The 72089-nt window shown below is 42.7% G+C and overlaps 1 protein-coding gene and 1 long non-coding RNA gene across 3 annotated transcripts; one reads left to right on the plus strand and one right to left on the minus strand.

Annotated features, from left to right (window-relative positions):
- Nucleotides 1–7375: 7375 nt before the first annotated feature.
- LOC139434476 (uncharacterized) lies at nucleotides 7376–9238 on the minus strand. Of its 2 annotated transcripts, XR_011643820.1 has the most exons (5): nucleotides 9016–9238; nucleotides 8770–8852; nucleotides 8574–8665; nucleotides 7759–8280; nucleotides 7376–7461 (listed from the first exon to the last, which is right to left on the minus strand). It is a non-coding gene; the product is annotated as an uncharacterized lncRNA (long non-coding RNA). The 2 variants fall into 2 exon arrangements; XR_011643819.1 differs by lacking the exon at nucleotides 8574–8665.
- Nucleotides 9239–12010: 2772 nt separating this feature from the next.
- On the plus strand, nucleotides 12011–47093 carry LOC139434377 (NMDA receptor synaptonuclear signaling and neuronal migration factor-like). The gene is made up of 4 exons (XM_071204242.1): nucleotides 12011–12281; nucleotides 39648–39709; nucleotides 40674–41408; nucleotides 47017–47093. Exons 1-4 carry the CDS (start codon nucleotides 12211–12213, stop codon nucleotides 47091–47093), a joined length of 945 nt encoding a protein of 314 aa, XP_071060343.1. The 5' UTR covers nucleotides 12011–12210.
- The last annotated feature ends 24996 nt before the right edge of the window (nucleotides 47094–72089 follow it).

Below are 72089 nucleotides of genomic sequence, written 5' to 3' on the forward strand. Positions count from 1 at the left end.
CTTTTAGGGTGCGTTCTCACCTGCCTTGTATAGTCCGGTTGAATCGAACCCTGGTGCGTTTAGCCGCTTGGTGCGGTTCATTTGGGTCGGTGTGAACGCAGTCCGCACCAAAACATAGGAAGCGCAGTATTTACGTGTCACAAGAACGCGGATATCTTCAAAAATCTTTAGCGAAAGAGTCTTTCAAGACATCCGCGGTTGTTTAGTTAAAGAGTAAAGCAGAATGAAGTGTTGAACAGTGACGTGTAAAGTAAAAATTCTCCGTCAGCTACATAAAAGTAAGAACACCTGTCGTCGGTGAAACGCCCCTCCTCTGCAGAACGCAGGGGCGGACTGGCCATCGGGACGTTCGGGACGAATCCCGATGGGCCGGTACTGAAGTGGGCCGGTCGGACGATGTGGGCCGGCCGGTAACCGGCAGGGCTCGACAGGAGGCTTGTTTGAGACACATTGCGGCTCGCCTCGAAAGTAGACGAGAGTAGCCGATCGCAGCCGGGGGAGGTGTCAAAAAGCTCGTCTTAAGTCGGACAGCTCGGACTCGGAGTCGGCTTGACTGGCTGGGTTTGCAATGGCGGAAATTGCGTTGGCGTTTTTCGTTGCAGATGAAGTGGATGCAATAGAAATCCCACATGTATTGTATGGAGAATGACATGATCTAAAGGGACTGTGATTGAGAGAAAATTAAATATGTGTTTACAATAAACATGAATATGTCATTTGTTTGATTTGCATTAAAAGACAATACCATTTTTGATTTAAATGATAGATTACCTTGTGCATTTGTTGCAGCCCTTGCTTGCTGCATAAGTGCAGCTGCTAAACTGTTATCTGAAAAATAATTTACATCATTTAAAATCATATCCAGATTGTTGGAATGCAATTTAGTTGTTTACTCACCATTTTGTAGTCTTTGGGAAATGTCTTGTGAGACTCTTACAGTGATGTCTCCCTGTCCATCACGCAGTGGAAGCACCACACATTCCATTTGACCCACTGTAGACAAAGGTGATCTCCATTGCTTTATATAGGTTTGTTAATTCAGTCATGATGAGGAACCACACCAGTGACTGGGTTCCATCATTAGAAATGCTCCTCCCTCTTAATGTTTGCAAAACTGATAGGTGGACAGGCTACAAATGATCAGTCCCTTCAGATCCGCACACATGAAGCTGAATGAGCATGAATTGAACAGACCTGCTGCTGTGTTAACTCTTTAGCTGCCACTTTAAGCTTTATGATGTGTACAACATGGATGCAATTTGATTTAATCTTGCCATTTTAAATGATGTATTCAATAAATAAGGTTAAACCAAATCATTACATTACAATATATTTTATTTTAATGATTTGGTTTAACTTAAAGAGAAACTTTATTGTTATTGCACATATTACACTGAGACAACGAAATGCAGTTTAGCTTCTAACCAGGTGCAACAAGCAGCGAAGTGGAAAGTAATGTACACAATCTACAGAATAACATATAGAATGAATGAAATGATGAATAAACAGTGGGGTATGAATACACTAGATATCAGCCTGTGAGCAGTATGAACAGTGTGTATGAATACACTAGATATCAGCCTGTGAGCAGTATGAACAGTGTGTATTAATACACTAGATATCAGCCTGTGAGCAGTATGAACAGTGTGTATGTATAGACTAGATATCAGCCTGAGAGCAGTATGAACAGTGTGTATTAATACACTAGATATCAGCCTGAGAGCAGTATGAACAGTGTGTATTAATACACTAGATATCAGCCTGTGAGCAGTATGAACAGTGTGTATGAATACACTAGATATCAGCCTGAGAGCAGTATGAACAGTGGGGTATGAATACACTAGATATCAGCCTGTGAGCAGTATGAACAGTGTGTATGAATATGCTAAGATATATAAAGTATGAAAATGGTAAGCAGTATAGTATACAATATATAGATATTAATGTCATGATGATAAACATTGTGGAACAATGATGAAAAATGGGAATGGATGTGGCGACGTAAAACTGACACAAAACAACAACAAACTTTTGCCAGCCAATTGGAGAGTTTCATCAGCAGCACGTGGTAAAAACCACCAATGAGCGCTCAGCTCGAGATACCAGCGAGCCGTTTCCCATCAAGCATTTCGCTTCCGCAGCTCGTGGAGAGCAACTGCGCCACAGCGTCTTTGTCCCGCGAGATTTCAAAGTCTCATGTGGGCGGGACTCCAGAGCAAGTCGGACAAAATGACTAACCATCATGCAACGCACTAGCAAGACGTTGATCGCAACTGCGCAGGTCTGCGCAGGTTTTGCTTGTCTCAAACAAGCCTATTAAATGGCCCGCTGGCCCGGAAGCACTATTTCGACACCCCGGGTCAGCATAACGTACTTTCCACTTGCCCTCTCGGGCCACTAAAAATATAAAAATGGTCCTGTGGTATTGGTATTTTGACTAGCAATTTAGTTAAATTGTTTCGTTTATCAACGTTAAAACATAGCGTTCCGTGAGTCGGTTGTCGTTGTTGTTGGGTGAAAAGCAAACAGCTGTTTTCTGCGGAGCGCAGCGCGAGCAGGCTCCGGTGGGCGGGAGCGCGCTCCTTCACTACAGACTATCGCGCCACCTAACCATTCTCCAAATGTTTTTAATACCAGCGGTAACTGGCCAAGCGCCGGGCAAAAAACTATCTTCAAATAAAAGAAAGTCACCGGAGGAGTTAAAGGAGAGTGACAGGGAGCATGAGAAGAAGAGGGAGAGAACGTTTCAGCTTGATCGATGGAGTTGGCTGCAGTGACGCGTCCTAAAACCCTTTTATAATCTATCGATTAGATTTATGATTCGGAAATTATAAAAGTAGGGTAGACATGTGGAGATTATCCGGCTGAACAAAACGTGCATTTATCAAATAGGTTTGTTTTCCACAGACCTTATTTCCAGCTATTTTCCAAAACCCTGTGGAGAAATCCCATTGCTTTTTGTCGAGGGAACCAGCAGCTACTTCCTGGTTTTAGGACGCGTCACCTCTCAATATGATGCCAATATAAACAAGGTCTTCTGTCGGCTCTGTACATCAATGCTGACCTATGCTGACAAGTAAGTGAAGAGTAGACAATATAAAGGTATTGGCCAAATGTCCCACCAGTTTAGGATAATGAAGGTTCTAATCAAATCTATTACATAGCCATTACATGTCTAACTCCTAATGACAGGAAGGCAGAAAGCGCATTATACAAATAATAATAATAGCAGACATTTTTTAACAATGACCACAATATCATTATTTTAATAAACCAAATATGAACAATTGAGGAAAATGAGGAAGAACTGATGATTAAAATGTTGTAGTAGGCTACAAGTAGTAATGTAGTTAGTGCATACATTACTATTGCAACAAATGTGTTAATTTTCTTCATTATTAGTCGATTTTTTTTTTGGAGGAATGCTCCGGGCCAGTGGTTACAATGGTGGGGCCAGTGACAATACAAGTCCACCCGGCCCGGAGGTAGACATTATTTACCCTTAATGTCTACCGCTAGTAAATTGTCTACCCCCCCAGTCCCCCGACAATTTACTAGCGGTATTTACTAGCGGTATTTACTTGCGGTACCGCGGTGGGCCGGCGGTACCGAAGTGGGCCGGTCGAGAGTCCCGGGCTGATTTGTAGTCCCAGTCCGCCCCTGGCAGAACGTCTTGGATAAGCAGGAAAAGAACACCGACAGGCTGATCAGGAGCCTGACGCGAAGCGGAGGGATCTAGATCGGCGTCAAGGTGTTCTTTTCCTCATAATGACCGCGCTGCTGCACATTATCCCGCTTATTACATGGTCACATTCTCAACAAAGTAACGACATGACTCCCAATATTAATTGAAATGCTTTTGTGGATTTAGAAAATGATTTTATTGATTTAAAAATAGTTGTATGTATTTACATGCATCCGCTAAGAAAAATAGTCCGTTGTTACTGTTTGAACTAACGTAGCAACGGCAGGAACTGCTTCGATAGCGTTTTTGAGGAGCTTCATGATTACAGATTTGAAAAAATCGTTGCTTGCTTTAAAAGTAGCACAATTCATTATGTTAAGCCTTGGGAAGTATCTAGATATCCCTGCCCTAATGCCAAAAGTAACTGGCAACTGAATATGTCTCGCCGTCTGATGTCTATGTCTGGACCGCTGCGTAAAAAGGATGGTTTCTGCCCTTTACTGCACCGCTGTTTTCTTGTCGCTCTTGTCTTGTCAGTTAGTTTCAGCCAAACTGTATACAGTCAACAAAGCCATGTAATAATGTTTTTTAACGGACGTTGTCTGATTATATAATCATATGTCTGTTGATCTCCAGACTAACAGCAGCATGAGAATAACCTGCCGAAAGTGCCGATGCTCCATGGCGGAGGCTCCGCTAGAAATTGCCGGGATTTGCGTTGTACCCCCTTAATGTCTGACCAATGGTTGAACAGCATTTCCGAGCACATAACTTGTGTTTAAAGTTTATAGTCCGTTTGAGTTTTGCCCGTGTGAACGCAAACCGAACCTTCTGAAAAATGAAACAATGTAACAAACTGTGGTCTGGTGCGCACCAGAGAGCGGACTATGAGGTGTGAACACACCCTTAGTACCGGCTCTTTTGGTGTGAACGCGATCATGAACTAAGTTCGCATGAACCTTTGTGGGAAAAGTACCGCAGTGTGAACGCGGCTATTGTCTTAGTATGTAAATAACACGAGATAATGCTTTAGAAACATGTTACAAAAACATCTCTTGTTTTGGACTGACGATGAGTCAAGAAATGGTAGATAAATGAATACACACATTGAACAGCAGATCATTGGATTGCATTAAAAGAAAATCCATCTGTGTGCATCTGTTGTTGATGGAAACCTTTTCTCAACAACAGAAACTGCTGAGATCTTACATTATCAGTTGTTTATTATAAATACTTAATAATTCCATGTCAAATCTGCCACAAATCCAGATATTGCAATTCCCTGTCCTTTAACTTAAAAATGTTCTGGTAAACTTGCAAGTGTCCAGGATAGAGAGGCGATGGAGAGACATGTGGACAGCTGTTACAGTCATCCTCTATGATGCGCTACACTACCTCGGAGAAGAGGGTTTCCTCAACATGGCAATGCTACACACCTCTTCTGTTGCCTTTATGTGTTCCTGCCACGCCCACAAGATGCCCTGGACACATTCCGCAGTGGCTGGGCAAATCATCCATAAGAGCAGAAGGCCATGTGACCCCAGCTGTGGGAGCTGGGACCAATCCATCACCCAATTCCACTTTCTGATAACATGGAGGTAACTTTGTCCAATTTGTACAACTTCAGTGGTTCCAATAGTCTTGATCCCTCAGCCACTAAAAAACTGAAACTGCTATCCATGCTCTTGCAAACACCTACCAACTCCATTGAAACGTCCCCTGTATTTTCAGCCCAGAGCAGCCTTTTAAGAGAGCAGGTGGCTGTAGAGCCTCAGTTCCCCGTCAGAAAGGGCTATCTGACAGCAAGGTAAAGCGGTGAACATATTTTAACTATCGCAGTTATACTGTATGGCACACGTTTGGATGGGTCAAATGCATAAGAAAGGTTTCCTGCTGAGAAAATGTAATTTATCTTACCATTACGTGTGGGAACAATTCATATTTAGCTGAGTGACTTACAAAAGTGTAGGTTAGAATAAGAGCCATGAACATTTACGAAACACCATGGGCAGTGGTTTAAGGCTTATGTTCCTAGACAAGGAGTTACAGTATGTGAAAACAGAAAGATAATTGAGTAGGAGCATACAGATTTCAAAAGCCACAAGTGCCCACCTTACTGCTGCTGTCTATCAAGATAATTCATACCGCTTTCTATTTCTGTTATGTTTAGGGTGTGGATATTCCTCAGATTGAGTGGGAGAACAGTGGGTTTGCTCCTGATGGCCACTCAAATTCAAATAATTTTTAGTAGTCAATTAAAGCATCACATTTGTTATCTTTGCACACCTGCATGTGTAGGACAGTTGTGTCGGAGTGGAGTAGAAAGCATATCCAAAAGTGGAGCGCACACAGGTTTGTAAGATCAGGAATGTAACATATTAGGTCTTATACTTAATATCATCATACTTTACTTCAATAGCATGTTGGCATTATTTCTAACTGTAAACATACCATTTTCAATGAAGCGGCGAAGATATCCTGATACACGGCGTTTTGTGTCAACTGAACAGTCCTCGTCATCATCATCATCATCATCATCATCATCATCATCATCATCATCATCATCATCATCATCATCATCAGCATCATCATCATCATCATCATCATCATCATCATCATCATCATCGTCCTCATCATCATCATCGTCACGAGGCCAGGTGATGTGCTGAAGAATGCCCTACATTGACAGCCATATAAAATAACAGCATGGTTACCGGACACTAGTGTGAAAAATGTGTCTTAAAATGGGATTAATTTTTCCTCAAGCGAGCCATGTTCGACGAACCTAAACAAAACGAGGAACTAATCATAAAAGATTGATTACAGGCACAATGACTGATACTGGATAAAGATATGAAACCTCTGTCATATAATAGCATTCAAGAAAGGCTTGGATTTAAAAACATTACATGATATGAATATATATTATATACAAAAAGATAAAATTGGACAAATGTACCGCAGGGCTATAATCCACTGCTCCCTCTTGTGGAAATAGCAGGGCCACTGTGTCAGGGCGTTGACTCAGCATGGCCCACATTGGCGTCTCCTTAAGACCACGTCTGAGCTGCTTAATTTGTCTTATGACACGTCCAATGACCTGTCATTGACAATAAGAGACAGAAGGTGGAACACTTTTTATCTCATCCACAGAAATTGCTTTGGGATAAAGTTCTGCATTGTCAATATATCATAACATTTCACGCACAGCATGGATCAACATCTTCTCAAAAAGCCATCTGCGGTTATTTCCGGTAAGGCAAGGGAGGTCCGAGGCGAAGGCCAAGTCCCGGACACTTCTTTTACCCTCATCAGACATTTCGGATTCCCCTTCAAGCTTAAAGACACAGAGGGAAGAGGAAATAGAATGAACAAATGTGTGACGGACGTCGGACACTACACGATGGGTGTAGAAATTCACCACCCCTTTAGCTTTTGTTCCACAATATAATACAGCACACAGAAAAAAATAGCTAAAAGGGTGGAGACTTTCTTGCTTCAGTGTATAAATAAGTGAAGACATAATGGGGTTGGATTGAAAACATACAAGCCTGATTGTTGCCCGGATGTCTAGGTCTGGACAGTCCTCTAGTGTGACAGTGGCAGTTTCAGGACTTCCTCCAAGCAGGACATGAACAACAGCAGGGCTGAGCCCCGACAGGCATGGTCCTCCATGCACGAAGGAGTGTCCCACCATCTCCTGGCCATGATGAACATAGGCTGAGGGCACTAATGGCCTGGCTCTCCATCAAAGAGCCGTGTTCCGTCAGTGTTTGCTGTATAAGAGAAGTTACATTGAAACAAAGTTAAATTAAGTACTACATCCAACACTACCATTGGGTAGTTGTATTTATTTTAACATTCTTATTAAGATTACAATTGTTTTGCCATTGTAGGCATAACATATTTATTATGACTTTTAGAACTTTTAGGGTTAGGTGAACAAAAATATAAAAAAACAACAGAAATGTAGGTTATATTTAAAAAACATTTTAAACACAAGACATGCTCCTGCAAAGCAACTGTAAATAGTTATTTACAATTCATCTTACACAAAGCTGCATTCTACATACCAAAGTTGATGCAAAACCCAGAGTTCAGCTTGTCCATGCAGGTTGAGAAGAAAAAGAGACTAACACCCTCTCCAATGGCTGCATCACCTGTAACCCAATTCAGGGTTTGATATAGACCATTTAAACGGAATTGCATTGCTTGGCAACAGCTTATGTCGATGTTTACCTCAACTGATCAACTGATGACATTCACATACACGGCAACTGGAAATAAACTGGGACACATTTAGAATGTTTAAGTTTACAACTGAAATGGTCTATAGTAAAAGGCAAAAGCAATAGGTTTAAGTTTTCCTAGACTACTATGACATGTAATTGAAGCTCCTTCAAGTCTGCATTTTAAGGGTCGTCCCCATTCAACGTTGGGCTTCTTATAGAAGCAGATTAGTGCAGCGTCCTGTTCCGCAGCGCTGCTTCTAATATCCATGCTGAGAAGTAAGGGATTCTTCGATTCATGAATGCTCAGAACATCATCTCGAAACTGAGATATGGCCCTGGTAGGATCCTGAACAGTGAGCCACTCTAGTAAGAGACAAAATAAAAGTGTTATCAGTTAAGCTTTCACGTCAGACCTGCCTGTAAAGAAAGCCAGCTCTGAGAAATACATTCAGTAGACAGTTCATCAGTTACAGCTCCCTATTTATCAGAATGTACCTTTTGACCTTTCCTTAGCAAGGATACAATTTAAGAAAAGTATTTAATTTAAACCAATAAGGTGTAGACTATGCCATGTTGGATATGCTACTCTTTACTGCACCACCACAGTTTACCCTCCCTAACATTCTTGCCCCACAGCAACCCTGATTAGGACCTACCTTCTGTAACTGCTGCGCTACTTCCGGATGGTCCAGGCATTGCTGCTTGTTCTTCAATGACAGTAATCCTATCCAACACCTCATTTCCTGCACTGCCAACATTCACAACATACTTTTTCTACACTTATATTCTATTTGTTAGACTGATTTAATGTTTTACATCTGTTGGTTATTGAAAAAAGTATATACAATATACCTTTCCCCACATGAAGCAGCATGTGCCTCAATGGAGTCAGCTTGATACAGCCATGCACAGAGGACAGGGCTGCTGCTCTGGTGCTGTGACATTTAAGTGAACAAAAATCAGAGGTCAGCAAGAACCACTGCATTATGTCATAACTGTATTGTCCAACAAGCCATGTGTCCTTACCATGAATTGTGATGTTAGGGCATCTGCGTGTAATGATAATGGAAATGAATTAATTTGTACATGTTATCTTACCCTGCTCACAACTATCCTCCACAGCAGCCAGGTTTTCATCACTGATGTTGCAAGACTTGATGTGTTCTGTCAGGAGCTGCAGTGGAATGGCTGCTCCACACTTCTGGCACGTTGCTTTATGCATGCTACTGAATGCTTCACCCGTTAGTAGCAGTGGAGTTGTGTCGAGTTCTTCTTGCATTGGAGCTTCGAACAAAGTAGATCTGCCCCCCCGGTTTGCAGCCTTTATGATCTTGCCTGTGTAGCCAGTATCATCAGGTTCCACAAGGGTACGTTCGTGTACCCCATCCACCTAGAGAGAACATTTCAATGGGAAAAAAATCCTTTAATGGCTTGATGGATAAATTAACTTGTTTATTTTTATTTAAAAAGTTTACAGTTAGACATGACCTATATGCATTTGGTTGATAACAGAGAATGGCATGCCAAAACACGTTAAACAAAAATGAAAAGAGCAATTCACAGCTCTATTTGGGGAGCATTTAGTCAAAATAAAAGCTGACACCATTTCAAAAATGATGTTGTGATCACATGACTGACAAAGCCGTGCTCTGAAGCCAGAAGTCGGTTTGATTGCATTAGGGCTCTATTGCTTATCCTGTCTGAGTAGCCCGGATGATGCTGCATCGCAATTTTTGACATCGAATTTTACACACCGAATTTTTTGACATCGAATTTTAAACACCGAATTATTTGACGTCGAATTTTTTTCACTTGAATTTTTGGGATCTGAATTTGAACATTCAAATTTTTTTAACTAGAATGTTTACATTTTTATTTCACAAAAAAAATTCAGATTCATGATTTTCAAAGTAATTATTTCCAATGCTATAAATTCGGTGTCTAATAAAATTCGAATACTTCTGTCTCTTGTTTGCTTCCATACAGGGCCGTAAAGTCACGTAGATATTACTCTCATCTATGAAAATCGATAGCCTACTGCTATATTTAACCATATATCGAGCCCGATCGTCAATTTCTAATGTCTTAATGCAATTGTTTGCCTGTCTGGCCTTTGGAATCGGGCTCTTTGAAGAGCCAAAAATCTCCGGTTTTCTTACATTTCTGATCGGATTGGCAAAAACTTCAGAATTTGTATTGAACGCCATTCAAATGACAGCGTTGTTTTCCCCCAAAAGTGGGCGGAGCCGTTATTTTTGCCCGGAAGTGACTCTCACCTATAGCTGGCCCTCTGTGAATGTAGAGAGGGACCAACAAGCTCTCCCGTCTTCACAGAACTCGCAGAGACGGCATTTAACCCTTCACATTCCAACAGAAACGGAACAGGCAGATTCGAATGATTTATTTCTTTGGAAATATTATTTTACATACAATTAAATCAAGTTATTTTGGTAAAACTAATGAAAAATATAACAACAAAAACATATATATATAAAAATATTTTTAAAAAAATGTTGTTTTTTTAATGTTTTCAAATATTATTTCTTAGAATATCTTTGGCCCTCACAGAGGGCCTAGAGGGCCCTGACAGCTCGCCACTGGTTTGTATTGGGCATAGAGGTTTTTCATTGCCAGCTAAATTCTTGCCGGGCAGCAAATTGGTCAGAACCGGCCCTGGTGTCATCCCCACAGCACCCCACATTTGAAACATGTTCCCACGGGAGCGTTGCAGTAATCCAGTCTCGAGGTAACAAAGGCGTTAATAACCCTTTCTAGGTCTTTAAAAGATAACAACAACTTGGTCTTAGCCAATAGTCGTATTTTAAAAAAGCAGGTTTTGACTACGGTGCTGACCTGCTTATCAAATTTAAAAGCGCTATTGAAGGTTCATGACAGAGGGGAGAATGTTTTTATTGAGGGAGCCCAGAATATCAACCGGAGAGGCTGGAGGTTGGGGTCCAAAAAAGATGACCTCGGTCTAGCTCTCGTTGAGGTTGAGGAAAAAAAAGTGAAGCATTGACTTAAATATCTCCTAACATGCTATTTTTAGGCATATATTATGGGTCTCAGATATATAACAATATATAAAAAACATGTCTATGACGTGTTATGCTCTGCTCAAAATACCAAACACATCATGCATTTTAGACATCCCTCATATCCCTCTATTTCAGCCGTGTTAGAGAAGTGCTGATTCTGTGTCTGTAGCTGCTGGCCCCGCCCCCTTTTGAGGACGGCAAGGCAAGCAGTGAGGTCTCCTCTCTGCCTGCAGATAGTCAGCTAAATGCTGCCGTGATTAAATGCCATTTCATGTTCTAAACCACTTCAAGGATTATTTCTGAAACAGTATGGAGCTCAAATGCTTTTTTTCTTGCGGATTTACCACAAGGTGTGTTCCTTTTTTTATTTCCTGCTTTTTTGCACATTCTCTCCATACAGGTTAGCTATTAGCAATGCTTGCTAATGTAAACAAAGACCATATGTCCAAAACACGTCGGGCGTTGTTTCTGATAGCGACGTTTCTGATAGGGCCGTGGGCGTAAAGCCAGCCCACATTTCTGATATTACGTCATATCGGCATCAAATCTGGATCAGCTCCGTTGTACCCCCGTTTTTAGAGATGTGGGTATGGAGGAAAAGAGAGAGGGTTTTATTTTCTGACACTTTGTGAGTTTCCTTTCACACCGGGGACACATTTATGTATAAAATACATCAAAAAGTGCATTGTGCATGGTAGGACACCTTTAATGTATTGGTACTTTTACTCAAGTAAAGCATATTTTTCCACCACTGGCCTTTATTTATACATTTGTTTATTTGGGACAGCGCCCACGGGAACACCATGGCACTGTGTTGCTTGATAAGTGACAATATGCTGCTAGATTACTTAGGGGCTCAAGTGTCCACACCACACATGCAATAAACAGCCCTGTGATGAGCCTGCGTATGCGCTGCTGCTCCTTTTATGGTCTCACACACCGTTCCCTGGGAGATCCGGTGCGCCGTGTGTGTGTGTGTGTGTGTGTGTGTGTGTGTGTGTGTGTGTGTGTGTGTACGTGCGTGTGTGTTCGTGTGTGTTCGTGTTCGGGGGTGAGCAGAGAGAGCAGAGGGAGCACACTACACTCTCTCTCCAGCCTCCAGCAGCGCGTCTCCACAGCCGGATAAATGAAGATGCTCTGAACAGCTTCCTTCGCCTCTCCTCGGATCCGCGAGCAGGTTTCTCTTTCTCCCCCGGTGTCCGCTCAGTCTGCGGAATGCTCCGCGTTTTCTCTCCGGGGTCGTTTCCACTTCAGCATGGGAACTGCGGTGTCCAAAAGGAAGAATCTGAGGAGTGATGCGATATCTTCCGTGGCCACAAAAGTTAGGTGAGTGAGTCCGGGGAGGGCGACGTGGTGGCGGGAGAGGCAGCGCGCTGCATCCGCGCGGAGGCAGAGAACCACCGTGCTCCATCTGTACCTCTATGGTGTTAGACACATGACAGAAGGATGTGGAAGTAGCCTACCAGAAATAAACATACTGCTGAATATTACTAATAATCATAATAATAAATATAATGAAAGTGCATCTATATTTTATTCCTGCATTGAGTAAAAAATACTTATTCTGTGGTGTTTTTTAAAATGTACTCTTGCTCTCGTTTCTTTTCCAAAAAGCATGTTTTACATAAAGTTTAGCTAAATATTAATATAATCTGAATATTAAGCGATTTCACACATATCTCATTCGTTTCAAGCAAACCCTTTTTTATTTAGTCCAGACATGTGTTGCTACTATGAAGGATTACAAAGTTAAGTAACATATTTTAGAGTACAATAAATATGAAATTCAAAATGGTATGTCATTTCTAAATCAGGAAAAGATCTGTTGGATCAAATAGATCAACTTAATGTTAAGTTATTGAAATACATGTCAATAACCCCTATTGTAGATCAAGTCAACAAACATCTTAGGCAGGTGATACCCAATATATGGAAATGTGTGTACTTTTGCTGTCTGGCTTTTAACTTAATAATACAATTCATTTTTTTCTGGTAAAGAATAAGAAGTACAAACAGCCTTCACCACCACCATGCACTTTAACCCACCACTGCAGCCTGAGCATGTATTTCCTTGCTCTCCTTATACCAACTCCCAGCTGAGCTCTGCGATGGACTTTGACTAATTCTCGTGACATTTAGCCCTGCATGTATGAGTCATTAAAGGTCTTGGTGTCAGGGATGTCAGATCAGTGTGTTCTTGGTCCGAAGGCTGCGGGATGACTAATGCTTTGCAGTCTGCGCCCACCTGCTGACCTCAGGAGCCTTCTGCTCCCAGTCATGTGCACACACCTACGTGCTGAGCATAAGCCACACTGCAGTGCAACAAACACACATATTACTCAGTTACAAGTAAAAGTCCAGCATTCAAAGTTGTACATCATGCATACAAGTAAAAAAGTATTAGCATCATCATATACTTTAAGTCCCAAAGGTAAAAGTACTCGTTATGAAGAAAGGAACATTTAACCAGTTAAGCCCCAAGCCTGTTTTTCAGGTCTCAGGCTTGAAAATGACATTCCCAGAACAAATGACCATTATCTTCACTTCTAAAAAGGGGTACATTGCAGCCTTAAATCCATTTACTAAGCCATTGTCCAATACAGTTTAATGTATCCAATATACAATCCAGTGTTAATACTGCACATTAGGGGCCGATATTCCGCATTTGACCGATTATCGGTATCGGCCTTTTTTTTATTATCAAATTGCCGATAAAACTTTGGCTCTGATGTATGGGGGTTATTCCCTATCTTTATTCAAGAGCGTGGTATTTAAATTTGAGAGCATACTTTATTGATTTCTTTCCCTCAAACCCTGTCCTCGCACTCAAATAGTGCCCCCGCACTCAAATAGTGCTGCTTGCGCTTAGATCTGCTCTGCTTCTGCTCAAACTGTACGCTTGCACTCAGATATTATTGCTGCTTACAGATTTCCTGTGTTCCAGCTTAAAACCTTCTCCTCGCACTCAGGCGGGCGAGAGCCGGCTCCCGTCGTTCACTATAGGATCCGCCCCTATACGATCCGCCCCTATACGATCCGCCTCCTTGCTGCGGTCTGCAGCCAGACTCTATTGGTTTCTCTGGCATTCACCACTCTTGTGTACACGAGCAATGTCCCGCCCACAGCGCTATCTGATAGGCTATTACTGTAGTGTCAAACACTGAAGATTTTCCGGGCGGGAGCCAGCCAGAGAGACGGGACCTTCTAGATTACAGGCAGGTGCGAAAGAACGCAGACACAGACGGAGCGTCCACACTACAGCTTAAAAAAAAGCTTGGAGCTGGGCGTGTCTGTAGCTTGGGGGTTTTATTCAAGCAACACGACCAACGACCAATCACATGAATCTCCCGCCCCCGACATACAAAGCAAAAACCCCCGGGGATTTAATGGGAGCAATATATATATAAACTCCCCAAACAGGCGAAAACCTACCAGTTTCCCCCACTGTCTCTGCCACCTCCCTCCATGCCTGGTTCCTCCGGTTTGTATCCCGGTAGGTGAAGAGGGTCTGGTCATACAAAACCGGGTGATTGCTACGGCGATAGTTAGTTTCTCCTCCAACTTTTTTTGAAATATAGAAATGAACGGCGGGATATCTCTCCCAGCTTAGACGCGGTTTGATTGGCTACGGCTTGAGCTGTCAGATTTTCAGAAACGGGATTTGATTGGCTGGCGCTGGCTACGTTGCCTCGCTTTTTCGCCGAACTGAATTGTGGGTAGCATAGCGGTCCGTCTCCGGCGTCTCCGGTTGTTCAACTTCTGATGTCACCCCATTGAAAGTGAATGGGCAGATTGGAGTTGTCGACGCTGTCGACGCTGTAGTGTGGACGGGCCGTGCAGTAAGCAGCAGCGCTGAGCGGCAGAGCCATACAACCGAAGTTCAATAAACATCCCTATCCCCTATGCTGAAGTTGCAAACACACCACGATTTTATGATCCAATTCTATCAGCTTCCCAGTTACACAGGGACACGGGAAGTCAGTCAGAGTTGGGGTGCGTGCAGCGTCTCGCAGCGGAGTTGTGGAGCTGTGGTGCGGAGGAGTGGAGCCTCGCAGTTTGTCAGGTTGATATGTGAAGCTCATTAGCTAGCCAACATGTATCTAGCAAATGTTTAGCAACATATTAGAAGTGAGGCTACTAGAATAACGTTAGGTCTACTCTACTGTAATAGCCTCACTTTTAATAGTTTGCAAAACATTAGCTAGCACTAGTGTTTTGCAGTTGCTAGCAGCTTATTGGGATTTTATGCTAGATGGACAGATATAATAAATGAAGCATTATTGTTAGTTAAGCATGTCAGCCTGCAGCCCCACTTCTTGTCTCTCTCTAACTCATAGCAGATGGCTGCACTAAAGAAAAGGGCTCAGAGAGGAAACCAGTTGTAAGATGTCTAAAAGTTCATTAAACATAATATAGGCTATGCTTAAATGCATTTCAAAGAAGTTGTGTTGGAGTTTGTGTTATTCTACATTTTGACACCAAGATTTTCTGATTTTACTGCAAATGTATATCGGTTCCAAATATCGGTTATCGGTCTCCTTGATTGATACTAATAATCGGTATCGGCCTTGAAAAAGCCATATTGGTCGATCCCTACTGCACATACCCGGCCGCTTTCCCAGCCTTGGCTCTCGGCGTCTCCATTGGCCGCCTTGATGAGCGCAGGTGGGGACAATCTCCAGCTGATTGTGGCGTGTTGTCCAGCTGATCCAGTTGTGAAGTAATCCAATTGTTGTCCGGTGAAAACTATCCTTAATCCATTGTGAGGTGATTCTTACTGTCCAGTTTCACTCGTAGAGTGCGATATGTAATGGCAATTTTATTATTCCAATGTCCTATATCCTTTTGCCATTACTTCACAGGAGGGCTGGAGAGTGATCCAGACGCAGACACGGTCCTTTGGTGCAGTTTGTAATGATATTTATTTAGCGTTTTATGTACCAAGGTTTAATCATAGAGTTGAATGGTTCTGCCGGGCTGGTAGAATCGGTATGCTCTTTCCTCCTGTGTCCTCGTCCTTTCCGGTCACCTATGACCCCTTGTATACACCCTGGCTGGGTCTCACTTCGGTTAAATGGATTCCTTGCTTCCCTCACTTACGTTGTTTCCCTGCGACTAGTCCCTCCCTCCAGGGAAGCACGGAGAGACGCAAGGAAACCACGAGAAGCAGGGCAATTAGTTTTAAGAGCAATGGGACGTCCTTTCCTCCGGAGCGTCACGTGAAGTGACGTCCGTTTGTGATGACGCCGCACAGCTGTTCGTCTGACAGCAGCTCTGTCCCCGTTGTTTTCACAAACACCCCCGCCTACACATTTACTGACACAAACATTTGTATCATCTGTTGTAGACCCAAATACATGAAATAAAATAAGAACTCATTCTCAAAAAAGATAAACGCCATTCTTAAAATGTATAAACGAACACTAGTTTGATTAATATTGATTAGAGTGCACAATAGAAATAAAATAATTGAGAGAAGAAAAAGAGATATCTATCAAAACCCAGTTAGATTAACATTCATTGGACTGCACACTTTGTTTGTTTGTGTGGATATGTAGCACATTAACATTTTAAATATACTTAGTGACTGACTGAAAGGAAATGACAATAAATGAAAATGTAAAACCAAAAAAGCGATCATGAAAATGTTTCCAAAAAATGAATAAACCACTTTGTTGTTCAGATATATGCCGTTCCTGCTGGGCCAGATCTGCACTGAGCATCTCCCTCGGGACCGTGAGGGGCTCCTCTCCTCGTTGAGAAACCTTTTTTAATCACCGTAGGGACATTCAGGTGTTGTAGCAGCAACAGCAATAAGAATGAACAACACAGGACAGGTCACATAAGGATATAAGAATAACATATATACGTATAAACAGAACAACAGTAAGGTGAACTAAAGACAGTTCTGGCCCTAGATGTTTACAATGATTGTGAAAGTGAATTACATTATGTCCAGCCTGTTTGTAATGAATATAAATATATGTATACATATATATGACTATGTACAAATATACAGTCATGAAGTAAATGGATAATTACAAATGAATATGAAGAAATATGAGACCAGTTTAAAGTGCAACAATCTAATATAAAGCACAGTCCAAAATAAGTGGAAAGCAGTGCAGGTCCATGCTGCACAACACTTCACAATGAACACTATACAAGAATATATTAGGATGTCACACATCATTTTACTAGCTGCAACATTAATAGTGATTCTAACTACTTTTACTTTTGGTACGTTACTTTACTTGTAACAGAGTGGTATTGCTTATTTTACTGACTGACGATGATCTTAAGTTTAAAAAAAGTCACAATTCCAGTCGTTGTGCCGTGCCTACTCCTTACCTAGAGCCACACGCTGGCTGTCTGCGTTGCTGGCGCTCGAGGCTGACGGTGCTCTGGAGCACTGCCATCACTCGTTGTCCGGGACTCCTCCTCGCTAGTCACAACGACATCTAGAACAGCATACATGGCTTGTTAATTCCACAAACTACTGCAGCACAATACTAAATAGCAACTCTAGAAAACTGGACGTAAACATGGTATATATGGTGTTAGCAAACAATAAGAAGCAATAACATGACACCATCCCTCTGTCATGGAAAACTGTCAGAGACTCTATGACTCAGCCTCTCATAACGACCTAGTGAGGCTGTCCAACAACATCCTCTCCGACCCACACCATGTTCTGAACAGTGAGTATGAACTGCTACCATCTACTCGGAGATACAGGGTCCCACCATTCAATAAGGTCAGACTGAAGCATCCTTTGTGCATCAGTCAGTCCTCACAGTGAACACAGAGCTGATCCCAGATCAGATGCACGCTGAAGGCTTTGAGCAGCCTTTCTCTCACTGATTGTGCTGTCATGTTAAATGTTTGTTGTTTGTGTCTGGATATTTGTCTGTTGATGTTGGACATGGAGCTGCTGTGACGCAAGTCACATTTCAGACCTGATCTGACAAATAAAGTAATGTCGTGTCGTATCGTAATAGCTCTAGCTAATGCTATCTGTGCTAACCGTAGCTCTTCAGGGCTCCATAAAAGCATGGGTTGTCAAACATAAATGTAAGGATGGGTTTGTTTGTTAGAAATGAGCTTTCCAATAGAAAGCGACACGGCGCTTTCAAGCAAAGAACAGAAAGTTAGAAAAAAAAACGTACCATCCTGCATGGATGCAGGACGCCGTTGCCAAGTCCATGCTTCGTTTCGCGTTGCGCCGTCGAGCTCCCCGCTGTATTTTTTCACCTGCAGCGAGATTGAGTAACGTCTGTACCTCGTCAAATGACCACGGCGTGTTTTTGTTGTTGCTTCCATTTCTTTATGGATTTGTTGACGGTAGCTCGTCTGTTTTAAAAAGAAGGATTGTGACGATTCTCTCTGACCAATCAGCAGTCGACAGTGTTTACGTTACTAGTTTAGCATATTCAGCTCGGTTGTTGGCTCGGTAAGAACCTCGATTTTGGAGGGCCAGAAAAAAGGTGAAAAAGTAGCCCTGACTACCCCTAGTGGAAAAAAGCAAAAAAAAGCGACGTGCGGAAAAGTGCCTTTAGTGTCACTGGGCAAGAGGCTGCCCAGCTAGCAATACAAGGCGTACTTTAGGTATACGGAGGAGACTAATGTTACTGGAAAAGTGTCTTTGCCCGTTACTTGCGTACTCTTGAGCATGAATGATGGATTAACATGTTTGTGCATTGGTTATAATTGTGGCATGGTGTAGCTGGACGTCTTGATAGGCACTTAAACCACAGCAACATTCTCAGTTAGCATCTGAAACTGACACTAACAACCAGCTAAATGCATTGCACTGCAGTTTTGTTGATGAAGATCTGGCAGTGGCTCTGAATTGAGAAGCTCTATAAATGACAGAAAGGACTTTGTGACATGAGAAAGCTAAATGCAGTTAGCGTTCTTCTCTAGAATTAGCATTACCTGTAATATTTCTACAATGTTTATGTCACGTTTGAAAGGGACTGCACAGCACAACAGTTTTCAGTCGTTAATAGATTCCACTCCAGTGAAAATGTGATTTCATGGCCTCTTTCATGCATCACCAGCAGTGTCCTTCCTCATCACGCAGATTAGCTGCAGCCACGCCCCGGGTGCACCATTAGCAACACGACACATGTGCCCCCTCTCTAAAGCACAAACAGAGTCTGAGGAGAAGACCAGATGCCAACATGTTTAAACTGACAGATTACATTATTATTTCCTAATGATGTTTTAGCATGGTGGCCATATTACTGCAGACCTTTATTATTTGATACAGTGAAGAGAAATTGTCCAAAAAACCCAGCATACTAACAACCCAAAAGGTATGAACGTATGAGTATATTGTAAATAAATAAAATGTTATGCAATTTATGCATAACTTGTTAGGCCTTCACATCTATCGCTGGGTATATCACCATTCAGACAGAAACCCAAAACAACTCAGTTAACCCTCTGAAATGTTGACTTTATTTGATCATTTTACATTAAACGTAACGTTCATATTTCACCTTTTGATTTAAGACAAAACACTTTGGCGAGTTACAGCTTAAGTTGTAAAATGCTTAATAAGCACCGTAACTTTCACAATCTGCATTTCTAGGTTGCGAACAGCTGAATGTTGTATTGTGTTAAATGTTGCCGTCGCAAGATATTGTGGGACATTTTCTTCTTTCCTTTCCTTTCGTAAAGGAAGGTCCATTGTTTCCTACCTAAACTAAAGGAGATTATAAAGCCAGGCTGCAGTCGGATAGTTTAAAAATCAGCTCCTAAATTCTAACCCTATCGTCTATCCCTTGACCTCTGAGTGAAAGGTCACGGGGTTAAGGGATAGTGGATAGGAGAATTCAAAAGGACTTAGGAGAAGAGACTGCGGTACTTTAGAGAATCCGAATGCACTTTCACTATCCGACGTGTTTATGATGCGCCAGCAGACGTCCTGAATGTGCGTCTGCTGCTGTGGGGAAACCATGGAAACTACAGTTTTCTATACAGCGGACTACAACATGGATGTTTAATAAGAACGAGGGACTCCTGTGAACTCATCTAGAGACTCTGCACCGTGCTCTGATGCTGCTGCTTTGCTTTATGAACGGGGACAACAGAGAAACATATTCTTCAGGACCAAAGCTGGAATTGAAATAAAAAAGGAAAGTGAAACTTATGCTCGTCCCCCTCTCCCTCCGGTCCACATTAATACCAATGATCCCAATACGTATGATTGTATGAACTAAAGATCTTAAAATCAATACAGATGTATTTATTATAAACGTTAGTCCTTAACATCTATCACTGTGTATATCACCATTCAGACATCTTTTAAAAGTTGAACAAACCCCACAGCTCAGTAAAGACTGAAATGTTGACTTTATTTGATCATTTCAGTGAAAACTAACGTTCATATTTCTCTTTTTGATTATAATACTGATGAACGTTCAGAACAAAGCACTTTGGCAACTTACCACATACATTTTAAAAAGCTTAATAAGCACCGTAACGTTCATGATATAATTTCTCGGTCATAATCGGTTGTTTCCGTGAACGGCCGACTGTTGAGTGACGGCAAATGTTGCGGCTGCAAGGCATTGTGGGGCAGCATTTTCGCTTCTCCTGCCGGTTAGGGAGGTCCAGTGGTTCCTAAGCTAAAGGAGGTTATAAAGGAAGTTTGAAACCTCCTTTCCTATCATTCTCATCATTCTAGAGAATTGGAACGGCTCTTATCATGGCTGCCACTGAGGGACTTCCGGGTCATTTCACTCCTTTAGGAAGGTTCCTCAGCTAAATGGACTATTCGACTTCAGCCCCAGTTTCAAAGCTCCTTTCCTTTCCTTTCGTAAAGGAAGGTCCAGTGTTTCTTAAACTAAAGGAGATTATAAAGGAAGTTTCAAAGCTCCTTTCCTTTCATCCAGAGAATCCAAACAGCTCTCCTCATGGCTTCCACTGAGGTACTTCCAGGTCATTTCACTCCTTTGGAACCTTCCCAAGCAAATCTGGCAATTTGCCCGCAACCATTGTTAACTTTCTCATTGAGAAATTGCATTCAGGGTGTCCCACATTTGTTATTGCAGGTTTGAGATCTGGATTTCAATACCATTCCAATAGTTTATTAGAGTTTGATATAGCAAAGCTAAGTCCAATTTTCTGATTCCTCATTACTCGTTCCCCTTCTGGACTTCTTCTATGGTCCTTTTTAGCTCCTCACGGCGTTGCGCTAGGCCAGCACTTCCTGGCGATAGTGAGGCTGGGTAATTCAATGACTGACGTTTCATCAGCGCCTACATCGTGTGTGTTAACTGATGTCAATTCCAAGTGAGGTCATGGAGGTCACGGTGGTGGATGTTCATGTAGGGTTCATGCCAGTTACTAGATTGTGTCCCCAAAGTTTATTCACCGTTTTTTCTTTTAACTATAAGCACAATCTGCACATTTACAAGTGTTTTAGTTTCCATATGTGTTTTTAAGAAGCTGCCATGGTCTTCTGCAGAATTTAATTCAGCATTCTTGTCTGGCAATTGGGTTGCACCCATGTGTGCAATGCTGAATGTTCCATAACACCGACATATTGATAACCTCTAACAAATCAGAGACTATTTGTAAAGGGTCAATATGTCAAGGCTTGAGAGCAGAGCAGGGGGGACCAACGTGCAGGACACCAACTTAATGCATGCAAGACTAATCACAAGGACAAGACACAGCTGGGGTGGTAAGGCAACACATGAGGACAAAGGTGAACCAGGAGGGAGACACAGAGACAGGAAGACACACAGACACAACACGGGGAGTGGACACTTCAAAACACAACGGGAAAACAGACAGACTGTGAACAAAGTCACCTGCTGACCTGCAGTGATGAACACACACACACACACACACACACACACACACACACACACACACGCACACGCACGTGCACGCACGCACACACACACGCACGCACACACACGCACACACGCACACACGCACGCACACACACACACACACACACACACACACACACACACACACACACACACACACACACACACACACACACACACACACACACACACACACACACACACAGAGACAAAGGATTTAGAGTAGAAGTCAAACTAAATGTTCCGTGACAAGATGGTAAAGGTTTTCTCCTTTAACACCATACACGTGGGTGTTAGTGTGTTCTTTAGTTGTTTCAGAAGTGTCTTGAGTTTTTACAGCTACACTCTCATAACTTACCAGCTCCCCGGAGAAACATATAATGGTCGTTTACTCAAAACGATAGACGAGTCTCTTCGGATGACACACTTTACACATGTTTCTTTCCCCGCAGCGCATACTGATGAGCCCACTGACATGGGGTATGGGTAATGGGCTGACTCCTGGCCTTTGTTGTCAAAGGAGTGTAGAAGGGCAAGTGTCTCTAATGAAGTCCTAGCCAGCCATCCTTCCCAGTGTGTGGTGCAGGGAGACAGTCAGTGATTATGGGGGCGGTGAAGCATCCATCGTGCTGTGTACATCTCAAGTAGTCAGGTCAGTTCTATATTTACAGCCCACAGTGACTCTCACATTCTGAACAGCAAGCCATACCCTCAGTCCGCAGACCCTCCACACTGACACAACGGATTAGGTTCGTTAAAAGCAGTAATACAAAGTTTAAATAGAAAATATTATCAACTAACCTAATACAGTTATGTGAAATCTGTTGATATAATAATTAAACATTTTTAGGATTGTATTTTCACAAGGATTCTATTGTTTTTGTTTATTTTTGTATTTTCTATTGTTTTGCACGACACATACATGACAAGCTTTACACTTTTGTTCAACAGTCTGATTTAATAACAGCTCATGGCTCCCTGTTACAGAGAGGTGAGCAGTGACTATTGTTCTGACTAATTATGGTCTGTTTCGCCCCCAAGTGAGCGGATGGAGCGTGGAGGGCACAGCGGGGGCGACCCTAACCACCTCCTTCAGCTGGAGCGCATCACGATGACACAGGCAGTCACACACTTCATGACAACACAGCCCCTTACTCATAATCACTCTCAGAATACAACAATGATGTAACCCTAACCCGACGTTATATATTTATAAAGTTATAGCCATAGCCATGAATGTTAGCATGCACAGCCTTTACTTCACAGTGTGCGTCATCATTACACATCCTAACACCTCTATATCCGTACCCTGCACCACCTCTATATCCGTACCCTGCACCACCTCTATATCCGTACCCTGCACCACCTCTATATCTGTACCCTGCACCACCTCTATATCCGTACCCTGCACCACCTCTATATCCGTACCCTGCACCACCTCTATATCCGTACCCTGCACCACCTCTATATCCGTACCCTGCACCACCTCTATATCCGTACCCTGCACCACCTCTATATCCGTACCCTGCACCACCTCTATATCCGTACCCTGCACCACCTCTATATCTGTACCCTGCACCACCTCTATATCTGTACCCTGCACCACCTCTATATCTGTACCCTGCACCACCTCTATATCCGTACCCTGCACCACCTCTATATCCGTACCCTGCACCACCTCTATATCCGTACCCTGCACCACCTCTATATCCGTACCCTGCACCACCTCTATATCTGTACCCTGCACCACCTCTATATCCGTACCCTGCACCACCTCTATATCCGTACCCTGCACCACCTCTATATCCGTACCCTGCACCACCTCTATATCCGTACCCTGCACCACCTCTATATCCGTACCCTGCACCACCTCTATATCTGTACCCTGCACCACCTCTATATCCGTACCCTGCACCACCTCTATATCTGTACCCTGCACCACCTCTATATCCGTACCCTGCACCACCTCTATATCTGTACCCTGCACCACCTCTATATCCGTACCCTGCACCACCTCTATATCCGTACCCTGCACCACCTCTATATCCGTACCCTGCACCACCTCTATATCCGTACCCTGCACCACCTCTATATCCGTACCCTGCACCACCTCTATATCCGTACCCTGCACCACCTCTATATCCGTACCCTGCACCACCTCTATATCCGTACCCTGCACCACCTCTATATCCGTACCCTGCACCACCTCTATATCCGTACCCTGCACCACCTCTATATCCGTACCCTGCACCACCTCTATATCCGTACCCTGCACCACCTCTATATCTGTACCCTGCACCACCTCTATATCTGTACCCTGCACCACCTCTATATCTGTACCCTGCACCACCTCTATATCCGTACCCTGCACCACCTCTATATCCGTACCCTGCACCACCTCTATATCCGTACCCTGCACCACCTCTATATCTGTACCCTGCACCACCTCTATATCCGTACCCTGCACCACCTCTATATCCGTACCCTGCACCACCTCTATATCTGTACCCTGCACCACCTCTATATCTGTACCCTGCACCACCTCTATATCTGTACCCTGCACCACCTCTATATCCGTACCCTGCACCACCTCTATATCTGTACCCTGCACCACCTCTATATCCGTACCCTGCACCACCTCTATATCTGTACCCTGCACCACCTCTATATCTGTACCCTGCACCACCTCTATATCCGTACCCTGCACCACCTCTATATCTGTACCCTGCACCACCTCTATATCCGTACCCTGCACCACCTCTATATCCGTACCCTGCACCACCTCTATATCCGTACCCTGCACCACCTCTATATCCGTACCCTGCACCACCTCTATATCCGTACCCTGCACCACCTCTATATCCGTACCCTGCACTCAGTGGCGTTTTTACATGTACAAAATTGGTGGGGCACAACAAACTTAGATGTCTATAAGCTTCTGCAGTGAGGTTCATGGCTGGTGAGGCTCTGGCACTGACTCTTCAGGTTTACAAATATTATATTTTGATCTAAATCAAAATATAATATTTTTTTCAAAACCTTTTTTTTGTCTGATGCTTCAATTAATTTTAAACAGACAGTTCAACAGAAGGATACCCAAAAAATGTAATTTTATCATTTAAATATTGGATTGTTCTCTCTTAGTAAGATCCCATTTTCAATAAAATTGCGGTCTTACCTTGACATGAAGATGAAGTCCATTTGCCTATCCCTCTGGACAACAATCTCTATTACTTTTTTGTAAAAGTCCTCTTTATCTTCTTGTAGTTTCAAAAGTCTATAAAATTATGAAAGTAGGGTAGACATGTGGATATTATCCGGCTGAACAAAACGTGCATTTATCTAACAGCTACGTTTCCCACCAGTGGCGGCTCCAGAGTATTTTTGTTGGGTAATCTATGGTAGGGCTAACCCATACAGCGGGGGGGCTCAAGTCAGTATTTGCAATGTAATTACATACACGCTCCCCTTGACAGTGAAACGCCAAGCGTGAGGTTTACATTATTTCCATCTCAATCCAAATTGAACTGTATGAAATAAAAAGGCACATTTGTCTTGTAGTAAATAAAAAGGGCGACCTGGAGCCAATCCTGCAATCTCCCCACAAGTGAAAGAGTTGACATGCTGAAAACCCAACCCCTGCAGGGGGGTCTGGGGGATTCTCACCCAGGAGATATTTTGAAATACTAACATGAAATACACATTCTGGTACTCTCTTGAGAAGAAAAATAAATAAATCTATTACTACACGACATTTTTAAAAAAATGAATGCCTTTTTTGTTTTTTGTAACTGTGACGGAGGTGATCTTTGGGGCCATAGATCTCGGCCTCCGTTACGAATTGTGTAGCTTTGTTGGTGGCGAAATGTATGTAGTGTGTGCATCTGTATGTGTTTTAGTTTGTCTGTCTTTGCTGGTTTTATGTAGAAAAGTGTTCCCCTTCCCCCATGTCTGTTGCTGTGGATTGTGTGCACCTGGTGCCCTGTGTTGTCTCCTTCCCCCCCACCTGTGTCTAATTGCTGATTAGTGTGTGTGTGTGTCTTTAGGCTCTGTTTCCCTGTCTGTTAGGTGGCTGGTAGTGTGGTGTGAGATCCCTGTGGTTGGTGACGGTGTGCACATGTTCAGCAGGATTGAGGCTGTGAATCATTGTGTCTGATTTATTAAATGCCCACACCGGGTTATATTTTTGGACGTTCTGCCTCTGCCTCCTTGCTTGGTCGGGCCGCTCAATTGTTAGCTTCACAGTTACTTTGTTCTGAAAGCTGGACCTGCTGCTCCTCACAGAGAGAAGAGAGAAGAGGCTGTGTGAATTACTTTTCAGTGTGGATAAGGGCGGATAGCCCCCATCAGACCTGGCGCCAGAACAAATCTAAAGGGAGGGCATATGATTTTCATGGGAGGGCACACAAAACCGCCACGTGCTGCGGCACAATATATCAAACAGCAAGGCCAACGGCATTACGTAAAGACGCACACTTATCACAAATACATACACAAATAAAGGGCAACATAGAAACCACTTTGAAACATTGTGTGCGTGGCAGCACACACACTGGTAAATCACGAGCAAGGCACACTGGTTACGGATGGCAGCTTCCTCATCGCTGCACTCGGAGAGAAATAGTAGAGACGGAGACGGAGACAAACCCCATAGTCCTCAAGCTCTGTGATTGGAGAGTGTGCTCCGAGGGTTACGCCGATTCTCGAACAGCACTTGAAATGGGATGGAACCACGGCAGACTGTCCAAAACTGGATTTGAACGGGTCCACCGCGTCCCCCCTCCCCCACCCCGTCCCCAGAACTACACATGCTGGCTATTCTGTTTCGCAACATGTTCTCTATGGCATGTCTCTACTGGGAGTTGTAGTTTTAAAAGACGTTTTCGTATTTCCCATAATAAGAAGTTGCCAGTATTAAACTGTGTACATCCCTGGAGGTTTAGGGGACAGGAAACACTCACATTTAAAACATATAATTAATAAATGGGTGATAATTGCTTGTGCCCATTATGGGCAGTATTACTATATATACCCACATGCCAGCTAAGGTCAAAAGAGCTTTATTTAACAGCTGGTCTTATGTGTGTGACCCCTGTGATAACATTACATTACATTAATTGATAAGCCTGAAACATGCACTTGTCAAGGTTCAGAGGCACATTGTGCAAATATGGCAGTAGCCATCGATCAGCTTAAGATAAGATATACTTTATTGATCCCAAGTTGGAACATTTGCGTTACATCAGCATGTGTAACAGTTAAATATGCAGTTGTGTTTATTTGTAAATCATTTGGTATAATCACATAAATTCTGTGTTTTATATTTAACAATTCTGTGTTCTTTATTTATTGATTGTTCAATACCTGACAAGGCCGGAGATGAAATATCTACATACATCTTATAAGAGTATAATACATTATGTATAATATCAGTTACAATAAGTGCTTCAACATAGTTAACATTGCTGGAGGTATGCACACATATTGATGGATGTCTTCTAATGCACTATTGAGGAACCTGCGACCCAAGTTCTCATTCATAACACTCGTTCGATGTCTCACTATGGGATGCGCCTCATCGCGGAGAAAACAGAAGCATCAATCTCATTACGCCAATCCTGATTGGCTGGTGATCTTGACGTCAGCGTCAGGGGAAATCACCCCCTATAAGTAGCTTGCGCCACGACGCATGCGTCATTCAAACACCTCTTCTCGCTTCAGAGCACATCTCACAGTAGCTTCACTGTCCACAGACTGAACCCAAAATACCATTTCGGTCGCTTCGCAGGAAGACGGTAGTACTAACGCCGTTAGTACTTGGGAAAAAATCGACCTCGTCCTTCTCTACGAGAAAGTAAGGTAGGTCCGATTTTTTCAAGCTAGCAACACACCTGTTGCTAGCTCGCTCCCTCACCGACACCACGGTAGCGAGGACGTGTTTTATTTTCTCTTCCCCACGGAGGGGAAAAGGATTAAAAGAGGAGCATACTGCCACACCAGTCAGTATTCTCCGGGATTAAAAGACCCACACCGTCCTCTTTCCCCGGATTAAGGACGAGGTGGTAATACCTTTTTTTCCCGTCCCACCTGTCGAGAGCGGGCCCTCTCCACGCCACGAGGCGAACAAGATGGACGCCCCTCTCCCTCACACCAGAGGAGTCAGGGACTCTGTGGCTCGACTCTGCGGCTGCGGGTTGAAGATCTCGGGCACAGACACACACCAGGTCTGTTCGTCCTGCCTCGGGCTGGAACACGCCCGAGGCGCTATCGACAACCCCGGCTCATGCGGACATTGTGTCCGCTTCACTGTCAAGAGCCTCCGCCGACGGCTAGCTCGACAAGCTAGCCTGTCGGAACAGGACCCCCCCATGTCCATGGACCCACCGGCCGGCAGTCAAGACACGGGGGCGTCTGCCACAGAGAGCGAACCCCTCTCCGTGTCGGTCTAGGGCTCATTGTCAGCGATGGCCTCAGAACCGGAATCCCGCGCCCTGACAGGCCCATGCGCAGTGCCGGCTGGGGTCGTGAAGGCTCCACCGGCACGCGCAGGCGCAGTGCCGGCTGGAGCTGTAAGGGCTCCACCATCACGCGCATGTGCAGTGCCGGCTGGAGCCGTAAGCGTGACATCTCAGCTGGCTCTAAGGAGCATACAGCAGGAGATACTCACGATGTCTGCCTGGGCTTCTCAAAACAGTTATACTTTATCTGTTTTCACAAGCCCAGAGAGAGTCAACCCATATTCTGGAAAGAAGGGTTTTATCTATAATGCCCGCCGAGCAGAGTCAGATTACGCAGACAAATGTCCTCGTAAAGCACCCGCTCAACATGGGTCTCATAATAAAACTAAACCCTGCGCGCCACGGCGTGCGGAGAGTATTGGTTATTGTGTAATGCGTAGTGGCACTACACCCGACTTTTCTAGTGCGGTACGCGCCTACGGGTGCTGTCTTTTCACGGAAGGTGGTCACCACGGACGCAGGTCAGATAGGCTGATAGGATATCTACGAAGGTCGCCCGGTGAGGGGTCTCTAGAGCAGAGACCTCCAGCGGGCGCACGTAAATTACCCGGAGCTTTTAGTGGTGTTCCCCACCCTAAAACGCTTCCTGCCTTCTCTCAGAGGACACCATGTCCTCGTGAGGACAGACAACACGATATCGTGTATGAACCGCCAAGGGAGGTTGCGTTGTCTCCAGTCACACACACTGGCACACAAACTGATCCCTTGGAGCGGCAGACGTCTCCTCTCTCTGAGAGCGACACAGGTACCGGGAGTGATGCACCTCGGGACAGAACTACTGTCCAGAGGTGCACCACTCTGCAGACTGGACTCCTCATCCAAGGATCGGGAGTCCGCTGTGGGTGCGTTACGGCGGAGCCGCGTTAAATCAGTTCGCATAAAGAAAAAATGCTCAATGACAGCTGTTCTCTTTAATGCACGATTTAAACGCACTGTTAGGCGGGGACACACTCGTACACGATTGACCTCCGGGTCCTCTGTGCGTGTTCCCACCCCTGGCTCTGTTACCCCCAACTCTGGCCAGAGTGAAGGAGCAACGCCACACACTTACTCTGATGTTTCCGCCCTAGCCCGCAACGTACGGGCTGGTGGAGATATATCAGCTGTTGTGCGGGCAGCCGTGGCAGCCCCCACCACGCAGGGACAGATTGTCTCAGGCGGGGGGGGCGATCCTTCACCCACGCCCAGAGCGCGGGGCACTATGGGCCTGACCCGTGAGTGGTACAATCTGAATACAGTGGGACTCCCTCAGAAGGTGATAAACACTATTCAGAGTGCGAGAGCTTCCTCCACCAGGTCTCTTTACGACTGTAAGTGGAGGGTGTTTGAGGAGTGGTGCCTTCAAGAAGGACACATCTCTTTTCAATGTCCTGTCGGGGTGATTTTATCATTCCTACAGGACTTGATCGATAAACACAGAGCTTTCTCCACGATCAAGGTGTACCTGGCTGCTATTGCTGCATGCCATGTGGGCTTTGAGGGTAAGACGGCTAGCCAACATCCTTTGGTTTGCCGTTTTATGAAGGGAGCGCGCAGGCTCCTCCCTGTCTCCAGGTCGCTGGTGCCCTTATGGGACCTGGCAGTGGTTTTAAATGGGCTCAGAATGACCCCATTTGAACCCCTGGAAGGAGCTGACATGAAACATCTGTCACTCAAGACAGTGCTGTTACTGGCCCTGGCATCCGCTAAGCGGGTCAGCGATATCCATGCACTGTCTGTACATCCCTCATGCACTCAGTTCGCCCCAGGGCAAACGAGAGTGTTGTTGAAGCCCAACCCTGCCTTTACACCAAAGGTGGGTTCGTGTACCCCGATTGACATTGAGGCATTTCCTCCGCAGCTGGTTTCCTCCGGGGAGCAGCAGCAGGATCTGTTGTGTCCAGTCCGGGCTTTACACACATATATGGACAGATCAAAGGAGCTTCGTCTTAATGACAAACTCTTCGTGTCCTGGGCTAATCCTCACAAGGGCAAGCCTGTTACTAAGCAACGGCTATCCCACTGGATCGTGGAGGCGATTACTTTGGCCTATACGAGTCAGAATTTGCAAGCAGCTTCGGGTCTACGGGCTCACTCGACTCGGGGCCTGGCTACATCCTGGGCTTTGTTCAACGGTGTTTCCATCCAAGACATCTGTGCAGCGGCAAGCTGGTCTTCGCCGCTCACTTTTGTCCGCTTTTACAGGCTAGACGTCTCCACTCCAGCGTGGCCCGAGCAGTGCTGGGCACCTTGTTGAGTCGGGACTCCACCTGTTAAATTCTGGTTGATTGGTGATTTTCGAGATAAGCTCGTCTGGCAATACGGGAGCTACAATATCCCATAGTGAGACATCGAACGGAGTGTTATGAATGAGAACTATAGGTCAGAGTCCTGCACGGGTCTGATTTTCAAGACCCGCTCCCGCCCCGCACCCGCGACGTGCAATACCGAACCCGCCCCGCTACCCGCACATATTTCCAATTAGTTCCGCAACCCGACCCGACCCGTCGGCACAAGATCCGCGACCCGACCCGAACCCGCATAGCCTATATATGAGCAGTGAAAACGTGCAATTATTAACACACGCAGTTGCATATTTGTCTCAAAAAGCGTGGGATGTTGGTTATTTTCTCCATCTAGGTGATGACACCAAAAGTCTCCCAGACGTTGGATTTCGCTCTTGAGGAAGTGTTATTGAAAATGCTGTATTCTCCGCTAGAGAGCTTCACCTCAGCCATTTCGAATGTGGCGCGCACAGTAGTGATGTGTCTTTTAAGTGAACGACGGGAGCCGGCTCACGCCCGCGAACGAGCCGTTTTTTGTTTTGTTTTTGCGGAGGGATCTAGATCGGCATGAAGGCACATTATGCAATGTGCACATTATCCCGCTTATTACACATGGCCACATTCTCAACAAAGTAACGACATGACTCCCAATATTAATTTAAATGCTTTTATGGATTTAGAAAATGATTTTGTTGATTTAAAAAAAAAATTTATGTATTGATTTAAATTGACATGCATCCGCTAAGAAAAGTAGTCCGTTGTTACTGTTTGAACTAACGTAGCAACGGCAGGAACTGCTTCGATAGTGTTTTTGAGGAGCTTTTTGATTACAGATTTGAAAACATCGTTGCTTGCTTTAAATGTAGCACAATTCATGATGTCAAACCTTGGAGAGTATCTAGATATCCCTGCCCTAATGCCAAAGGAACTGGCAACTGAATGTGTCGCCGTTTGATGTCTATGTCTGGACCGCTGCGTAAAAAGGAGGGTTTCTGCCCCATTACTTCTCTTCTACTTCTATAAGAATAAAACACGGAGGACGGAGATCTCTTTTTGTCCCCCTCTTCTGAGAGCCCATCAGCTGATCTCAGAGCACGCTCCCCTCTCCTGCAGGGGGGCGTGGTCAGCTGCAGCTCACAGAATCAGCCCCCTGCAAAAACAGGGCTGGAAAGAGCGAAATGAGGGATGGCTAAAATGCAGGATGTTTTTGGTATTTTGAAAAAAAAACTATATTTATATACTTTATATAGGCCCTTTTTTTAAAAATAGTTTTTATAGGTGTTGCTATCTGTTTTGTGTAGCGTGGTTCTACAAGCAAGTCAATGCATTCATTGGGTGGTATCAGAGAGTTACACGGGTCTGTAAATGCAATGAAAACAATTGGCCACAGCAAATCATTTATATTAAACATGTAATTTTTAGTACAAAGGATGTATTGAATAATTTAAGTGATATATGTGTACACATATAAATCATTAGTCAAAACAGCGCTACATTTGATTTAATTAAAAGGTATAATATGTGGTAAACTGAAGAGCCCTTTGGGAGCCGAAAGAGCCAGCTCTTCTTGGTGAGCCGAGCCAAATGATCCGGCACAGCAGCAGATTGATGCGCGCTGCAGAGGTTATGATTATGTGCGGTCCCGCGGGGGAGAGGTCTGAGGATTTTAAATATTAAACTAATTTATTATTATTTTAATATATTTATTATGCAATACCTGCGACCCGACCCGCATTACATTACATTACATTGCATTTAGCTGACGCTTTTATCCAAAGCGACTTACAATAAGTACATTCGACCAGGAAGACACAACCTTGAAGAAAACAGAATCATATAAGTACATCAGGTTTCATAGAGCCAAGCATTTCAAGTGCTACTCAACTGGCTTTAGATAAGCCAGTCCTTTATTAGTATATAAGTGCTCTGTTAGCAGTTCTTTATTAGTAATTCTATCGCTCGAGGTGGAGTCGAAAGAGAAGAGTTTTCATCTTTGTTTTACCCAGAACCGAACCCGGAAAAAAGCGTTTGAAAAAATACCACCCGCGAATCACCTTTTTTGCGGGTACCCGACCCGATGCAGGACTCTGCTATAGGTTACTTATGTAACCCCAGTCTCAGAGTAACATGAAGTGAGATGTCTCACCAGACGGCCCTCATTGCTATGGTGAAGCGAGAAGAGGTGCTTATTTTGAATGACGCATGCGTTGTGGCGCAAGCTACTTATAGGGGGTGATTTCCCCTGACGCTGACGTCAAGATCACCAGCCAATCAGGATTGGCGTAATGAGATTGATGCTTCTGTTTGCTCAGCGATGAGGCGCATCCCATAGTGAGACATCTCACTTCATGTTACTCAGAGTCCTGGGGTTACGTAAGTAACCTATAGTTTTTCATTCAATGCAGAACTACACCATAGTTGTGTAGGCCTATATGATATGTCAATAAACGTTAGAAAATCTTGAAATCTTGAAAGGGATGTGCAAAATAGTCATTATATACAGTCTTTAATTAACTATTAGTAGAGAATACCGAGTAATGAATATACTTTATAGGGATCCTATTAATATCTAATAATAAAAATAATGAAATTCAATAACATGCTTTAACCACTAGGTGTCCCTTTATATCAGCTGTGCACCTTTATGGTGTAAATACAGCCTATCTACCAATTGGATCAAATATAAAAGTCAGCCGAATTAGTGTTGATACTGCAAGGAGACGTATTGTGTGAAAAGAAATGTAAGATGTTGTTTAATGGCTGATATATTTATGGTCCACGTCACGTTTTCAGTTCCTCATGTTTGTCTAGAAGTCTTCTCATCAGGGCTCTATAAATACAGAACTATGGCAGATATGTAATATTTAATGCAGCCGAACCGTGTATTACAATGCCGTTATGTGATGACTTTCAAAGAGAAAAGCAAGCACACTCGGAATAAAGTATTATTATTATTTTTTTAAATGTTTTCGGTCTGTTTCCGGTATTTGTTAATGACGATGTGCTGTGAGATGTGAGACTGGAATTGCACAGGGGAAAATAACGTAGGCTATCTTTAGATGCGGATTTTGTTAAACTAATATGTTTGCGCTGTGGACCAACACTATACATTGACGGGGAAGGGGGTAGCAATAAAGATAACGACATTAAACAGTTACACAACATAACAGAAATAATATCGATAGCAGCGTCCCTAGCAACCACCTTGGTAACAATGAAAACGTCGCGATTTCCTGAAGTAATCTTCGTAATAACTAGCAAACTAAAGATCATGTACATCCACTGCACACATAATCTGAAATAACAACTCATATTTCAAATGACATGAAAACGCATTTTAATGGCCAAACTAACTTTAAAATAGGCATTTTCCACCGAGAATAAAACGAAGTTCGGCCATGTTTTCTTTTTCTGCAGGAAGAAATTTGAAGATCATGTGACATAGACGCCAGCCATTGGAATGAATGGTGAAAAAAAACAGGGTTTGTCAAACAGAGCACATGGTGTAGTCCAAACGATAGCTGGGGATTCTGGGTAGTGTAGTGTCTTCTGCCATCCTTTACTCTGAAAAAATATTTGTTTCTCCGAATCGAAGGGGAAAAATACAAAAGCATTGCACACAATTTAAACCAATCAATGTTGTGTAATTAACAAGGATAATCTGGTGTTTTTTAGTCGATGAGTAGTGCAGATATCACTGTAAGATCAATCGACAGTAAGGGGAATACTTACTTCCGGGTGTACAATTCTCCGTTATCCAATGGGAATGGACGCTCACATTGCCTTTAAGGGCAGCCGACACAAACGAATGCCGTGATTCCATGAGCGTCAAATCCCGCCGCAGATGGGAATACATTGCAATCAGTTGAAAGCTATTTGCGTCCCTTTATGACGCTGAAGGAGTCTAGGAGCGTCACAATTGGACGCCACGGACACTGACCAAACGTCGCTCCTGGACGCTTAGGGAGTGAGAGTGTGTTGTCCACAGCAGTGACACACATCTGTGAATAATCATTTATACGAAAATGGTTAAAGCAACCATCACTAAACACCAGCAACACTGCATCTACTGCAGACAGTAGCAACGGGTCAGATGGGGACATCACGTTACCCTCCGTTGTGGACACTAGCTTACTGACTCGCCGCCCTCGCCCCCGGAGCAGCAGTCTTCGTTGCCCGAAACTACGCCACCCCTCTGCGGCCCGCAGGTGCCAGGATACCACGGCAAAACAGAGCCTGCCCAGGTAGATCTAAACAAGTACCCGCATGTACAGTGGGGTTAGGCGGTCATTTTGCAGCTCGTGGTATAAAAATAGACAATGGAATATTCATGTGAAAATAGTGCCATATTCTGCCATGCCTGTAGAAATGTTGGGTCCAAAATAATGCACACAATAGCACAGATGCCTTCACCACGAATGGCTACACAAAGATCTCATATCCCAAGCTTATCAACGAGCTAATGTTGCAGCTGAAATGTTCTCCAGATCACAAAGTCAACCTCACATGATGATGATGTGATCCAGTTTTCAAGGACAGTAAATGTTCTCTTCCCAGAGTATATGATGGGACCAAGGTGATGTTTAGTACATGGTTTTAATAATACTTTTGCTTTTCAATGTTTGCCATTTCAAACCATGAGCTGGTTCAAATAATATTTCCCATGATTTACAATAAGTTCTCATTTGTTTAATCAGTACAGTTTTGAAGCTGTTGTTCTTTTCTTTGCCACAGTCCACTTTGGACTATATGAGATATTTCAGGATTGCACTTTTAACCCACTTGAAATGTTCTCACTTGCTTGGTTTCAAAACATAGCAAATGCCATAATCTGTTCATTGGGACCATCAATGCTATTTTTCATTGCTGTTGCCGGGCAACACTATTGCTCATGTAAACCTACTACTGCTGCGCCCCCTGTAACCTCAGATTCACCCTGAGTAATTTTGTTCTGGAACCGGGCCTGTACACGGCCATATACTAAACACACTACATAGCCCATTCCCTGTCCTGTTAGTGTTTACTTCTTGTCTGCCTTCTTCTGGTGATTTATCTGACGCCCAGTGCTCCGTCTTTTAACCTCTTTTCCTTTCTCTTTCTGGATCCTCCTTAGCAACCTTCATTATAGTCCTTGACAGCGGTCTGTACTGCTGTATTAACAACGTGTCACATGTTAAGAAGTTACAATCAGAATCGAGTATTCAACTAAGCCATGTAATACAAGTTGTTAGTAGCCTTAAGGGCCTACACAGTTGTTATGCTATACCACATCGCCCTTCACTGGATGTATAATGAGCTGCACTAAACTACATTTTAGCATTTAAAATACCTAGCCATTCTTTTGCGGTTATTTTGGTAAAGTAACTAAAAAGTAACTAAAAAGTAGTGTAACTCATTACATTTCAGAGACAGTAATATTGTAAGGTAACTTATTACTTTCAAAAGACAGTAATAAGTAATATGTAATATATTACATTTTGGAAGTAACTTGCCCAACGCAGGTGGCGATGGTAGGGCCACAAGGAGCTGTGCCTCGGAGGACAGCGTTGGTGGCTTGATGAGTCAAGGCTTGGGCTCGCTAACTCAGCCCCGGGGTTTGCCGAGGTCAAGCTTGTGACATTAAGGCGTGCTGCTGAAACGGCAGGTGCAGGGTCGCCAGCAGCACCATCGGCTGCAGTTCTTTCATCGCTATTTCGTTTTAATAAATCCTTAGACCTTTTGAGCCAATTTCTGATGTCCATTGTGTAATTCAAACAGAAATGGGAGTCTGCAGGATGCACAATAAACAATAAACAAATCCAGAATAGGCGGCAGAGTGTGATGCTGTGATTGCTCTAAATGTCACAACATCACAACAGACACATGAATTTATTTGAGGTAGCCTGCGATTTTTAGTTTGAGTTACTATCTGACATCACATACATCGTAGCATAAAAGTTCACAGTTTATAATTAAAAAAAATATATATATATATTTTTATAAATAATAAAAATCGTGTTTATTGGGGGAGGGCAGGGATGTCAAATGGGAAGGCCTGGCCCCCATTGTTCTGTGTGTCAAAATGAAAGACAGCCCACACACCTATCAATCATCAAACCGTGGGGTCTTATTTCATTACTTGTTGATTTCTATCAACACGTAATGTTGTATCGATGTATATAGAGATCTTCGGTATTTCCAGACAAGTGGCTGCTGAAATCAATCTTACTAACTGCTGTCTGTGCAATTTACTCCGCGAGTTGACGGACTTTATTTTGCTTACTTTAACATCATTTTTCATGGTGGGGCTAAGGTGGGGCTATGGCAGTAGCCTACCCCAGCCATACCCTGGCGACGCCACTGTTTCCCACAGATCTTATTTTGAGCTATTTTCTAAAATCCTATGGAGAAATCTCATTGCTTTTTGGTGGAAGGAACCCATGTGCAGCTTACTTCCGGTCTTTAGGATGCGTCTCTCTCCTCCTCTTCACACACCACACAACACACTTTTCGCGGCATACGTACTTACAGCAAGCTCTGAATGATGTGAGATGACGTATGGTGGGGATGGCAGCTCAGTGCCCCTATGGTCATTATTTTTTTGCCACATACATTAAATAGGACAATACTCTGAGCATGCGCAGTGTAGTTTTTACAGTCACCGTTCACTTAGACAGAGAGAGGGAGGGGCAGGATCGGGTTTTGTCCCACATGGCTCCAAACAGCTCAATAGGCACACACTGTAGACACTAATTAGAAGAACACAGACTAAAACAGCAATGTACAGACGAATCAGATGATTAAACATGATCTTAAAATATATTTTATATATTATTTCATTTATTTTTTGCATTTTTTTGTAATCATTATTTTTAATACTTTCTGCTGACACTAGGTGGGGCTGTGCCACCTGCCCCTAATGACCAGTCGCCACGGCCTGCACCACACTTACATCTACATCTTGCACAACCCCTACTGTATGTACACACTTGCTAAACCACCAAATCTATACCCTACACCACCCTTTAAGCCTACACCCTACAACACCTCATGCTGCACCATATATCTGTATCTTGCACAACTTCTCCATCAACACCTGCACCACCGCTATATCTACACCCTGCACTATCTCTGTATATACAGGCTGCACCAACCTATATCTACACCCTGCACTATCTCTGTATATACAGGCTGCACCAACCTATATCTACACCCTGCACTATCTCTGTATATACAGGCTGCACCAACCTATATCTACACCCTGTGCTATCTCTGTATATACAGGCTGCACCAACCTATATCTACACCCTGTGCTATCTCTGTATATACAGGCTGCACCAACCTATATCTACACCCTGCACTATCTCTGTATATACAGGCTGCACCAACCTATATCTACACCCTGTGCTATCTCTGTATATACAGGCTGCACCAACCTATATCTACACCCTGCACTATCTCTGTATATACAGGCTGCACCAACCTATATCTACACCCTGTGCTATCTCTGTATATACAGGCTGCACCAACCTATATCTACACCCTGTGCTATCTCTGTATATACAGGCTGCACCAACCTATATCTACACCCTGTGCTATCTCTGTATATACAGGCTGCACCAACCTATATCTACACCCTGTGCTATCTCTGTATATACAGGCTGCACCAACCTATATCTACACCCTGTGCTATCTCTGTATATACAGGCTGCACCAACCTATATCTACACCCTGTGCACCCTTTGCGCCTACACAACGCACCACATCTACTACACCCCGAACCAACTCTACATCCACACCCTGCACCATGTCATACACTCTCCTCTTTTAAAATTCTTACTTGTTATTCTCCATTTCTTCATCATACTCCCCAACCAATCCTTACTTTCTATTTTTGGTCTTGTAAACATGTCTCCCTCATGTCATCACCCCCCCTCCCTCCCTCCCTCTCACCATGTCTCATGGCTATACACATGCAGTAGTATGAAACAGGTTGCACTGTGGCCAGGGTTCTGCAGCGATGTATAATGCATGTGCTCAAACTCCCTGACTCACAGTGTGACATGTGTTGTGTTAAAAAGTCTTCTTTATGGATGCGTTTAAAAACTGAGGTGACTGCAGGAATTACACTGATATCTAATGTGGCATATCGAGCTTTCACTGTGGCCATGGAGAAACTCATTGAAATGCCCTGGGGGAGGGAGGGTGTGTGTGTGTGTGTGTGTGCGTGTGCGTGCGTGCGTGTGTGGCCTAAATTGTTTATGACATGGGTAGTATGTGGATGTATCAGCAGGAGAAATCTTCAATGCACTATCAAGAATCGCATTTTCAGATTTGATTTATTTTGTGCCAGTAACACAACCATTTAGAGTGTGATTATTGAAAGTGAATGTGTTAGCAAATAAAAACTACTATACAGTATAAATTTAATTCACCGACTGTGTCATTTTTCATTTTCAAAGAGGATGAAACAGTGTCGCTTCACGATAGTATAAAGGAATTCCTTTTTACATTTAATTAATCCTGTTCTTGGTGCCAGTGTGCCAGGACTTGGTGCTTGGCACTGGCCCGATTTGGGTCAATTAAAAAACAAAGAATGACCTCTATCTACAGGAAAGTTTAGAGGTCGGTCGGGGCACATGCACTAGACATTGCACACTGTGTTCACCAATGGTGGAAATGGATGTGGCTGTGTACGTTTCTTTGGACACAACAGCTTACATCTCTTGTGTTTTTTTCAAAAAGGGTAATTGAGATGTTTAAGAAACCTGGTAAATCCTGGCTATAGTGTGATAGCAGGAGGATCTTCATATGGAAGAGTCCTCTCTACTCGAGACAGCCTGCCCCATAGATTGTCTGAGCACCAGTTCCTCGCTGTTCCTGCCAAAGTATTTGTGCTTGTATTTATTTCCTGGCAAGCTGTAGCTCTGTTTCCCAGGGCCTGTCAGCATATAAGAACACACTGCACAGAGCATCAATTGAGAACACTGACACTAACACTGACAGTTTATGTGAAGAGAACTCCTTGACTCTTCAATGCAATCAGGTTGAACTGCTGCACCTGCTTTTTCTCTACAGAGCCACCAGAGCATTTGGAGAATACCTGTCCAACGCCCATCCAGAGAACCACAACGGAGCAGGTAGGTGAAACACTTAATTAATTAAACTGAACATCAACAACACTGAAAAAACTGAAACGTTGACTTGAATTAAATGTATTACGTAAAGAGAATTCATATAACTGTATTAGGTTAGTTGAAAGCAATAATATTCCGTTTTAATAAAAATGATTAGGTTCAACTTATTATTATTGCTTTCAAATAAATTCAACGTTTCAGTTTTTTGTGTGAACGAAGACCAAAAACATAGTGTTACTACTACGGCAGCAAGTACAGCCGACATGATGTGGAAGTATTTGCTATCTAAAAAAGCCAAGCTTCTCCTCAGTTGGTCCCGCCAATGTTCTTAGCCTGACTCGTAGAAGTACAATGATCAAAGAGCTGCAGAGTGCATTCCATTCCTACAACCCAAAGCCACTTTACTTAATCGACAAAACTGCAGGAACATGCATTTAGCTGGTTGTTAGTGTCAGTTATATTAGAGGTGTCATAACATCATAACTCATCAGATTAAGTATTACCCTCACAATTGATCGCTAGCGTCGGATACCATGCCAATCGAATGTAAAAGTAAACATACAAAAAGTTATTGAGATAAAAGACATATAATTGGCCTTGTTATGTGAGTCAAACCCCTGTTTCACTCTAACATGCATTTCCCAGACTTGTTTATCCACAGCACAGATGGCATGACCGAGAGAAGGAGCCTTTACCCACAAAGTGGCTCTGTTTGCTGTTCAGAATCAGTTCATTTCTAAATCTTTCATATTTTCTATCTTGCTCTTCTCTTTCACTCGGCCACCTCCTCATGCTCCCAAAAGCTTTTCTGGCTCGTGAATGTTTACCACTCTGCTGCCAAAGCTATGAATCCCATGGTGCAACATGGGTGATTTGGCTTTGTTTGTCTTGATCGGGAAGTTCTGTTCTGTTTTGGTTGCTCCTGTTTCCTCACGTACCCATGACAGCTTGCTTTCTCCCTGTGCAGATCATCTGTTGTCGGACACCTGCCCCAGCCAGGACTGCGAGTCTCCAGCCGTCAGCCGCCTACATAACAACAATCTGACACCTCAGAGCCACTGCCTACCCAAAGCCAAACCCAACCAGGGCAGACAATCCAGTCCTAGCGCTCACCATCAGCCTCAGGCCAACACCCTCCAAGCTCAAGCCCCTTCGAGCCCCTCCAAACGCCAGCTCTCTACTGAACGCAGCCTCTCCACCGAGGAACCACCAGGTGCCAAAGGCCCGCAGAAGAGTGTGGTGGTGAAGCCAGCCAGGGTGTACACAATCACCAGGGAAGGAGGGATGACCCTGGGGGGCCGTGGCAGTGAGGAGAGCCTGGAGCTGGAGGTGCTGAAGGCCCCTGCCTCTGACAACCACAACCCGTCCTGCACCAGCCAGCCCCCCCCATCCACCGCCCGCGGTAGCCATCACAGTAGTAGCTATCACCGCAGCAACCACCACCATGCTAGCCAGCAGCATGGAGGCTCAGCGTCAATATCACAGCCGCTGCAGAGCTCAGGGAGCACCAATAACATCCGGGACTGGGGGATGAGGAGAGGCGGGTCGCGGGACGACACCGCAGACTGCGTTGCCTGTATTCGGGCTCCGTGTCAGAGCCAGCGCTCCCTTGACCTGGATACCTCACCGAGGGATGGAGGGAAGTCCCGCAAGAAACTGGAGAGGATGTACAGCGAGGACAAAGCCTCCACAGAGGACCGGGGTAGATCAAATGTTCATGGTTCATGTGCACTTATAAAACTGAAACGTTGACTTTAATTAAATGTTTTATGTCACCGCATTTCACATAATTGTATTAAGTTAGTTGAAAGCAAACCTAATACAATTATGTGAAATGTAGTGACATAATACATTTAATTAAAATTCATGTTTAAATGTGTTCAGTGTGTACCTCAAATTGTAATTGCATACAGGAGTGAAACACGGTGTGTTTATAAGATGTGGTGCAAATGCGCTGCAAAAAAAGCTGCAAATAAAAAAGGCTGCAAGAAGCTCAAAACACAACAGGAACCAGGGGACACTAAGAGGTAGGGATGGGTATCGTTAGGATTTTATTGATACCGATACCGCTCATCGATACCGGTATTTTTAGTTACTCTTATCGATACTTTTCAATAATTTGGTGCTCAAAATTATAGACATGATTACAAGATGTGAAGATTAAACAACAGTCATTTTATCGTAATTTATTTGTATTAATTATTTAATGTAACTTGTTCAATGTCATACCAAGCAGGTATGAGTGTGTTTGACATTGTGTCTCTGGAAGGGGGGCGGTAATTAGGGGCAGTTCATAAATCCATGTAAACATGACCATTATTCAGTTAAAACGAGACTTTGCGTGCGCACCTCCTAAACCGGAAGCTCCGGGCGGCTAACCATTATATTGCGTTTATTATTTATAATTGTAATGATGGATTATCACTTATCAGTAATCATTTTAAAGTTAAACAGAGACATTGGATTAACTGTTTTTATGCCCTTAAACACAACTTTTGATCACAAAACAGCAAAGGTAAGATATAACTATCATCATGGCTACGTAAAGTGAAGATGTTTTCTTGTTCTTTCCTGGCTGCTAGTTCAGTGAGTTTTGGTCGTACAGTGATGAGACTTACACCAATGGAATCAGCTTTCATGTGATATGTTGTTTGTACAGATAAAATGACGTAGAAAAGATCGCTTTTGCCAGTTATGTGCTAAAGTAGCCGTTAGCCCGTTTTGCTAAGTGTTTTTTTATTTTTTTTATTTATAGAAGGACCATGCATACAAAAACATTAATCTCAGCAAAGAGAAGAGATGCAATATGCCAGATTATAGCTAATAGCTCATTTCCATCTGTGGTCCTCAGACAGGTTCATAACAATCAATAAACAAATAATAACATTGCATGATCTCTATCAGTCAAACAATTTAAAAACCTGATTTAAGTACAGCTCAATAAATTAATACATAGTACACTTGAAATACACTTACATGATCTCGGTCACTCAAATAATTACAAAGCCTGATTTAAATTCAGGTTACGAACATAATACTTAGTAGACTTCTAATACACTTCAATAAAATATCTACGATAGTATGACAACACAGTTCAAATTAAATAAAGTCAGATTACCATCCATCCATCTTCTCCCGCTTATCCGTGGTCGGGTCGCGGGGGCAGCAGTTCCAGCAGAGAGCCCCAAACTTTCTTTTCCCTGGCGACATCAACCAGCTCTGACTGGGGGATCCCAAGGCGCTCCCAGGCCAGCGAAGAGATATAATCCCTCCACCTGGTCCTAGGTCTACCCCTTGGTCTCTTCCCAGCTGGACGTGCCTGGAACACCTCCCTAGGGAGGCGCCCAGGTGGCATCCTAACTAGGTGCCCGAACCACCTCAACTGGCTTCTTTCGACGCGAAGGAGGAGCGGCTCAACTCCGAGTCCCTCCCTGATGACCGAACTTCTCACCTTATCTCTAAGGGAGACACCAGCCACCCGGCGGAGGAAACCCATCTCGGCCGCTTGTATCCGCGATCTCGTTCTTTCGGTCATGACCCATCCTTCATGACCATAGGTGAGGGTAGGAACGAAAATGGCCCGGTAGACAGAGAGCTTTGCCTTCCGGCTCAGCTCCCTTTTCGTCACAACGGTGCGGTAAAGCGACTGCAATACCGCTCCCGCTGCTCCGATTCTCCGGCCCATCTCACGCTCCATTGATCCCTCACTCGAGAACAAGACCCCGAGATACTTGAACTCCTTCACTTGGGGTAAGGACTCATTCCCTACTTGGAGTGGACAGTCCATCGGTTTCCTGCTGAGAACCATGGCCTCAGATTTGGAGGTGCTGATCCTCATCCCAGCCGCTTCACACTCGGTTGCGAACCGATCCAGTGAGTGCTGAAGGTCGCAGACCGATGAAGCCATCAGAACCACATCATCTGCAAAAAGCAGTGGTGCAATCCTTAGTCCACCGAACTGCAGACCCCCCCCCCCACGACTACGCCTCGAAATCCGATCCATGTATATTACAAACAGGATTGGTGACAAAGCGCAGCCCTGGCGGAGGCCAACCCTCACCGGAAATGGGTCCGACTTACTGCCGAGGACCCGGACACAGCTCTCGCTTTGGGAGTACAGAGATTGGATGGCCCTGAGTAGAGACCCCCTCACCCCATACTCCCGCAGCACCTCCCACAGTAACTCCCTGGGAACCCGGTCATACGCCTTCTCCAAGTCTACAAAACACATGTAGACCGGATAAGCGTACTCCCAGGCCCCCTCCAGGATCCTTGCGAGAGTAAAAAGCTGATCCGTCGTTCCACGACCAGGACGGAATCCGCATTGTTCCTCCTCAATCTGAGGTTCGACAATCGGCCTGACCCTCCTTTCGAGTACCTTGGAGTAAACTTTCCCGGGGAGGCTGAGTAGTGTGATGCCTCTGTAATTGGCACACACCCTCTGATCCCCCTTTTTGAAAAGGGGGACCACCACCCCGGTCTGCCACTCCTTCGGTACCGTTTCCGACTTCCACGCAACGTTGATGAGACGTGTTGAGGGACTGTCAAGTCAGATTACAGTGTAGCTAATTAATGTTGGCATGACTGGTTGCTTAATATCATTTTTTTTGCACCATAGGAAAACGAGTTAAAATCAGTACAGGTTTTAAGTTCAACTGGAAGAGTATTCCAGTGCTTGATGGCCGTAAACGAAAATGCTGATCGTCCAAAAGCAGTGCGCCTCAGAGGGATGGTTAGATCTGCATTTGATGCAGATCTGGAGTTTCTGCAACTCTGCTCACGGCGAAACTGAACAAAGCCCCTCAACGGTGGTGTTGTAGAATTGTGAATGATTCTGAATACCAATCGAACTCAGGAAAGTAGAACAAGACTATCAAAACTGAAAAGTTTGTATTTAGACAGTATATTGCAATGATGGTGTTTTAATGACTTTCTATCCATAACTTTTAAGGCTTGTTTATAAAGAACCTCAAGTGGTCTCATAGCAGTCTTAGTTGCTTGGGACCAGCAGGTTATACAGTAGTGAACATGTGATAGTATCATGGCATGCAAAAAGGTTTTCGATGCTTCTATGGTTAATGAGTTCCTAATATGAATATATATGTGTTGATTTAGACTCTTGGTGTTGGACTTCTGTTCTGTGTATGTAAAATGGTTAATATCGTCTGTTAGCTGAGTTTTTCCCGTTAAGTGCATTATTAATAGGTTGTTAAATGTTAAGAAGCCTTGAGACGCTGTTTCTAACCAACCAGAATTGTTTAAACTAAGGAAGTACCGTAATTCATATACCGATAGCAGCACCGTTTGTCCAGCGGCTTAACGGTGTACCAATACCGTCCAATCAGGTACCGGTACTGACTTAGTACCGGTTCTCGATACCCATCCCTACTAAGAGGCAGTGGCTGCCATCCCGTAGAACCGCCACTGCCATCTGCCATCATGGCACGGGGCGGCAGCTGCCACCTCAGAAAAATGCCTTGCCACCCCAGTTGGCAGCTTTGTTTTGAAAGAAAAGTTGTGGCTCATCGCCGGACATTTATGAGAGAACATCTCTAATGTCCGAGTGCAAGTGAATGCAGCAAAAGACGCGCGCTTTGTAACCCCTCCCCCGTCCCTGGCGCTAGCGTGGCAATATGATTGGCGGCGATTTCATTTGGACGGGACGGCGCAAAACGAGAAGTATTCGGATCCAAGTAGACGGAAGGAATGAGGTATTTGCGGTCAACAATGACAGAGAAGAGACTGTCAAGTTTGGCTGTACTCAGCATTGAATCAAAACACACTAAAGCTTTGGATCTTAATAAGTCTGTGAGGCGTTTTGCTGAACAACATGGTAATCGCCGCATTCAGCTGTTATAGGCATGCCAACTTGATGCTCTGTTCACGGATGACTCGATGAGCATAATAAACTGTTAAGATGATGACCTTATGTGTATAACATTTTTCTTCTTTGTGGGGTTCTGCCCCCAAAAAAACAGTTTCAAGTCCTGAGAAAGTCAAATAAGACGGTGTGTAAAACTACACTGCCCAGCCAAAAAAAAGTAACCACTTTGATTTAACTAGGCCAGTAGGTAAGGACTTCCCACTGGATAATAACTGCAGCGATGTTTATGTTTTAGCTGAATACACGTTTTTTAACTGATGCAGTTAGTCACTTCTTTAATGTTTGTTCTTTCTGATGTAAAGTCAAGGTTGTAACTGTTTGCAATGAAGTCGTGGGGCGCTGAACTGTTCTTTTGATTCTTTTGATATATGATAGTAATTACTTGTCTTTCAAATTTGAAGGAGGATGAGCAAGCATCTTGAGGAACATTCATCATTAACTCCTCCAAAAAATATAGTTTATTTAATAATAACACTGAATATGTGAATCATAACAGTGATTGACAGCTGATAGGAATAATATGATTGTTAATATTATCATATTCATTCAGACAAACATCGATGAGACAGTTAATTAACTTATTGCAGCAGTCTGCATATATTGGTACCCCTGCTGGTCTAAGAGTGAGACAAACTCATTCAGTTATTGTTCAGTTAAAATTCATTCAATTATGTCTGCCACCTTATATATTTATATTTAAGGATTCACTGTTGTGCCACAATAATGTCACCTAATGTTATTGCGTTAAAATATTAATATTGTGGCTTTCCAAGTTAACATTAATTGATATGACTGCGATTAAATCAGCATATACTTCTACCAGGGGATGCCACCCCTCAAATTCTCCTGCCACCCTCTTGACACCCCATGAATATTTTTCTAGATCCGCCCCTGCTAAGAGGTGATGCACACACCTGGGACCGGAGCGCTTGGTGACGTTCAGGGATTATAATGGTTAACCTGTTTCATAATTAAAAGTATTCTGTCAGTATATTTGAAATGACTAGGTTAGCTAGTTAGCTAGCTAGCACATCAGCTGTGACAGTTTGCCAACTTAATGATCCCCGAACAGCAAAAAGCGCTCCGGTACCAGTGCATCACTTTTTAGTGTCCCCTGGTTTCCCTCGTGTTTTGGACTTCTTGCAGCGTTTCGTTTATACAGCTCTTTTAGCAATGCTGTGCATGTGTTGTCAGGTTGGTGAAGATGTTTTTTCATTTGCATGTGTTTTGACACATTTGTGTATTTATATTTGCAACCTTATTTCAAACGGCAGCGTGTTTTGGGATGTTGTATCGCGTGCGCACCTGTTGGCTCCTGTTTATTTCACCCATTCTCCGGTCTCTTGTCCTCATGCATTTACTACCCTCGTCTGCTAATTATACACTCGCTGATACAACGCCATGCTTTTGTTTTCTGTGTTTGCAGAGGAACATCCTAATAGCTGGTTCCCCAAAGAGAATATGTTCAGCTTTCAGACAGCCACCACCACCATGCAGGCGTGAGTATGGCCTGGACCTGCGCCTTCACTCCCACTCTGCACATGACTACTGTGTTGGCAGGATATGACACAGCATTTTCTTTCCAACTATCACAAATCAAATGAAGTCTACTACTATAAAACATTTTCACTTGTTGCTTTCACCATGAAGCCAGTGCTTCTGTCATTAACCCTTTGTTTGTCTCTGAGCTATGGAAGTCATTGGCAGATGACACTTAAATTACTTTATAACAAACTTGTCATTTAATGTTCCATTTCATTAGGTTTTATAAATACAGAAAGTAAAAAACATTCAGTTTCAAACATGAACATTTACATTTTTTTAGAACAAATTCAAACTCAATTGAAAACTGGTCAAGTTGATATATTACATAAACAGTATTAATATGTACGTTTTGCATTGCAATACTGATAAAAACAATGATGTTGAATGGATATTTCAAACACATTTCAAGTACTTTTGACACAATATGCCATTGAAGATCCAAACATCACTTCCGGACAACAATCTATAGGGATTGACCAACGTTAGACGGTAGAGAATTTCTGTTGCATGCATACACCGAGTGACACCGAGAGAGACACACACACACACACACACACACACACACACACACCACACACACACACACACACACACACACACACACACACACACACACACACACACACACACCACACACACACACACACACACACACACACACACACACACACCACACACACACACACACACACACACACACACACACACACACACACACACACACACACACACACACACACACACACACACACACAGCTCCACTCGTCGTGACTAGTTAATTATCACCTTTCACCCAGATCTGATAATTATGAGCCTCACACAGAGACAAAGCTCTCCCCCCATGATCATCCTCTCATCTCTCCCACGCTCTCTTTTCTCTCAGGCTAAGTTCCTGTCTTTACTCCCTTTGCCCATCAGTTTATGTCTCTTCGTGTCATTATTAGTGACAGACTGATATATAGACCCATCACTAGCCTATATTAAAGATCTTGAACGAGCAGTGTCTTGCACTTCTCTTGTTTGGTTTGTTGCAGTTGAAGAGCCCCACCCGGAAGTTAGTATTACAAGGCTCCCTTATTTTTGGAATAATGCAGAAAATAAACTTTGTGTTGAACAAGCGTAGACGTTTTGTTAAGTAGGATAGTCTCCACATGTTAACACCACTTTTAGATTTTTGAAGCGTAAATGCAATCGACAGAGGTGAAAAACTATGTTTGGCTATAAACAAACGACATCATGGTTGCATCACCACTGCTAAGCTAAAGCTGCTAATGTTCAGCGTGATGGTGTTGGGCAGTCTCATTTAGGCTCTTGTTGGGAACCACTGTTTTTATGACACAAAGAAGATTGTGTTATCCACATCTAACCAAAAACCCATTAAAAGAACATTGCTGACTTCGAGACAGGGGAACCAGAAGTGTTAAATGCTGATTCACTTAATTCCTACACCACCCTATTACAATTGGCGACCTTCATCTACATTCTTATAAACAGTGATCCAATCAGATGGGATTTTCCAATTATCATCATCTGTCTTATTCCTTTGCGTACTTCATTTCCAACATATATGTCCTTATTAGACTGATAAGGATTCTGTTCTCATTTACTGACAATTAGAGTAAAGGTCTGGAGTTTCCCACTCACGGTGAGTATCATTGGTAAAGTGAGAATAAAGTGCTCTCTGGTGTGTGAGTGGAATATTTCATAGGTTATGTTGCTGACTTATTTTTTCATTTCTTCCTCTCTTCTTCCCATGCTCTCTACATGGCGGCTTTCCAAACCACGACTAAAGAATATCGTGAGTACATCTTTCAACCGCCCCCACTGTTCTTCCTTGTTGCTCTTCCTCACTCAGTTTTTCAGTTAGGTAACATATCTTACACTCTTTTCCTCATGTGGCTTTGTGCTATTCAGTCTGCTGTGTCCTTAACCCCCTGACATTCAGTGTCTGCTGGACTGGCTGTTGGAAGTTTTACATTCAAGCGGTACCATACCATAGGGACAGAGGTAGAATAAATACTCAGATTTAATACTTAAAGAGGCCCTATTTTGTCAAATAAATGTAGGAGAAAAAAGATACATCTGCATTCAGAACATAGTGGATTCAAAGAATAAACTAGCATAAAATATACCTAATAATATTCAGTACCTCAAAATGTAGTGCAGTATTGAGGCAGTTGAAGTATCTTCCATATATTTCACAGTGACACTCAGTCAATGTCAACCTAAAGCTGTCAGCGAATGCAACCGTCATGACAAGCTTATCAGTCAAAGACAACCATTGCTTCCAGCTAAACCACGTCCATTGTGCTTACGTCTAAAGATAGTCACGCAGGGAGCTGATGAATAGGACTAGTTACAATAGATTTTCATACTATATCTCACAATAGTGTCGCATTAGTATTATAAAAGAGAGGAGTCCGTCAAACTAGACAACCAGAATCAGATAAGCAATAAATAAATCTAAACATTAGGGGTGTAACGGTACACGTACCCATACCGAAATTATTCGGTACGGGCCCTTCGGTTCGGTACACGTGTGTACCGAAGTGTACCGAAGTGTACCGAAGTGTACCGAACGAATATAACGTTAAACGTAAAAAATTGAGAACGTGAACAACTTCTTGGAAGTAATCTCAGGTGCAGCATTCAGAGTAATTTCCTCACATTGGGCTCATCGCGTCATAGAGCGAGCAAGTCATTTCATTGGACGAGAGGGCATGCTATGAGAGCTGGTCAGAGGGATGCGTTCAAATGTAGTCAGTAATTTGAGGAACTGTCGAAAATGAATGGCGAACGCAGATCAAGTTGAGCTCGAAAATCCTCCAGCATCATTGAAGTCTCCGGTTTGGGAACATTTTGGTTTCGCAGTTACGAACAAGGATGACGGACAAAGACAGGTGGACCGAACCAAAGCTGTTTGTCGGCATTGTTCAACATTGTTCAACATTGGTTACGCGGCTGGCAATACATCAAACTTGCACACTCATTTGAAAAGGCATCACCCGAACGTGAATATCACCGGTACCAAAAGAAAAAAGGCTGAAGTGCAAACCCAACTCCCACTAGCATTTAAGCCTCCACCACTCGCAAAAAGTTCAGACCGAGCCAAAGCTATTACAAACGCCAAATATCCTTATGTTGCCATGTTAGCAAAGCGCTACCTGGCTGTATCTACTACTACCTCTGTCCCTAGAGAGAGGGTGTTCTCCACAGCAGGAGACATTGTTAGTGCCAGCAGATCTGCCCTTTCAGCAGCCATGTGGACAAGTTCATCTTTCTTTAAACAACATGAAAATACAATGACAAGCAAGTCATAATGTCAAACTGGCTGCTTAGGTACTAGTACAGTACAGTTCAAATACAGATAATTTCAGTTCATCGAAATGCTGCACCTTAATGTTCATTTGATTATATTTTGTATTTATTTGAGTGAATATTCACAGTTTAATAATAATTAAAAACCCAAAACTAATAGTTTATGTTTTGTGAGTACGAGTACAGTAAAGTTCAAATACAGATTATTTCAGTTCATCGAAATGCTGCACCTTAATGTTTATTTTATTATATTTTGTATTTATTTGAGTGAATACATTATTCACAGTTTAATAATAATAAAAAATATATATATATATATGTTTTGTTTTGTGAAAAAAAATTCTGCTGTACCGAACCGAACCGTGACCAAAAAACCGAGGTACGTACCGAACCGAAATGTTTGTGAACCGTTACACCCCTACTAAACATGAATCATTTTAAATCCAAGTAGTTTAAAAAATGTAAGATTTATGATGTCAAATAATATATTCTCAAGCAGTAAAGGGAGTTTGAACTGGCAGCTGTGAGTTAGCTGGCACCAGAAAACTCACTAAGCTGTAATGAATGTAAACACTCTTGGTTGTTATATGGCTGCTATATCTTATATTTTGTTTAATGCCTTTGTTTTATGTTGAAACTTGTTGTGTGCCGTGTTGGTCAGGACTCCCTGGAAGAAGAGATCTTGTATCTCAATGGGACATTCCTGGATAAATAAAGGATAAATTAAAATAAAATATCAGCAGGCACTCGTTTCTGTTGGATTTCATAAAATTATTACACAGCTACAAATTGGAAGCATTTCAGTGTTAACATCACAAAAGTACTGCCCTACGATTCGGTTAATGCCAAACCATTACTTTAGATATAAGTCAATTTACCAAGTACCGTTTTTTTTCCTGTACGAATTTGGCGGGATATCTGATGGATTGGTTTATGGTACCAATGAGGAAGATGGAGTTTCTGGCAATAGCCGCTTTCACACCAAGTACTTTGCCGTACTAAGTACAGATCGCGTTCACACCGGAATAAGTTCCCTGAGGGAAGATTAGGCAAATGAAGCCGCTGACGTCACTTCTTCTTCTGCTTTGAGTTTACTGGCAGGCCCGCAAACAACTTCACGGCGTATACTGCCACCTGAAGTCCCCGGCCGGAAGTCCCCGGAGTTGGGGACTGGCTTCAGTAGAAGCTGCTGGGAGTCCCAGCAGCTTCTACTGAAGCCTTCCGAGTAAATCGCCAGAACGCCGACACCTCCTCATCTCCACCGCTCCCATGTTTTCTTTTGTGTTGCCATAAGTTAGTCTCTCTGCGTTTCTGTGTGGGGCTAATGCTAATGCTAATAATGCTAATGCCAGCAAATACAATGGCGGCTTCACAAACCTTTTCAGAGTTTTACGGGGCGTGGTTTGCAATTCGCCCAGCCAATCGAAATTGGTACTTTTTTCTCCCCAGGCTAGTACCACCTCTCTAGCAGGCACTAAAATGGGGGTACAAGTTCTCTGAACTAAGTTCACTTTTTGGTGTGAACGCAAAATTGCAGGCACTAAAACGGGAACTAAACGGGAAAAGTACGGGTGAAAGTACTCCGGTGTGAAAGCGCCTATAGGCAGATGGGGGAAAAAGTCACCTCTAACATGGCCAGGTTTTTCAGGGAGATAGAACATTGTGATGACTTGCAGAGGCAGAGCTACGGAGGCTTTTGGATAAGAAGCAGTACTGATTCCTCTGACCTCAGACCAGGGTTTGTCAATCCGATGTCAGTCCGAGCGAGCCTGCAGGACATCACTTCTTTGTGACATAGGTTGTCAGAGAGGATCCTCATTACGTCTGACAACCTGTCAGAGCCATTACTGTCCCCACGCTGACCAACACTGACACAGGCAGAATGACGGGTAATGATCGAAAAGTCAATCTGAGATGTAATGATGCTCAAGCCTCAGAGATGACAGCCATTCAGAATTAGCACGAGCTGATTGGCTAATGCTGGTGATTATATTGTTTACTGAAAACATATACTGTATGCAGGGTCTGTTTCCCGGTTACTCCTCAGTGTCTGTTCCTGTAGATCCCGATCTTGCATTGTGGTGTGTGTGTGTGTGTGTGTGTGTGTGTGTGTGTGTGTGTGTGTGTGTGTGTGTGTGTGTGTGTGTGTGTGTGTGTGTGTGTGTGTGTGTGCGTGTGTGTGTGTGTGTGTGTTGTGTGTGTGTGTGTGTGTGTGTGATACAGTACTTGAGAATATCCACATGTCTTCTGCCTCTGGTGGTTCCTGTGCTGCTCACTCTAACCAAACCCCTCATTAACCTGTTCGGATATTACAGCCTGTCCTCCTCCAAAAAATTACCAAATAGGTTGATTGTTCAACCGCTTATTACGACCTATAGTCACGTTTTAAAGTGTAGCACCTCTAGTGGTCGTGTAAAAAATAACAATTTGCGGCATATGGGCTGATGCTCCCGTTGATTGCAAACGCTCCGGTGGGTCGTTTATTCACAAATAACCCTCTCTGGAAAATCCTAAATTGTAGGATAGTTTGGCCATTGAAATGCTTTTTGATTAGATTTCCAGTGAGAAGTATATATTGTACTTTTAGAATCTACGTCCAGTGGATTTGTAGGATCTATAGTTTAATAGATATTGTGGGGGAAACTTCTGAAGCAATTGGAAACAGGACTCTTTGATGCTTTGATGGCAAGCACTGATGGTTTATTTGGAGTTACGGCCGGAGAATTGACAAGACAGGTGGTGTGTCACGAGTTGACACAGCGGTTGCCAAACCAATTCTGAAGAACTCTCAAGGTTTTAACTAGTTCGGAGTGTAATAATCGACATTCTTTATCAGTGAGACTAAACAATTATGGACCCTGAATCTAACTAGAGCTCTCATCCATAGGAAAGAATGTGCGCCAGGGAACCTACGTCCCTGAACAGTAAACTACCTCATAGCGGCTTGTGCTCTGTCATAGACTGGCAACAACAATGCGCCCAAGCTGCCCCTGAGAGATAGCAGCAATACCCAAGGCGGTAGACCTATGCCGTGGGAAAAGAGACAGTGAGAAGAGAAAATGATGAACTGTGTCAAAGGTTGAATACCTAAGCAAATTATTCCCTAACAGATATTACGAAGATTATTTGAGGTCACGTCAGGAGAACGTGTAAATACTACGTCTTTTCCCCCATTCATTTCTATTGAAGGCAGCGTCCATGCAAAGTTAGCGTCAACTCTCACGGGGTGAACACAGTATTTCCTGTCTCGAAGTTTTCATAATAAAACCCTATTCCCCTCACTGTCAAATGATTTTACAGTGATATCGCTTTTGTGTTTTTCCCATAGGTTTTTCCCTTTCCATTCTGAGAGACACATTTATTTTTTCAGAGATGTTGATAGGCGAAAACATCTAATTACCCATTATCCTCAGCTATGTTTTTTTTTATCATACATTTTTTATTGCAACATCTTCAATTTACAACACAGTACAGAAGACAATTCAGGTTGCACAACATTTTGGATTAATTCAATCCCATCCCTCTATCCTACTAATCCTCAGCTATGGTTGAAGCTCGTGATTGTCTGTGATGTTTTACAAATTAGATATTAATGTGTAGAACTAAAATAAGTGAAATAATATAGCAATATCCTGTAAAATTATGTGAAAACATGAATAAAACTACACATTTTCAGATGTTATACAAGTGTCCTACACTAATTGTCATGGCACACATTCTGTTGCCCAAAGGGTCACTGTTTTTGGCGCCACTTTTGGTCATTCGTGGCAATGACAGCCATGAATGGTTCAAATAAATGCCAAAATAAATAAAAAGTTATTATGGCATCGTATGCTGTGTACTGTGTACCTTATTTGTCACATCTTCAGAAACCCTCCTGACCTCATTAGTTTCAACACAAAGCCTCTCATCTTATTTATCAGAGAAAGAAACCATAGAAACCATACCGAGAAAAAAACCATACCGAGACCAGCTCTGTCACAGAGCTGGTCTCGGTATGGTCAGCTATTACACATTTTCTGTGAGACTGGGTTGGGAGTGACTCCCAACCCAGTCTCACAGAAAATGTGTAATAGCTACGTTGGTCCACAGGGCCTAACTGTTAAATGACTGAACTTCATTACAGCACCCCAATTTGGTGATTCTACCCAGTTAGGCATATTCACATCGCTTAGGTCAAGTGGTTTTATAACAATTGGTCCCATGTATGTAGTCCCTTCTGTAACAGAATGACACGCACTTAAAAATTCACTGAAGCCAATGTTCAAAGGTTAACAGTTGAGAGCACAACCTGCTTATAATCTACAAACTGATATGATGTTACTGTCCAGGTTGAGACCTCTCCAACAACCTTTTGTGTTTACTCCTACGACCAAGTTTACATTTTGACATTTCCTCCACACAGCCTACTTTCCACTGAACCCTTTGGAGGCTCAACCTCAACAATACAACTATTACTTTACCATTACTTTTCAAGTTCTAGACTTATGTAATTATCATAACCAAGCAACATATGGACTATTTGAGGCTTAGGCATGAACCTGACCTGTAACAGTCAAAGACAGACATCTGAGGAGTTGAAAAGGTAGTTTCTGAAGATGTTACAAATAACACACAGCATACAATGCCATAATAACTTTTTATTATTAGTGTAGGACACTTATGTATGTACAACATCTGAAGATGTGTAGTTTTATTCATATTTTCACATACTTTTACAGGATATTGCTATATTATTTCACATATTGTAGTTCTACATATTAATATCTGATTTGTAAAACATCACAGACAGAAAGGTATATCCGTCATTTAACGGTAAGCTATTGCAATTCTGAATCCATAGATGTGTCTCCCATCACCCAGAAACCCTGACTGTTCTCTCAACTCAGTATTTACATTCTTTAATTAAAAGAAAATCAGTAATATCTTTAAAAACTGCAAGTCCTTTTATATCAGCTGTGCACCTTTATGGTGTAAATACAGCCTATCTAACAATTGGATCAAATATAAAAGTCAGCCGAATTAGTGTTGATACTGCAAGGAGACGTATTGTGTGAAGAGAAATTGAAGATGTTGTTTAATTGCTGATATATTTATGATCCACGTCACATATTCAATTTCTGTGGCAGTTCTTCCAGTTTGTCCAGAAGTCTTCTGATCAGGGCTCTCTAAATACAGAACTACGGCAGATATGTAATATTTAATGCAGCCGAACCGTGTATTACAATGCCGTTATGTGATGACTTTCAAAGGGAATTATTTTTTCGGATTTCACATAGCATAAACACCATATCCCAACGTGCATTGCGGCTAAAACATCCAATCACCGAGCTTGAACGATAGCTGAGGATTATGGGTAGTTATTGTTTTAGTCTATCAAAACCTCTGAAAAAAAAAATGTGTCTCTCAGAATTGAAAGGGACACAAAACCTATGGGAAAAACACAAAAGCATTGTACACAATTTAAACCAATTAATGTTGTGTAATTAACAAGGATAAACTGATGTCTTTTAGTGGATGAGTACTGCAGATATCACTGTAAAATCATAATACGGTTTTATTATGAAAACGTAGAGACCGGAAATACTGTTTTCAACCCGTGAGGGTTTACGCTAACTTTACATGGACGCTGCCGTCAATAGAAATAAATAGGGGGAAAGACACGTTCTCCTGGCGAGACCTCAAATCATCTTCGTAATATCTATCAAACTATAGATCCTACACATCCACTGGACGTAGATTCTAAAAGTACAATATACACTTCTCGCTAGAAATCTAATCAAAAAGCATTTTAATTGCCAAACTATCCTACAATTTAGGATTTTCCAGAGAGGGTTATTTGTGAATGATACGACCCACCGGAGCGTTTGCAGTCAACGGGCGTACTAGAGGTCGAAAACTTTAAAACGTGATTATAGGTCGTAATAAGCGCTTGAACAATCGACCTATTTGGTCGTAATAAGTGCTTGAACAATCGACCTATTTGGTTGTATGAGTTGGAGGACTTGTTGGGATATTAACTTCCTCACCTTGAACCCCTTAATTGTTGCCCCATCAACCCAAACTAGAACTTTATATTTGTGCCAGAACCCAACCAGACAAAAGGGGTTAAATCAAATCATTTTTTCGAAACGTAATGGCATTTCAGTCAGGCCTAGTTTAAAAAAAAAAAAAAAAGGTGTTCAGATACTTTGTGTTTTTGCATTATTTCCCTCTTTGGGTCAGTTTGGGTTCCGACAGAGCTTAGGTTCTTAACCATTTGACGTCCTGGCAGGGCTTTCCGAGGCATTGCTGAGAGAAAGAGGCGGAAAAGAGAGCAGGAGGCAGCCAGCGTGATGGAGAGGTACTGTGTCGTGGCTGTCCTGTCCCGTGCTGTGTGCTGTTACACAGAACAGCTCTTCTTCTGATGGATGGGCTGATTAACCACGTGTCCATGTATGCTGAACTAATCATAATAGCCACGTTCACACTGCGGTACTTTTCCCTCAAAGGTTCATGCGAACTTAGTTAATGCGAACTCTTTAGTTCTCATGAACTAAGTACAGATCGCGTTCACACCGGAAAAAGTCCCTGGGGGAGGATTAGGCAAATGAAGCCGCTGACGTCACTTCTTCTTCTTCTGCTTTGGGTTTACTGGCAGGCCGCAAACCACTTCACGGCGTATACTGCCGCCCAAAGTCCCCGGCCGGAAGTCCCCGGAGTTGGGGAAGGCTTCAGTAGAAGCTGCTGGGAGTCCCAGCAGCTTCTACTGAAGCCTTCCGAGTAAATCGCCAGAACGCCGACACCTCCTCATCTCCACCGCTCCCATGTTTTATTTTGTGTTGCCATAAGTTAGTCTCTCTGCGTTTCTGCGCTGGGCTAATGCTAATAATGCTAATGCGAGGATAATAAAATGGCGGCTTCACAACACTTTTTGGGAGTTTTACGGGGCGTGGTTTGCAATCCGCCCAGCCAATCAGACATATAGCTCTTTTCTCACAAAAGAGCCGTTCGAAAGTCCCTGCTCTCTAGCAGGGACTTTCGAGGGGGTAAAAAGGTTCACATTAACTACTTTTAGTACCGGCTCTTTTTGGTGTGAACGCGATCATGAACTAAGTTCGCATGAACCTTTGTGGGAAAAGTACCGCAGTGTGAACGCGGCTATAGACTGGGCTTTAATTCACCTTAAATGCAGGAAACCAGCCTGTCAATTAAAGTTTACTCAAAATCTTTCACATTAAAAGCATTCCAGTGCCGTATAATGATTTGAAACATATGCAGCTCAGTGTCTCCCGAAGCTTAATAATTTACTTGAAGCTTAAAGAGGCCCTATTATGCTTTTTTGGGGTTTCCCCTTTCCTGTAGTGTGTTCTATAGGTTTCTGTGGTCTGCAAAGACTACAATCTTAAAGTTCCCTCCAAAGGGAGTTTCTCTCCCACACTCTCCTCCCCCCTGCCTTAAACGCCTCCTTTGCTTACTTCCGTAACATAGTGACATCACTATGTAACACTCTTGCTTCTATTGGCTAGTGCTCCAACACATTGTAAGTGATAGGCTAAGGGGGGTAAAACCTGGAAATGTGCATAATATATTAATAATATACTGACATTAATTGTGGAACTTTTACAAAGGATTCTGGAAAACAGTGGATTTGTATTTTGTACCAAGTTGAATGCAAAAAAACCCAGTTAATTAGTTAATATCTGTGAAGCTGCCAAATCTACACTCTAGTTCCAAAAATAGTGTTCATGTATTTGCAGCAAGTTTAGGAGGAAGGCCATACAGAGGGAATTCATTAAGATATGTATGATTAACTTAGTCTGAAATATAATATATGCGTATACGAATAATTATACCATACCAGACATCCAAATTATAGGGATTCATTGGCACTGCTGTTGTACTTATTATAGACTGACTTAATTAGTATTGTAGAAATTCACATGATGGTGAATTCAGCCTGTTTGCCACTTTACAATAAATCCCGTCTTTTTACATAAGCTTTATAAGCAGTTTTGTGCTGACTTGGCCATTACTTGAACAACAGCTTTAAATGAACACTAATACTGTACATACATCACTGTACTGTACCATTTACGCAGAAAATACTCAGTTCTGATTGGCTGGCAGGTTGACTTGAAATGGTGAACAGCAACAAAAAGGTTAGTAAAATACAAAGAGATAAGGTCAATGGGGAGGTGTGTGGCGCAGTGGGTTGTGCGTAGGTGTTCGGATCAGGGGAGCACAGGTTCAAACCCCACTGCAGTCAGCTTGTCGTTGTGTCCCTGAGACACTTCACCCCAAATTGCTCCTGTGGGGATTTTCCACAGTACTGAGTATGTTAGTCACTTTGGATAAAAGCGTCTTACAAGTAACATGTGATGAATGTTGGCCAAGACTATAGGCAAATGTATCCAAGGCACATTTATAGTGTGTCTAAACACTTTAAACTGGGTAATCTAAGAGCAACTAATAATTATAATAATCACCTTTCTAATCATAATCCACCAACATAAAATAACACATAGAAATATTTTTAATATGTCTGACGTTCAAACCGGCCACATTTTGAGAACATGATGGAAAACCAGTCAGGACGATATGGACTGCTTTTATTAATTATAATATCCACTTTTGTATAATATCCTTCCACTAAAACAGTAAATAACAATAATTAAATAATCGAGTCAATAGATGCCAGCTGGACCTTGGATACCTAGAATAGAGGGATTATTTTAAAAATGATTCATTAAATTCATCACTTGTTTGTTAAAGTTTGAGGGTCCTCTGACAGCCTCCACTGTCACCACCATCCCACGCTATACTGAAAGAACGTTGACTTTAATTAAATGTATTATGTCAACAGATTTCACATAACTGTATTAGGTTAGTTGAAAGCAATGCTATTAAGTTTAAATAAAAGACGATTTGGTTCAACTTATTATTATTGCATACAATAATGCGGGTGCTAGTGGAGCCGTGCATCCCGCGTCCATTCGCGATGTCTCGCTGTCTCGCAGACCCCACGCAGCAAGCAGGAAATGAACCCAGCTCACACTGTCCGCTCCTCACAGCAGCGAGCCGTGCAACGTCCCGCCAACACGGCACCCAGACCCCACGCAGCATTCTCATCTGTTTGTCATTACTGGTGTTGCTAACGCCATTGTAACACATAATCACTGATGTTCCGCTGTAACGGTGGTGGACTCATCAGAACAGAGTGGGCGAGCTGACCAATCAGTGGGCTCATAGGCAGGAGCTCCAACAAGCCGTGTAGGACAGAGAGTGAATTCACATGCTATACAGAGATGCTGTGAGAAACCAATGTGAGTTTGGAACAGTGAACAATGTAAATCTATTCTAGTAGACCTCAACAATGGAATTATGATCAGTAGAAATGACCTTTAAGATAAATTATGTCTTGCTAAAGGCAGAACACTATCCTTGTGCTCGTCCTCAAATGCTGTTTTGGGGCTGTCACAATCCTTCCTCCTGGGTGTGTGTGTGTGTGTGTGTGTGTGTGTGTGTGTGTGTGTGTGTGTGTGTGTGTGTGTGTGTGTGTGTGTGTGTGTGTGTGTGTGTGTGTGTGTGTGTGTGTGTGTGTGTGTGTGTGGGTGTGTTTGTGTGTGGGTGTGTGTGTGGGTGTGTATTGATTTGGGGGTGTGTGCTGCCGCTAGGTTTAACCAATGACTCTCACTGAAGTGTAAAAGTGGAGTTAATCAATACCGCGCTGCAGCTCACTGCTTTGTGACCTCACATCCAGCTGAGACATGAAGTGTGTGTGTGTGTGTGTGTGTGTGTGTGTGTGTGTGTGTGTGTGTGTGTGTGTGTGTGTGTGTGTGTGTGTGTGTGTGTGTGTGTGTGTGTGTGTGTGTGTGTGTGTGTGTGTGTGGTCTAGCATTACTATACTTGTAGGGACCTAAATCTGTTTACACAGTCACGTGTGGGGACTCGCCTACCTTATGGGGACAAATTGGAGGTCCCCATAAGGGGAATCATTCATTTTAGGGTGAAGACTTGGTTAGGTTTAGGATTAGGGTAAGGGTAAGATTAAGGGTAAGGGTTAGGTTAAGGGTTAGGATTAGGCATGTGTTGGTTATGGGTAAGGTTAGGATAAGTCTCCAGGAAATGCATGTAAGTCAATGTAATGTCCCCTGAAGCGATGTATACATGGTTGTGTGTGTGTGTGTGTGTGTGTGTGTGTGTGTGTGTGTGTGTGTGTGTGTGTGTGTGTGTGTGTGTGTGTGTGTGTGTGTGTGTGTGTGTGTGTGTGTGTGTGTGTGTGTGTGTAGTTGCAAGAAGAATACTTTTTCTCTGTGTGTTTGCTTGTGCGGGGCCGTGTCAAATACCTTCAGATTTAGAGTAAGGATCATCACAAACAGAATTATGGAGTTATACATGTTTTTTGTCAAGCATTTTGAAAGGTCACAGCAGGATTGAGAGAGTTGCACACACACATATTAAGCACTTCTGAATTGGAGTGTCAGGGATTTTAAAAGCTGCTGTTCCTCAGAATAAAAATACAGCGCTGGCAGAGTGAAGTCAACCCTTTATTTTAAGCTCTGCCCTCACAGTACTTATCAATGCTGACATGTGAACATTGTCTTATGAGATGTCTCCAAACCAGAGTCCTGCACGCGTCTGATTTTCAAGACCCGCTCCCGCCCCACACCCGCGACGTGCAATACCGAACCCGCCCCGCTACCCGCACATATTGCCAATTAGTTCCGCAACCCGACCCAACCCGTCGGCACAAGATCCGCAACCCGACCCGAACCCGCATAGCCTAGCCTATATATGAGTAGTGAAAACGTGCAATTATTAACACACGCAGTTGCATATTTGTCTCAAAAAGCGTGGGATGTTGGTTATTTCCTCCATCTAGGAACCAAAAGCCTCCCAGACGTTGGATTTCGCTCTTGAGGAAGTGTTATTGAAAATGCTGTATTCTCCGCTGAGAGCTTCACCTCAGCCATTTCGAATGTGGCGCGCTCAGCAGCAAATTGATGCGCTGCAGAGGTTATGATTATGCGCGGTCCCGCGGGGGAGAGGTCTGAGGATTTAAACATTAAACTAAATTATCATTATTTCAATATATTTATTATGCAACACCCGCGACCCGACCCGCATCATCTTTGTTTTACCCAGAACCGAACCCGGAAAAAAGCGTTTGAAAAAATACCACCTGCGAATCACCTTTTTTGCGGGTCACCCGTCGGGTACCGGATACCCGACCCGATGCAGGACTCTGCTCCAAACTGCATAGAAACTGCATAGAATAGAAAAACACACTTTGAGTACCCTGCTGCTGTTTGATTAGGGTTTCAAGTGTAGTATTTATTAACTTAGGAATGCATGAACCTAAGCTCCAGAGGTGGAAGTATTACTGTAGTATTACTGTAGTATTGTAACTTTTTTAAGTAAGAGTAGCAATAGGCTACTCTTCAGTACAGTTGAGAAGCAGTTGGAGTCTTTACAGGTTAAAACAAATGACACTGGAGAGACCAGGGTTTGATGCACACATGTTAATTGTTTTACCTTTCTAATTCTGATTGCTTTTGATTGTCTTCCCGTCAAGTGCAATTTGTGTCCGCCTGGTTTATAAAATAACATAAATCATCACCCAGTGTTAATTAGCGTTAGAACTCATTTAAATAAATCCTAACCTTATTTTCCAGTTAACAAAAGGCAACAAATGTGAATCATTTAGGAAATGTACACGGAAGACTGGATGAGATACGTTTAAATAAAAGCAAAACATAATATAATAGTAGTAGTGATCATTCATTTTTCTTGCAAAGAATGTATGGAAACATCCAGTGATATAAAATAACCCCTTTATCCCCACATCAAATCATTTGGAAACGCGTCAAATTTGATCCGAGGACAACAGGAAGGTTAAAAGAGAAAATGAAACCCTGAGTTTGTCTACTGACAACCAGGCTGAAGAACAAAGACTGAACTGCTCTGAAGAAACTGAAACGTTGACTTTAATTAAATGTATTATGTCAACAAATCTCACCTAACTGTATTAGGCAAGGCAAGTTTATTTATATAGCACATTTCAACACAAGGCAATTCAAAGTGCTTTACAAAAATGAAAGACATTAAGAGCATTAAGAACCATATTATAAAATGACATTTAAAAACACTCATTTAAAAGCAAAGATATATGAATAAAAGTTGCAGTGTGAGATACACACATCTGAAATGTTTAGCTCTGACTCTCAATCATTGCTAACTTTTTAGCAGAAATAGTTTTCTATCACCTCCCTTTCTTTCTACTTTCTTCTTTAACTTGTCTTTTAGTTATTGCAAGTGTTTCATGCTAAACGAACCCCCCTTTGGAAAATTATAATCTGACCCCATGTTACCTTTTAGTTTTCGCCGAAACTATTCCTCTTTTTAATTTTTAAATGCACATAGTTAAGTTTGTGACAGAGCCATCACTGTAGACATGTTCTGCTGTCCCTCTCTCCCCTCCTGCTTTCACTCAGACAGGGGAATCAGGTGTGCTAATGAGAAAGGCCTGCCTGTTAAACCCGGCAGGCGGAAAAACGCATCATCTGCAGGAAACAGCGTATGAGGGCTTCTTAATATTTAATAAACTATGAATGTTTCATATCCATGTAACGGGAAGAAACTCAGCTCACTGATGATATGAACCATTTTTAGCAAAAAAAACACAAAACTAACGCGAAAAAATGCTAACGCCGTTAGCACAGAACTCACTCATAAAACCCTTATTACTTATCGTAAATGCAAATAGAACATGTCGATTAGCATCGTGAGACTACACAGAATCGATAGGTATCTCTATCATCACTCCATGATAAGAACTCGCGAAATGAGAAACAAAAACAGACATCACAACACGTGGCAATATGTTTTACCTTTGTCGTTGTCTGATCAAAAGTTGTCTTCAATGGCATTAAAACGATAAAAACGCTGCTGAAGGTTAATCCATAATTCCAATGTGTCACTTTGAAATGATTTCTGATAATCCATCAGCAATAAACCTAGTTTTCAGTTTTCAGATTTCAGAGCGTAAGATAAATTTCGCTTTAGGCAAACTGCGTGCACATAGCCCCCACTTCTCAATGGTAAGGTTGGTGTGTATGTGGAAATTCCCCTTCGATTATATTGGCTCTAACGGTTCAAAAGAGATGTAAATCATCAAAATCGACCAATGGGTTCCAGAGAAACGGCAAAAATGCCCATTTCCACCCAAATCACCCCAGAGGTAGAGTTTTTTTTGCTAAACCTCTCTACAAAGGTCAAATGTCACTTGTTTTGCATCAATCTTGATACAGGGTACTTATTATACAGTATGTTGTACTTTGGATTCCTAAACCCATCATCCAAGGGTGGTTTTCACTATAAGTAAAAAATAATTTTTGGACAGACACTATAATTTACATTTTTGTACTATGTTCAATCTGAATTTTATTTAAAATAACAAACATCTATATTGATTCTGAGTTTTCTACATCCAACTCACAGGTTTGTCATTACTTTGAGAAAAAAGATTATTAATATTCCCCCTTTTAGAAGGGAAGATATGGTCATTTGTTCTGGAAATGTCATTTTCGAGTCTGAGACCTGAAAAACAGGTTTGGGGCTTAACAGGCTAAGGAAGTGGCCATCAGTTTGCTCAGAGAAGATTGGCAGGAGCAGCATGATCAAAGACTCCATCCCCACTGTGGATAACATTCCAGTGCGCTCCAGAGCTTACCAGGTCTCACCAAAAAAAAGGGAAATCATCAAAGAGCATGTGGAGCAAATGCTAAAGGACGACATCATTGAGACTTGTCAGTCTTCTTGGGGTGCCCCGGTCATCCTGATCGACAAAACTGATGGGACCCCTAGATTTTGTGTTGATTTCAGAGGTCTGAATGCCAAAACCCCACCTGACGCGTACCCTATGCCTTTAATCCATGATATCCTGATCTCTGCATGGGGCTAAATGTTTCAGCACCTTGGATCTTCGGTCTGGGTATTGGCAAGTGGACATGGATGAGAACAGCAGAGACAAGAATGCAGTAGTGACGCCTTTTGGCCTGTTTCGTTTCAAAGCAATGCCATTTGGGCTTAGGAATGCCGGAGAAACCTTCCAACGGTTGATGGAGAGAGTCCTCGGGGATCTGAGGGGGATCCTGTGTTTTGTTTAAATAGATGACATCATTGTATATTCTCCAAACCAACAGCAACAATACAAGGATCTAGATGCTGTTTTAAGCAAACTGCATCAGGCCAACCTGACCTTGAACCTCAAGAAATGTCTTTTTCAAGTCTCAACTGAAGTTCCTAGGACATGTGGTTTCAGAAGAAGGGGTGGCCATTGATCCAGACAAAACGGCAGCAGTAACACACTACCCCTCTCCCAAGGACATTCCTGCCCTGAAAAGATTCCTGGGGCTTGTAGGGTGGTACCACAAGTTCGTACCCCACTTTGCTGACGTGGTGGCCCCTCTGTACAAACTGCAGCGTAAGGGAGAAAAATGGGAGTGGACTGGAGAGTGCCAGAAAGCCATGGAGACGCTGAGGGCAGCCCTTGAGAGTCAATCAATCAATCAATCAATCAATCAATCAATCAATCAATGTTTATTTATATAGCCCAATATCACAAATGTTACATTTGTCTCAGTGGTCTTCACAGTGTGTACAGAATATCAGTATGACAATACGACACCCTCTGTCCTTAGACCCTCACATCGTACAAGGAAAAACTTCCAAAGAAAACCCAGTTTAAAGGGAAAAATGGGAGAAACCTCAGGGAGAGCAACAGAGGAGGGATCCCTCTCCCAGGACGGACAGACGTGCAATAGATGCCGTGTGTAAATTGAAAAGATAATACATTTGCAACATAGGTAGTCCAAATGTTTGGAAATGCATGTGTGTATAATGGGAAGATGAATCCACGAGGATATCCATCCAGGACCGATGATCCAGGACCAGAGGCACGACTCAAGATCCAGCGCTCGCGATCCAGGACACAGGACCGCAGGATCATCCATGACTCCGGATCCCAGCGTATATAGACACCAAAAAGAAAGACATTTGGGGAAGCTGGGTTAATCGGAACATGAGAGGACACGGGTATAGACAGAGAGAAGGAAGACGTAAGATGTCCCCCGACAAACTAAGCCTATATTAGCAAAACTAGGGGCTGAATCTAATCAGCCCTAACTATAAGCTTTATCAAAAAGGAAGGTCTTAAGCGCACTCTTAAAAACGGATAGGGTGTCTGCCGCCCGAACACAAACTGGAAGCTGATTCCACAAATGTGGAGCTTGATAAGAAAAGGCTCTGGCTCCCATTGTACTTTTAGAGATTCTAGGAACAACCAACAACCCTGCATTCTTGGAACGCAATGCCCTAGTAGGACAGTAGGGTATAATGAGTTCTTTAAGGTAAGATGGCGCCTGCCCATTAAGGGCTTTGTAGGCGGGAAGAAGAATTTTAAATTCTATCGTGTGTTCTATAGGGAGCCAGTGTAAGGCAGCCAGAGCAGGAGTAATGTGGTCCCTTCTCCTAACTCTGGTTAGTACACGAGCTGCAGCATTTTGAATCAGCTGAAGTGACTTGATTGACTTCTTGGTACTCCCTGATAATAAAGAGTTACAATAATCCAGCCTAGAAGTAACAAATGCATGGACTAGTTTCTCTGCATCGTTTTGAGGCAAGATATGCCTGATTTTTGCAATGTTACGTAGATGGAAGTAGGCGGTCCTTGAAATTGATTTTATGTGGGCATTAAAGGATAAATCCTGCTCAAATATAACACCAAGATTCCTTATAGTCTCACTGGAGGCCAAATTAATGCCATCCATAGTTAGTATATCTTTAGATAATTTGTTTCGTAGATTCTTCGGGCCAAGTACAATAACTTCAGTTTTGGTCGTGTTTAACATCAAAAAGTTTAAGGTCATCCACGTTTTTAAGTCCTTAAGGCAGTCTTGAATTTTATTTAGATGATTAATTTCATCAGGCTTGATTGATAAATATAGTTGAGTATCATCCGCATAACAATGAAAGTTTACAGAATGATTCCTTATAATATTGCCTAACGGAAGAATATATAATGTGAACAAAATAGGTCCGAGCACTGAGCCCTGTGGCACTCCATGGCTAACTTTGGTTTGCGTGGAAGATTCATCGTTAACACGTACAAACTGAGAGCGTTAGATAGATAGGACCTAAACCAGCCTAAAGCAGTTCCCTGTATGCCAACTAAGTGCTCTAGTCTTTGCAATAGGATATCATGCTCGATAGTATCAAATGCAGCACTGAGATCGAGCAAAACAAGAATAGAGACAAGTCCCTTGTCTGAGGCTATTAGAATATCATTTGTGACTTTAACCAGAGCTGTCTCTGTGCTATGATGTGTTCTAAAGCCAGACTGAAAATCTTCAAATAAATCATTGTTTTTTAAGTAATCACACAACTGTTTTGCGACCGCTTTCTCAAGAATCTTTGAGAGGAACGGAAGATTAGAAATAGGTCTATAGTTGGCTAAAACCTCTGGATCGAGGTTGTGCTTTTTAAGAAGCGGTTTTATCACTGCTACTTTGAATGATTGTGGAACATAGCCTGATAATAAAGACATATTCATAATATTTAATAAAGAAGTGCTAATTAATGGAAAAACTTCCTTCAACAGCTTAGTTGGAATTGGGTCTAACATGCACGTTGATGGTTTAGAAGAGAGAATCATTGAATGTAATTGTTCAAGGCTTATGGCTGAAAAGCATTCTAGTTTACTATCTAGTGTAATATTAGAACTTACGTTTCCGGGAGCTGTTGATAACACTATACTGGTGAAAGGCAAGAGGTCATTAATTTTGTTTCTAAGAGTAACAATTTTATCATTAAAAAAGCACATAAAATCATTGCTACTGAGTGCTATGGGAATAGAAGGCTCAATCGAGAGTCCGCCTGTCCTCTCCCAGCCTGACCTTTCACTTCCTTTCCAAGTCCATACAGACGCTAGCTCGGTAGGCTTGGTTGCAGTCCTAATCCAGGCTACAGCAGAGGGGGAAAAAGTACTCGCATACGCTTCCCGAGGCCTGAGAGGGGCAGAGAATTGTTGCCCTCTTCTCCTCCCGCATTGAACATCGCAGAAACTCCGTTCAAACATCAAAACGTTCAGCTCGGTCGGGAATCGATGGCTATTGCTTTTCTCATTCATAACTTTCATAATTCCAGAGATACATCTCATAATACATCCAATTTTTAACCATTGAAGTCAATGGAGAAAATCTTCAACTTCAACAAATCTTCATGCGACTTCAACTGCTAACTGTTCATTCATACTTTCACTCAGAAACATCATTCCAACTTTAAAATGTTACACATCTTTCTGACATTATTCGTGTAAAACAACTGAAAAGAAAAAATCTGATTCTTACTTTTAGAGATATTAAACATTGTTCAGACCTTGTTTTAGAAGTTTTCTTCAGATTTTAACATTAACTAGAGTGCGTGATGTCACAGCTGGAGGGTAGAAAATCTTGAGGTTTGCCTTCATATATTATTTTTTAAAACTGCCATAATTCCCAAACCCTACATTCCTGAGACATAATTTTTCATGACAAACGTAGGAAAACATATCGTAGCTTGAAAAATGACAAATAATTAAATTAAATAGTTATAATAAAAAAAAAAAAAGTTTAATAATTAAACAAAATTTCTCAAAAACATTCAACATTCCTCAGTTAAAGCAATTTCAGGCTGATATTTCCTCACAGCAGCAGCCGCACACCTTTAGTTAAACTGCCAAAAAGGCCACATTATTAACACGAAACTACACAAAAATTACACTTCAGATACTCAAGTTCCTTGACATGCTTCACGTTTTGAAATTTCACAGATATCTGTTACGGTTCTTCCACAAAACGTTCACATGTAAGAGGTTTATCTCTCATTCAGAACAATGGAAACCTGTGATCTCAAATATAAACACCTGTGTCATGGAACACGATGATGTCATCGCTCCAACTGACCTGCTCAGAGCAGCAGACTTCAGATAGAGGTTAACGGTCCTGCCCTCAACAGCTCTACGTCAATTATGGGGTGTCATCATCATATGCCGAAGAGAGAGAGAGAAGAGAGAGAGAAGAGAGAGAGAAGAGAGAGAGTAATGTAATAAAACACGGTTTTCTCATAACTTCAGTGAAAATGCTCCAAACGCCCCAAAACTTCACAGGTTTGGTAACGATGCAGCCATCAATGCATCTAAGCGTATTATGGGGTGTCATCAAATGCCATTGCCATGACGACGGACCACTCGCCATGAAACATGCTGTCGCTGTAAGTCCAATGGACACGGTCCAATCGTCCCCCAATCTTCACTTGTATATCACGGGTCCATGCCTCAACAGCTCTACGCCAAATCTGAGATCTCACCATATGCCGTTTCCATGGAAACACATCCCTCGCCATAAAAGACGATGTCGCTATAACTCCTATGAGAATTGTCAAAAAGTACTAAAACTTCACATGTGTGCCAACAGTCCAGCCGTGAAGACATCTACGGGACAGTTTTGAGATTTCTTCAAATGCCGTTGCCATGGCAACACAATGCTCGCCATGAAACACGGTTTTCTCATAACTTCAGTGAAAATGCTCCAAACACCTCAAAACTTCACAGGTTTGGTAACGATGCAGCCATCAACGCATCTAAACGTATTAAGAGATCATTCGCCATCAAGTCAGTTCAGAAGTTTGCAGTTCAAATATTCTGCTGCTTTTCCAAGCCTTTTTACTTTCTTTTCTTCTCTCATCACACATTCAAGCCCCCAGTGTTCATGTATCATTTCATTCTAAATTCTTCACTTTCTTCTTACACATTACATTTCAGCATAGCAGTTTAGCATCAGCTTTTCAGCATAAAGCATTCCCACTAGAAATGTCTTCAGGAATTGCATTCTCTAGTTGGAGAAAGTTCTGCCACTGTCTGTGTTTGAGTGGATGTCATTGAAGACCTTTACAAGAGCAGTCTCAGTGCTGTGGTTTGGACGAAAGCCTGACTGGAACACATCAAAACAGTTATTTAAGTGCAAGAAATTACTCAACTGTTGAAAAACTACTTTTTCAATGATTTTACCTAGACATGGCAGGTGTGATATGGGCCTGTAATTGTTCATTACTGAAGCATCTAGATTATTCTTTTTTAAGAGCGGTTTAATGACTGCAGTTTTCAGGGCCTGTGGAAAAATACCTGAGTGAAGAGATTTGTTTACTATATGAAGTAGATCTGAGGCCATGCAAGGCAAAACATCTTTGAAAAATCCTGTTGGAATAATATCAAGGCAGCAGGAGGAGGATTTCAGAAGTTGTATAATGTCCTCCAGGTTTTCATCATTAATCTGATGGAATTGTGTCATGGTGTCTGAATTGATATTAGGTGGACATAGGGACAACACATTTGCTGTTCCTGATGCAGAGGCACTGACTGCTTGTCAGATTTTCTGAATGTTGTCAGTGAAGATGGAGGCAGAGTCATTGCACGCCCTGGTGGATGGAAATTCAGAGGCTACTGACACTGGGGGGTTAGTTAGTCTGTCGACGGTAGCAAACAAGGCACGTGCGTTGTTTTTGTTTTTGGTAATGATGTCTGTAGGTAAGTATTTTCAGTTAAATATCGCTTTGTGGTTACCTCTTTTTGAACACTTGTGTGAACAGAAATAGAGCTCTCAAAGAAAACACAGGAATTATCAGAGAGTGCAACATCAGTCACCACAACCTTAGAGATATTCAGACCCTTTGAGATAATTAAGTCCAGAGTGTGCCCCTTATTGTGCGTGGTCTCCGTCACATGCTGAGTCAGTCCATAGCTATCAAGAACACAAAACAGTTCTTTAGCCCCTCTGTCCTGGGGGTTGTCAACATGGATGTTAAAATCACCAACAATGACTAGACGGTCAAAGTCAATACACACTATAGACAGCAGTTCAGTAAAGTCATCACAAAGCTTGCACAGTATTTGGGGGGTCTAGATATTTAGGAACAGAGCTCGAGAGGAGCATCTGAGCTGAAGGGCCACATATTCAAAAGAATCAAAGTTTCCATACGATGTCTTCCTGCATTGAAGGGAATCATCGAACTCATCCACCCCCTTTCTTATGCATTCTTTCCTGACTCATAAAACTAAAGTTGGGAGGGGTTGATTCGATAAGAACAGCTGCACTGTTATTTTCTTCAATCCAAGTTTCCGTTAAAAACATAAAATCGAGATTGTGCTCAGTGATAAAATCATTGATTAAAAATGTTTTTCCTGCCAAAGACCTGATATTTAATAAAGCTAGTTTAAGTTCGTTAGACACACTATCAGTCAGGTTTTTTGTAACAAGCTGTGGCTGACATGGAATCACTGCTACATTAGATAAACTCACACAAGCGTTTGAGCGCTTCCTGTTTCTAAGATGATTCACCGCTCTTAATCTATTACCTATCAACACAGATATCGGCCAAGCTACTTTCAATTAAGTTGGTTGAAAGCAATAATATTAAGTTGAACCTAATATTTGTTATTTAAACGTAATATTATTGCTTTTAACTAACCTAATACAGTTATGTTAAATCTGTTGACATAATACATTTAATGTAGGTCAATGTTTCAGTGTTTCCAGGGTGACTTTTTAAAGTGATAAAGGTGCTGCCCCTCCTTTTGTAAATATGGGCAGTACCACTGTAACTTCTATTCATGCGTTTGAGTCATATAACTCATGAGTAGCCACACATGAAATCAGAATGAGGTCAACATGAAGTCAGAATATAGTCCAAATGAAGTGGTTCTGATGTCAGACTGTCAGAATGAAGTCTGCAAACACGTCTGTCCCTTCTCCACACACACATGCAATGCTCTGCTCAGTGTGACCTAGTTTGTACAACTACACACTGCAGCAACTGGGCTGACACACCTTAACATTTCTCTTCAATTCAATTCAAAACCTTTATTTATCAGGTGAAATCCCAATGATCTCTTTCTCAAGGGAGACCTGCAGCAGTCGGTTCCACAAGAAGACATGAAAACATAAACAACAGAACAACAAAAGGACATCATACAGCAACATGTACAGGGATTACAATTTACATATCTAACCACATGTACAGGTACCAACAGCATCTGAGTGAGTAGCATCCAACCAAGCTTTAAAAACATGTAGTGGTACCAGCTTGGTAATTTTCCATTCTTTGTGCAGACTGTTCCAAGTTAGTGGAGCTGCACGTCTAAAAGCTTTCTTCCCTACGACAGTCCTAGCACTTGGCACATTTAATAAAACCACAGCAATCTCAGGCAATAAGTACTTTCAATTCGCAGAGAGATCAGGGAGCAGATATAAGATGGTAGTTTACCCAACATGGCTTTGTGAATGAAAAAGTACAGAAAGTGATGGCAAAACCGCCTTGGTATACTTTACAATTTGTCACAAATCTCAGTGCACTGTGATACGCAGCATCTAACTGGCAGGTGCATTCATATACACCAGATCCCCATAGTCCAGCACAGGTCAAAGGTCACAGAGCCTTTTCCTGGCCTCCAGCGAGAAACAGGACTTGTTCCTGTAGAAGAAACCTAGCCTAACCCTCAGCTTTTTAAGCAGGTTATTGACATGAAGTTTAAAAGAGAGACAATCATCAAGCCAGATACCA

Source organism: Pseudochaenichthys georgianus, chromosome 9, assembly GCF_902827115.2.
Source record: "Pseudochaenichthys georgianus chromosome 9, fPseGeo1.2, whole genome shotgun sequence".
Lineage (NCBI taxonomy): Eukaryota > Metazoa > Chordata > Actinopteri > Perciformes > Channichthyidae > Pseudochaenichthys > Pseudochaenichthys georgianus.

Bases quoted from the DNA above. Each gene is read 5' to 3' on its own strand.
- LOC139434377 (XM_071204242.1), top strand. From the start codon at position 12,211: ATGGGAACTGCGGTGTCCAAAAGGAAGAATCTGAGGAGTGATGCGATA. The intron at 12,282-39,647 runs GTGAGTGAGTCC...TTTTCTCTACAG, and splicing joins TCCGTGGCCACAAAAGTTAG to AGCCACCAGAGCATTTGGAG. The intron at 39,710-40,673 runs GTAGGTGAAACA...CTCCCTGTGCAG, and splicing joins AGAGAACCACAACGGAGCAG to ATCATCTGTTGTCGGACACC.